The sequence below is a fragment of the Notolepis coatsorum genome, assembly GCF_963971535.1.
Source record: "Notolepis coatsorum genome assembly, chromosome: 5".
NCBI lineage: Eukaryota > Metazoa > Chordata > Actinopteri > Aulopiformes > Paralepididae > Notolepis > Notolepis coatsorum.
This window is the reverse complement of record NC_140169.1, coordinates 98,684,939-98,754,297: the sequence shown is the minus strand read 5'-3', so window position 1 is coordinate 98,754,297 and position 69,359 is coordinate 98,684,939. Positions and strand designations below refer to the sequence as shown.

Sequence of the window (69,359 nt, the reverse complement as noted above, 5' to 3'; positions counted from 1 at the left end):
GAATTTGAGTCACATTAAACTTTTACTGAAGGAAATCCACCCCAAGAAAATAATTGAAATGATAAATACTATTAGATATTCTAACAGGACACCCAGGAGAGCCTTCTTTACTGTGGTGGTGTGGTGGTGGTGATGATGGTGATGACGTGGAGGGTTACAAGGTGCAGCCCAGGCTCATCTGAATATCGGAAACACCTGTAATAAGTCATAATTGATAAAGAACGCCCTGATGGTATTGTGGTTTTTACACAAAGGTTGCCAAAAACACACAGGCCTACTGCTTTAATAGTTGTCTTAGGTGTAGAAAGACCTAGTGTAGCAAGAAAGATGTTAGCTAGCTCCCTTGGTGTCCACCAGTCTTATGTAGTTTTTCAATTAGAAAGAAAACACCATGTACCAGGTGCTCTCCACCACTGTTGCCCAATGGAAAACCAAAAAAGTCGAGTCGAGTTGAGTCGGTACTGTGTAATGGAAAAGTATTAGCCAATATAATTTTCAAGGAAGCACGGCTAGCAATGCTTTATGGAATTTATTTATCCTATACGACCAATCACATTGTTTGGCTGAAAATATAATATGTAGGCTATTTTCCAATTATCTTGAATGGCTCAATTCATATTAGAAATTGTGGACAGTCTTTCCCACAACTCAATAATATTAGAAAGGATTTTACATACTGTGCATAATGTGACCCAGGTCATTGTGTGTGTGCGTGGACTTTGTACTGTGCCTGATACATTGTGGTGGTGAACTGAACAGCACCAAACCCAAACCCACCTTAAAGGAAAACTCCAACATTTTGGGAAATTTGCTTATTTAACATCTTCCCTGGAGTTAGACAAGAAGATACATATCTTTTTTGTCTCTCCGCATGCATTAGGCTTAGGGAACGCCTGCACCGTTAGCGTAGCTTAGCTTCATCACTGGAAGTGGGTCAGACCTTTACCCTGATGTTCCCTACAGTCACGAAATACACTCCAAATACAACTCCAAAACGTTCCTGTAAACATGTTGTGACCTGTGTATTTACCACGTGGAGAAATAAAAAATAATTGAATTCGACATTTACGTTTTCTAAGCAAATATACTCTGACATTTTTTTTGCTGAACCACTCCTCTCTGGGCTCAGTGATTTCACGTCACCAGTGCTACTTTCTAACGTGAGGCCAGTGTTTGTTTACATTTTCATTTCATTCAAAGGATCCGAGTCCCTCATTGGAATTGGAAAAAAAGACACCATCTTGCCATCACAGTTCAAATGTTTTTCTTTTGTAGTTACAGACATGCTTTCAATAAAATTGCATAAATGTACATTATTTAATACATTTGTAAAATAAAGGAATTAAATGAAGGATGTCTGCAAAAGATACTAATTTCTCTATACTTACCTAATCACTAACCTTCTTCCTGAGTTTAGTGGTAACCTAGTACGTCTGGACCATCTTCCTCTCCACACACCTGGCCTCCACCACCAGCTGGTCCCTGATGCCCTCCATGGTCTCCTTCCTACCCCACATCTCCTCCAGCCTCCTCTCCTGCTCGCCAATATTCAGCTCCAGCTCCTCGCTCTCCTCCAGCAGTCTGGTGGTGGTCGGTCCTCGTGATGTTGTGGGTCTCTTCACAGCTTTTGGTGGATCCTGCAGACCGGTGGAACTGCTCAGGGGACAAAAGCAAAGGGAGTGGAATCATATTCATCCCCATACTCAGCGGAATCGCCACCGGGTCTGAAGACCACAGGGTCAAAGCTTCCAACGGCCTGGGATGTATACAGTACCTTTAGGAAACAAAGACAGTGGTGACAAAGATGGAGGCGATATCATTTTGATTCCTGAAGAGAGTTGATGAAAGGTTGTTTCAAGGTTTGTAAGAATTGATGAGAAGTTGTTCCAAAGCTTGTGAAGTTCAGTAAATCGCTAGGGAGACAGATTGCTTGCCCAGTGAGGACTGAGGAGAACCACCCCCCTCCATGCTAGTTTCCACTTCTCCATGATATCCACACACTAAACCTCCCTATGTTATCCGAGGTCAACAATAGAACAATTCCTAATACCAATATCACACATGGAACTGAAACAACAGACAAGAAAAGGAATACTCTTACCCTTTGTTTACTTTTACTTTGTTTTACTTTTGTTAAATAGTGTATTTGTAAGCCCGGAGCCTTATTTTCTAAAAAAGAACGCCTAAAATACATGCATACATAGTAAATGGAATATTGCTCCACTTTGATAGTTTTAATTCATTGATCTGTTGTCAATATCTTCTTCAGGCTGTACACTGACGTCAGATGTCTCTGTGTAGACACAGGCCGCCCCATGAAACGGTCTCTGTGTAAACATAGGGCCCCCTTTGAAACAGTCTGGACACAGGTGCATGATGATATCAGAAGCATGCAAAAGCCCACACACACACCGACACACACACACTCACACACACACACACCAACACACATGCACACACACAAATTATATGCCGTCATCTCAGACATCAATGCACACACATAGAGAGACATACACACCCCCCCCCTTTTTTGTTCGAGAGTATCTCACTTTAGCACACACACACACCGACACACACACACTCTAACACACCAACACACACACACACACACACACACTCTAGCACACTAACACACATGAACACACAGAAAAGCATCTGATAAGGAGAGCGGAGGAATCAGCCCCTCCTTTCCCCCATCTAAGCAAACACCAGCACACACACACACACACACACACACACCACACAGACACCAATGCATACACACCGAGAGAAATACACACACCATCTGATAAGGAGAGCGGAGGAAAACAGCCCCTCCTTTTCCCCATCTAAGCAAACAACAGCACACACACACACACACACACACACCACACAGACATTCATGGATACACACCGAGAGATATACACACACCATTCTGACGAGAAATGTATAAATGATGTGACGATGTATTGACGAAACCACCACTTGGCACTGGCTCGCTCGGTGTGCGGAGGTGCGTGGTCCGGATTGTGGTCTACTTGTGCTGTGACGGTTCAGTAAAACTCTGCAGACTGCCATCTGACTCTGTCTCGTCGCTCTGTTCACCTCGCCGACATTCAATAAAAGAACTATGAGGGAATTCCTTTCAAATGGGGGCTCGACCGGGATTGGTGATCGGAAAGAGGTGAGCAGAGACCGAGTAGATTATCTGCAGAGTTGGCACAGGATGAGTAGATCATAATCTGTATTTTATTTTTTTTGTTGTTGTTTGTCTTCTTGTCCGTTTCGTGCATTTCTCCTGGGACGGACTGATGAGTTGAATGGCTGTGTGCGGCAGATCGGATGACGGACCCCGGGGCTGTTTCTTCAATGACGAAAGGTGAGCAGAATACCAAGTTTCTGCAATTGGAAATTCCAAATTTAGAATAGGGATGTCATTTGAATGAAATATGCCTGCGTCTGCGAGATCTATGGCCACACACTGTACATAGGACTTCATGCAGCTTTTTATTTTATTTTATTTTTTATTTTATCGAGTCAAGTCCTGAGAGGTTAGAGTCCTAAAAGGGGGGTTAGAGTCCCCGGGTTAAAGTTCCCTGGTTAAAGTCCTCCGTGGTTAAGGGGGGTTAGAGTCCCCGGGTTAAAGTTCTGTGGTTAAAGGCCTCCGTGGTTAAAGGCCTCCGTGGTTAAATAAATAGGGTTTACAGTGTGGGTTTGAGTCCCTGTGGTAGAGGTATCACTAAAAGTTACAGTGTGGGTTTGAGTCCCTGTAATCTAGTATCACTAAAGTTTGCCGTGGTTAAAGGCATATTGGGTTGCCGTGGTTAAAGGCCTATATAGCACCTTTCCAACGTGGCCCCCGTCGTCACGGTCACTATTAGTTAGAAGGAAAGTGGTGCGAAAAAGTTCTGATATGTGTGTTGAATTAATAATGTGTAACACATGTATGAAGTTCCATATGATGAGTGGAGCCATGTCTCCAGTCGAGTCAAGTGGATATATGAATATTCATCACGGAACACAGACCCAGTGCGTTATGTTGTTGATAAGGAGGCCACTATCATTATATTAAAATGAATAAGTGGTAGGGAGGCCAAAATATTATTATTAAAATAAATATCGTCCATATTGCATTAGTGTGCTGCTCTGTGGTAGAGGGATGCGGCCGCCGCGCGTGGGAACAGGTCTCTCTCCACATTGCAGTTTCAAACTATGCATTGACAACCTAGTTGATTAAATATAGGTGGGTATATATGCTCCGGGTCTGAGGAGGAGCGGGTGTTATATTATATTATTATATTATATGTATTATGTTCTGCTATATGGTTAGTTTATTTGCATGAACCGCTCTGAACACCGCCGTGCACTCCCCCCACGGGCGCGCGGCTTGAGGGGTGGAAGCGCTTCAGAGGCGTGCATGTTCACAGAAATACGGAACAGTACTGTTAAGGGGATGCGGACCAGTGATGGAGCTTTCGTCATCAGGGTCCCCGTTTTCATTTCCACATAATCATCACCATTATCATTATTATTTCGTTGGTGCCGCTTGCTGTAAACGGTGCGGGACCACACGTAATATCACATGGGTCTGCACTCTGCATTGCTAAAGACACTCCACATTGATACAACACTGTCTTGGAGCGACGCGCGCTCGGCCGAATTCTACTCCCTCCTCGAGAACTACAACAACACGGCTGAACACTCTCTCTCTCTCTCTCTCTCTCTCTGTCTCTCTCTCTCTCTCACTCTCTCGTTCTCTACCCATTCAGAGTGTTCTCCCCCACTCGCACGCTCTCTCCCTCCCTCTCCCTCTCTCTCTCTCGCTCCCTTTCTCTCTCTCTCTCTCGTTCTCTCTCTCTCTCTCCTTCTCTTTCTCACCCTCTCTCTCGTTCCTTCTCTCTCTCTTTCTCTCTCTCTCTCTTTCGCGTTCCCTCTCTCTCTCTCTCTGATAGGTTTTTATGACGAATATCCTCTATATATCTAAAGGCCTTAATGAAGAATATGCCTCCCCTACATCATGTAGCAGAACATGCAAAATCCTAGTTCACTCTCTCTCTCTGGCAGTTATACATGCAAAATCCTTCCTTTCAGCACACACGCACACACACACACACACACACACACACACACACACACACACACACACACACACACACACACACACACACACACACACACACACCCCTCCCCTTTCTAAGAGTGTATAAAGTGACATGTAATATGGACATTCTGTTCTTTTTTGTCGCCTGCTCTCTTTTGTCTACTGGTCGTTTTTTTTTTTTTTTTTTTTTTTTTTTTTTTTCTCTCTCTCTCTCTCTCTTTCAAGGTAAAAGTGGCTATGGAGAGTCCGATGGCTCCTGATAGCAGTGCCGAGGGGACTACTCGACGCGTACACCCGATGGGCGTACACCCGATAGCCCCACTGGGGGCTATGGGCCTTACGTCTAGGTCAGGCATTATAGCTCAGCTACAATCAATGGGCGCAGAGAGATTTGTGTCGATGTCAATCCGTGACGTAGCATTTTTTAAAGAAGGTATGTTGCGAAATGGGGCAGGAGAAGGAAGGGTGATTACGTTTCCCCCCCTCAATCCCCATTAATCTATCTTGTGTTCCCTCTCTCTTAGGCCTAAGGGGGAGTGGGTGTAGACTGGATGTAGACTGGAATTAGCTGAGATTAGGGGTAGAAAGGGAGGAAGCCCTGCGTATTAGGCACTGTTTGTTTGCCTAATACGATACTAAATTCCAACTAAAACATGTGTGTGTGTTGGTACCGGTGTGAAAGGTTGTTGTATTTGAGTGATAGGTTTTGTTTGTCATGGTTCCTGGAGTATGGGTGTGAACACCGCAGCCAGGCACCGCTGGCACCGCAGATCAATCACCGCTGATCGTCGTCTACGACACGCAGTTCATCCACGACTAGAACGGGGGAAGCGGCCGCAGGGGAGACACTGAGCTGAGTTTGAGTGGTGGTGGGCCGGCCGGCGAGGGGTGGAGAGGACAGTCTGAGACACTGGGAAGGCAGCGGACCGGAGGAGGCACGTTTGTCTAGGGGACCGCACCCTGGAACGGGGACCAACCTCAGGAGGTCAGCCCTTGCCCTCCAGAAGACGGGGCCGACCCAGGTGGGCGGTGCACTGTGACAGAGGGAAGGAAGCGCCCTGATGGACGTTGTGTGTGCCTACGGGAACCAGCTCAGGAGGAGACCCACGTCCCCTAGAAGACGGGACCAGGGGTGCACTGTAATAGAGGGGGGGTTCCTCTGGGTTAGGTGATGAGTAAGGGGGGTCCGGTGGGGTTACGTGCTATCTTCTGTTAAGTTGCCAGAATTGTGTTTCTCTCTTTCTTCTCTCTCTCTCTCCCGCTTTCTCCCCTCCCTCTATCTCTCTCTCTCTGCTCTCCTGATGTTGATTATCCTGTCTGGTGTTGGATGTGATGCATGTAATGAGGTGACAATCGACGGACATAGATCAATGAACTGTGTGTTGACGTTTTATTTAACGTCAAAAGGGGGAATTATGACGAATATCCTCTATATATCTATAAATAATACTGTCACGGTGTCCAATGAGCAGACTAGTATGAATGGAATCCAAGTGTGTTTCAAGTTGTTCGCATATTATTGTCTAATTACACTGTAAATACAGAAATGGAGGGGATGCTGGGTACCAGATGATGGTGAATGGAGGGGATGCTGGGTGTGTAGGTGATGGAGAGGGGGGATGTATGGTATGGGCAAGTTGGGGGCCCTGTTGGGGGATGGAGAGGATGCCCACGAGGCAACTGCAGGATCCGTGCTCAAGGCACCGGCCTATGAGGAGCCCTTGGAGGATGCACCGGCCGGCTCTCCTCCCCGTCTCTTTCCTGTCCAGCTGGGGTCCCCCGTGTCTGAGCCACCGGACTCTGCTGACATGATGGCATCCGGGGATGAGGATGTGGGGGAACCAACTGCAAGTTTCTATGAGGTCGTGGTAGGGTTGTGAGAATGGGGACAAGATATTGTTGCGTGTTTTGTTTTTTATTTTCCTTTTTATAATATACTCATTAGAATATTGTCTACTCATGGGATATTGTATACTCTTATGTGGGACAATGTGTGTTTTGTTTTGATTTGTTTTATGTGAATTTTAGTCTGATTTTCTAATGATCCTTCGGCATAGAGATTGCAACCATTGAAAATCATTGCATTATTTTTTCTTCTTTTTCATTTGTGAGTTTGGGTGATGGTGACGGAGTATGACGCTGATATGCCCCAACTGTGAATCTGAAAGTTGAGTGGTTCTTTACGCATTTTTTATGTATTTCAATCAATGGGTTTTCTCATAAATGAGTCTGGATGCATTGTACTGGTTGTTAAGTAAGCTATGTGGTGTTCTGTGTTCTGTGTTTCTTCCACGGGCTGTCAGGGTGGGGAGAGGCTGAGCGACCATGGACGCGATGGGGAACGGTCAGCTGTCATCCGCTTCATTGGGGACGCTGTGGTCGTGCTGGGAACCGTACCGAGGCCCTTCTCCGCCGGTGGTGGGGTGGAAATACAACCCCGACGATGTCACGAGCTGTTGCTCGCTGCTCGCCTGAAAATATAGGGCTGGTGCCGGATTGAGGGGGAGGGGCCGGCAACAGGACTTCGGCCTGAATTCAGTATGATGCAGTGTCCTCTGGGGGTGATGGCTGACTTACGGTGTCGTTCGCCACTCTCTGCCTGATGGCCTGCGGTATTTGGACTCTGTGTGGACTCCACACAGCAACTGAATAAATTGAACTGAATTGGACTCCACACAACAACTGAATAAATTGAACTGAATTGGACACAACAACTGAATAAATTAATAATAGATGAGAAAGTATAAATTGATTGAAATTATGCGAAATGTGACTGAACTGAAACTGAACTGTCTTGAGATATGGTTGATATTGTGCAAAAGAAAACTGACCTGGCTGAACTGTCTTACATAGTATTTCAGGCATGTACATTGTGCGAAAGCGGTCAAGCATAATTTCCATATTTTACAGGTCCTGGTTAAGGTTAAATCAACGTCAGTTTATTGTTATTTTTTTTTGTGTTTTCATTCCTTTATGAATATACAGTGAATCTTGATGACTGTATCCTCGTGTTAGTTGTGGGTTATATTGGGTAATTGTAATTAGTATTTTCACGTGTTTGATCTATGGCCTGCCCATCTACGGCCCTGACGACACTAGACGCTACTGGATGACCACTGGACCATCTAATTGTCACATGTCTCTGCTATTCCATGCGCTTCGTGCTATGTTTGCCTCTGGGCCCCCGTATAGTTAAGCTTCACGCTTCTATGATATACACGCCCTCTTGGATTAAGTGCAGGTCTGATGTATTGATGGCAGTATTGGTGGTCATCCGCTATGTAGGTATATGTCCGGAGATGTACTCTATTTGTTCCTGACCTTGGCTTTTTGACAGGTCCATGCTTGGTGTATGTCTTGATGATTAGGGAGGGGATTAGGCACCCCGAACCTCTAGTCATCAACAGGCGGCAGTGGGCTCGCAAGAGTCTGGGCGCACGTTAAAAACAAGATATAGTGCGGGGGGAGAAACTGAAGGCCCCCGTGTGTAACGAGGTATGAATTAACATACCACTGTGGTACCGTCTAGTCGGCCCAGGAAACGTCGCACGTAAGTTGGTGTGGGCACTGGGTGGTACGTGGGCGACAGTCCACACCTAGGAGCAGGGCGGTGCACCGGAGGGGGCACAGCGCCTGCCGTGAACAGGCAAGGCTGGCGAAAACGGTCAATATTTCCATGCCCAGAGCAAGCGGGGTGGGGACAAGACCGTCGGTTTCTAAACTGAGTGGCTGATAGGTACTACGGACAGTCAGCTGCTTGGGGTCCTGACTTGATGACGGACTATGAGGTCGCTATCGACTGGGTCGCCAGCCGGTTGGGGGAGCGTTATGGCAGAGACCATAAATGCACCTGGCTCAATGTACAGTCAGGCCACAGTAACCTTACTAGCCGATACGGGGTTAGTAGTGTGGTATAATTATATCCTCATGTAAATATATCCCCCTCCCTGTGTTCCCTTTACCTGTGCCCCCCCCCCTCTCTGTGGAATAATCACCCCCCTCCCCTGTGTCCCCAAACCTGTACCCCCTCCCCCCCATCTGACCTATCAAATGGGACCACACACCCCCTTTGTTGAACTATAAAGGGCTCTTCCCGACCACAATCATGGTCTTACCTGGGTAATTTCAGCTGATCACCTGGGGCGAGAGCCTCAGCCATTCTCTCTATGTATTCTATCTGTTTGGTTAATAAACCTTGTTATTATCCAAGCCTCGGTTGACTGAGACATTCTTCATCAGGATATCCACAAATATCCCACAATTGGCGTCTACGAACTTGTGACGGACTTTTTGCGTCCTCCCGGCGTGCTGTATCATTCAACTATACAGAGAAAAGTGAGTATAATAGGATGGTCGACTAAATGTATGGAAGGAATTAAAATCTTCCCGCTTTTCTCTGTGCCAGGTGAATATTACAGAATGTTGTCCAATATTGAGATCATGGCTGAGTAAGAATAATGTGCATTAATATATCTGATCTGTATTGAGAATCGTACCGGGGAAACGCGTGTACCTGGGTCCTTATCTGGACAGATGTTCTGAGAGGATGGGTTGTTGTGCTATTCCCGGATTTGGCTGTTGCCAAACCGAAAGTTAGGGCACAAAATAAGGGTGTTGGTTTGCTACCCCTAGTCTAGCTGATGCAGACTAAAAATATAGGCAACAAAGGAAGATACGTGAGCTTATTATGATGTGATATCCTTGGAAAACGCTACTCTATTGGAACCTATTAATTACCAGAGTAGCGTCATAATATTCATTGTTTCAAGCCCACAATCTCTTCCATTTCCTGAAAACGATGTATTTGGATTGAATTCCAATTGATTATACAGATAGCGGGAAGATGACCAGCGCGCTCGGGAGTACGTGAATGTACATTTAACGAGTCGCAGGTCGAAGGGACCGTGAGTGTGATTAAAAGGTATATATAATCTAATATATCGCTATTAAATTTCGAAGTTCAGGATTCGGTCGTTATGACTTTAATAACGATGTATAGATATATCAAGGGATAAATGCCTTGTCGCAGCAGATGCTGGCCGACTAAACGAACAAGCGATCCAATACAGTCAGACATATACACACGTTAACTTATATGTATTAATGTTTGTTTTGTCTGTTTAAAGTCTCGTTTGTATTTGCGTGCGCCGAACATTGAGAGACTATTACCGTTATATAGAGAATAACATTGGAGTTCAGGTAATAACATTGAAGTGCAGTTCACGCGACATATTAGGATAGTAATTTCCGGAACCGACCCACGGGAGCAACCATTTGGAGAAGTATAGTTTTATCGTTTCAGTTTGTTTACGTTTCACATATGCACAGGCGCGTTCATTCGGTAACAAAACGCTGGTATAGGAATTCCAGGCTATTGAGAACTCGTGGAAAAATACTGTATGAATTACAAAGCGTTATTTCCGAGGCGAATGGGAACGCACGAACGTCGCATGGAGCGATAACGTCACGCTATGCGCGCCGTGAAGTGATTATTTTATATTAAACTATCCATAAGCGAACGTAAAGTGTAATGTACCCAAGGCCAAGGGTGCGTGAAATCCACGTGTAGTATATGTTTTATTTGTATATGTATGTGCGCGCTGCTATTGGAAAATGTTGAGTTGAGGTGGCGAGATGCGGGTTGCTGACGACACGTAACGGATCCAACCCAACACAACAGCTGTCCCCGGTGAGTATGACAATCATAAATATAGATGCATTGATTGATTGAAAACTTTATTAACAGATTGCAGAATGGGTACAATACAGCACAGCTCAATACACAATTGTTAAGGGGATGCAGACCAGAGAGAGACTTTAGTCTTGTTTACATCAGGGTCCCCCATTTTCGATTTATCAGATTTGTTTACATCAGGGTCCCCCATTTTCAATTTATCAGAACATATTATGACATACATGACAGACAGATAGTCAGTACTGCTACATCTGTACATTTATGACATACCAGATTTGCAAATTCAGTACTTTTTGTGATACAAAAGGAGCCAAGAAAAGGGAGTCATTTGACGTAGAAACTGTACATATACACAACTATCAGTTAAAGCAAATTACAACTATCTCAGATCACTTGAGTGTTTATGTGCTTTAATTTACACATTATAAGTCACATAAAGCTAATTACAATGTCTGTTTCAGAATTATAATACATCTGTGGGCGCACCGGTCATACTGACCATGGGAGCTAAACAAACACTTCCGGTTCCCAATATATGGCAGTACAGGAATTGTAGTCCACATAAACAGCGTTAGATTAGACTTTATAAGCTTTCAATGTTGAAAACTTGGAACACAAACAACATAGATCATGTTAAAAGTAAGATGTTTAGGTTATATTCACTTGAGTTAATGTGTTTAGCTAAAGAACCAATGAAAGATAACTAGCCCTTTCCATTGTAAGACATTTTTAAACATGAGTCAAGGTGTGTGAGTCCACATTCATATGATGCTTGTGTACATGTGCGATATGATTGACAAATGATAAACACTATCATTGCATCCTAGGACAGGATGGATGAGAAATATCTGATGTTTTGTTAGGCTCACAGACAGTCAAAGAGAACAGATGGTCTTAGAAAAGAGTGGAAAATTAACATGTGTTTGTATTTACAGATCTGGCTCTGAGGCGAGATGCAAAACAGTGAATGACTACACCCAAATTGTATCACAAAAGACAGAAAATCCAACAATTTGCATGTCAACCGAGAGACAGTGCAGAGCTGAGAGACAATCGATTGACCATTTGGAACAAATCTGCATCCAAATACCCACATGTAAATTTCTTCAGAGTGGGCACTTGGGAGACAAAACAATGCAAATGCCTAGAGAGGACTCTGACCACACCTAGAGACGACGATAGCAGACACCATTGGATGGGCACTTGAAACCCACAGGGTATGCCTACACTCTGACCACAGACTTGGTGGACCAACAGAGAACCACTTAAGTAACATGAATTAGACACCGGTGATGAATTTGCAGTTATGAAAATCTACCTAACTCCCATACTAACAATAACTAACCAGTCGTTTTCATCATCTCTTTTCAAAAGACACATGAATCAGAGAAGTGCCCGAGATGAAAGAGTAATGATGAAAACAACTACTTACAATCCCCTCCTTCTATTCTCTGTTCATAACCAATAACATGCATGACTTTCCTTAGACTATTCTTTTAACAACTAATACTCTCCATGATTGCAAAATTATCAACCACCAAAATTGCAGCACAATTATCTAAATGTACAAGATATCAACAACATTGATCATTTAGCTGACACTTTTATCCAAAGCGACTCACAGGTTCTGTACGACAGGACATCAGGCAAGGCACACCTCTATCAGCTGAGTAACAATGGTCATCAAAGTGTTGAGTGCTACAGTGTAGATTAGTTTATTAGGACAAATGCATGACAGTAAGGTTAGGTAAAACGTAGATGACAAAACAAATGATTGTTTTTCATGCAAAAATTAACTGGCTACCTAGATTTTATGTTTTTTCCCCATGCTATGCTATGATGAGCCATACTGAGATGTGAAAAACGCCAGAGAAGTCGTGGCGAGGTAAGTATCCTGAGGCACACTCAACGCATCCTGAGGTAAGATCAACTTCAATTTAACATCACAGACTATTTTATCTAATTCAAGACTTTGGCCATTCATTTACAGTTTTGTTTAAGGCCTAATGCTGTAAGATCTAGGTAGATCTAGTTAGATACAAGAGCTGATAAAATTGTAGTGAATGTGACCTTCTTGACGTAAGGAATCACTGCTAATGCAATTGGCTTGCATTTCCTATTTGTCAATTAAGTGATTTTATTTACAATGAATTGAATTAATCCCAAAATGATTTTCCACTTAAGCAGAAAGGCGTTGAATCATTTATGTGAGGAGTTTTCTAAGGCAGTGTTTATCACCCTCAGATCACGAATTGGTGAGAGGACAGGACGAGTGAGACGATGCGCGACCTGAACCACGAAGCTGCGGACACAACCAATGACGATTCGGACAATAAGAAGAGATCTAAAGACGATAAAGGGCGAGAATGTCTCCTTCACTATCGCAGCAAGCGGGCAGCCAGAGAGACGGTATAGGATTACTAATGCTTTCACCAGCCAAGAAATAGGCCTGTCGCAGTACACCTACCCCATCGCCAAGCTGATGGATAAATATGTGCACCTGCGTCAACTACCTATCCCGCTCATAGACGGTGCCACCCCGACCCTGCTGATAGGCTCCGACCATGCAGACCTCATAGTCCCGATAGACCGGGTCCACACAGGGCCCAGAGGCTGTCCTGCAGCAGTCGAGACCCGCCTAGGATGGACATTACAAGGCCCCCTCGCTAAGTCTCTTAACCGAACAGCAGCCACTAGCTGCCTCCACTCCAGAGTGACAGAAGAAGACACCACCCTCCTACAGCATGTCGAGAGGCTATGGACACTAGAGACAATGCCCTTTAAGAACGAAAAGAAAGACATTCGTTCCAAGGAAGACATTTACGCCATAGCACTCCTCGAGCAAGGGACAAAGAGAGTCAAAGTCAACGGAGTGATGAGATACGCAACTCCACTCTTGAGGCGAGAGGGTATGCCCACCTTCCACTCCCCAAAAGAAGCGACGGAGCGGTATCTATTGAACACAGAGCGGCACCTAGCCAGAGACCCCGCTCAAGAGACTGTGTACCGCGCTGAGATTAACAAGCTAATCACAGCAGGACACATAAAGAAAATTGACAACCAGAGGCGACGACAACAACCGTGGGAGAACCATCCAACCCAGCCCACAGACATCCCCAAGAAAGTGGAGCAGAGGACCACGAAGGAGACTGACCAAGGAGACACTGACGAAGAGGAGATCAACCTTTGACGGCCTCCACCCCGGCACTGCAGACCAAACCCATCACCTGCAGATGAGAACCAAAGCCCCGACCATCAAGGTGGATTCCCATGACAAGATTGTCATCCGTGTGAGAGAGAGCGTCCTACTGACTAGCCACTACACCGGCGGGCCCTCGCCCTCCATCAAGTGGTACCGCAATGACGAGGAGAGGACAGCGAAACCAGCACAACACATTCAAAAAACGCCCCGACCACCATGTCTCTGGGCCTGATGGGAGCCAAGCGTGAACACAGTGGCGGATGTGTGGTGGTGATGGAGAACAACATAGGCTGCAGGAAAAGACCACTATAGTTGACTGCTACCGGTGACCCTTGACAAGGTACACAGGGAGCGGACGGCGACCTCCTGTAGGCCCCCTCTGAATGAACGACGACCAGTGAATGTTCCCGACTGCATCGTCAAGAAGAGACATCATCAGAGACCTGTAGAACAAGATACTTCTGAACACACATTGTCCACATTGTTATGTATGTATTGGCCCTGCCACACGACAGACCGAGAACAGATGATCAACACTTCACAGCAACTGTCAGATTCACAAACAAGAACTGTTTCACAGAGTTCATATGTATCTGGAAAATTACTGACTAGGAATATGATGAAATACAATCAGTAAGATTGCATTAACCAATTTTATAATGACAATGAGAAATGATCACAGAGTCACATTACAAAATGGTATTGTTAAACAGGGCAGAACCAGTTGGATTGTTCCAAGACACCAAGTTTGTGTTCAACATTGATAGTATGCACCACAGAACAATGCATAACGATTATCATAATCACCTTTTATATTAACCACTAGGTTAACGGTTTTCAATTTTATTTTGACACATTAGCCACTAAGGTAATGTCTATTGTATGTATTTATTTAATTTTTATGTGTTACTGTTTGGCCCTGCCACACGACCGACAGAGAACACCTTGTCAACAACGACGCAACATCATTCAGATTAATACCTTCACAAGAAGGAAACTTTTCACACAATTGTATGTATCTGCAAAACGATGAACTAGAGATGTGATGAAAAGAAATCAATGAGAAAGCATTAACAATGGTTAGTAATAATGAGCTAAAATGTATTGCTGAAGGAAGAAGTGACCACATGATCACATTACATCACATTTGAATTACTTAGGTTACAAAATTGTATTGTCAGACAAGAAAGAATCAGTTGTTTTATTCTCTCATAGAAGAGGACATGTAACGTTGTTTTGCACCTATATGGTGATGCACTAGAATTACATACAGAAGCGATGCATAAGACGTTTTATCTCCTCATTTATAGAGAAGAAATGGAGAAAATTGCCTGATTCTAAGTAAAGACCAACAAAACTGAGGCAATCACAGATGAACGTGACACTCAAACTCAGGGTAAATACAACTGGATCCTAAGTAATTTCATCAAGAATCATCACAAAATGTGCAAAAATATATATATATATTTGTGAACAGTTTCCCATAAGCAATCATGTTAGTTTTATTAACCACCAGGTTAACGGTTGTTAAAATGTTTTTGTACACATTAGCCTTATGTGTAAATCCGATTCCTAATAATTATGAACACAATTTTGTTTTTTCACCCTGTGCACTCTGACCACACAGACAGTGCATGTATTTAATAGTTTTATTACTATGCCTGTATGCACAAACGATCACATTAGCTCCCCAGAGTCACGACATGAACGACTGAAGGTATGCCAAGATATTTGCACAGCGATAGCTTCTAATGATTATGTTAATTGTTGTTTGATATCAGAGATGAGGACCACTCATTGATATAGGTATTTTGAGCGATTAATAAAAGAAAAGGGTGATATCTATCCCCACATCTCTGATATCAAAATAACACAGACCGCAGTCCAGTCGATCATGTCATGAATCATGTATGTAAATAATTCTATGAATCATGTATGTAAATAATTCTATTAATCATGTATGTAAATAATTCTATTTTAAACTATTATCCCCACTTTTACCTGTTCCAAACAATCCTGGTATATTATACATTAATCTCACCCACATTATAAGAAAGAAAAGTGAGTATTGTGGTATAATTATATCCTCATGTAAATATATCCCCCTCCCTGTGTTCCCTTTACCTGTGCCCCCCCCCCTCTCTGTGGAATAATCACCCCCCTCCCCTGTGTCCCCAAACCTGTACCCCCTCCCCCCCATCTGACCTATCAAATGGGACCACACACCCCCTTTGTTGAACTATAAAGGGCTCTTCCCGACCACAATCATGGTCTTACCTGGGTAATTTCAGCTGATCACCTGGGGCGAGAGCCTCAGCCATTCTCTCTATGTATTCTATCTGTTTGGTTAATAAACCTTGTTATTATCCAAGCCTCGGTTGACTGAGACATTCTTCATCAGGATATCCACAAATATCCCACAGTAGGCGAGCTGTGCTTCTGTGATCAGTGTTTTTGAAAAGAAAATGCTGGGAAGCAGAGGGATGAGGGGTGTCAATTCAGAGGAATCTGAATTGTCTCTCCTAAGATTGGAAAGGGACCCAGCCTTAAACTGCACCTGAAGGTAAAATAAGGGGACTTCTTCTGTTCATGTGAGGAGACCTTGGCCTGGAAGTGGAGGCCTGTATCCTTGGTTGGGTGAGAAGGGGTCCAGTGTAGGCGGTGATGCGGCCCTGTAGGGCCGGTTTCCCCACACGTGGCATCTCCTGATCCTGGCGGGGAGAGGTGCATCTAAGTAGGGCAAGCAGTGCGTCCGAACGGGAGGAGGGTACTCTTAACTGGAAGGAGGTTAAAAGGGTCAAAGTGTGATGGTTGTGTCATATTGTTGGGTGCACAATGAATTGTTGTGTTGACATATAGATTTATATGTCAAAAGGGGGATTGATAGTTTTAATTCATTGATCTGTTGTCAATATCTTCTTCAGGCTGTACACTGACGTCAGATGTCTCTGTGTAGACACAGGCCGCCCCATGAAACGGTCTCTGTGTAAACATAGGGCCCCCTTTGAAACAGTCTGGACACAGGTGCATGATGATATCAGAAGCATGCAAAAGCCCACACACACACCGACACACACACACTCACACACACACACACCAACACACATGCACACACACAAATTATATGCCGTCATCTCAGACATCAATGCACACACATAGAGAGACATACACACCCCCCCCCTTTTTTGTTCGAGAGTATCTCACTTTAGCACACACACACACCGACACACACACACTCTAACACACCAACACACACACACACACACACACTCTAGCACACTAACACACATGAACACACAGAAAAGCATCTGATAAGGAGAGCGGAGGAATCAGCCCCTCCTTTCCCCCATCTAAGCAAACACCAGCACACACACACACACACACACACACACCACACAGACACCAATGCATACACACCGAGAGAAATACACACACCATCTGATAAGGAGAGCGGAGGAAAACAGCCCCTCCTTTTCCCCATCTAAGCAAACACCAGCACACACACACACACACACACACACCACACAGACATTCATGGATACACACCGAGAGATATACACACACCATTCTGACGAGAAATGTATAAATGATGTGACGATGTATTGACGAAACCACCACTTGGCACTGGCTCGCTCGGTGTGCGGAGGTGCGTGGTCCGGATTGTGGTCTACTTGTGCTGTGACGGTTCAGTAAAACTCTGCAGACTGCCATCTGACTCTGTCTCGTCTCTCTGTTCACCTCGCCGACATTCAATAAAAGAACTATGAGGGAATTCCTTTCAACTTCTACAACGTCCATTTGTCCAATCAAGTTCCGACTAGTGTATTTATAATGAGTTAATACAGTTCTGAATAGTGTATTTTCCATCTACAAGATCAAACTCTTGATGAATGGATATGAATATATCCCACATAGATCAAATAAATCACGGATTGAGGCTTTGGAATCCTATCATGTGAAATATTAAACAGATCTAGGCTGTTGAGGGTTTCACAACTCTGTCTCTGGGAAACTACAGTACAGTACCAATATCCTGTTAGCAGCTGTTAGCGATGCTAGTGCAAGTGTATGTGTTTGAGAAAGAGAGTGTGTGTATGTGTGTGTGTGTGTCTGTGTGTGTGTGTTAGTGTGAGAGTGTGTGTGTGTGTGTTAGTGAGAGTGTGTGTGTGTGTGTGCGTGTGCGTGTGCGTGTGTGTGTGTGTGTGTGTGTGTGTGTGTGTGTGTGTGTGAGGGAGGTGGGTGGGACTGACAGGAAGAGGCCCCCCCTCTTGTAAGCAGAGGAATAGAAACTTAAAGTGTGCAGCTCCCAGAAAGAAGAGGAGAGAGAGAGAGAAACACTGTGAGGAAGACAGAGACAGACAGAGAGGCAGAGAGGCAGACAGACAGACAGACAGAGTATTATGCAGTGTCATGTTCTTGTGGTTTTGTTTGTGGCATCGGTCACGGTCGTCATGGCAAAACGGCGAAAAACTCCCTGGACTGCTGCCCGGCTTCAGACCACAGGTACACTCACTCACACTCTCACTCTCACTCTCTCTCTCTCTCTCTCTCTCTCTCTCTCTCTCTCTCTCTCTCTCTCTCTCTCTCTCTCTCTCTCTCACACACACACTCACTCACTCACTCACACACTCACACACACACACACACACACACACACGCACACACATGCTAGTTTCAATTACAGTAAACCATGATATTCACACACTAAACCTCCCTATGTTATCTTATGTCAACAATAGAACAATTCCTAATACCAATATAACACATGAAACAGAAACAACAGACAAGAAAATGAGCCTTTGTTTACTTTGGCCCCCAGCTTATTTCTCCTCAACCAAATCTACTGACTGCTTTTTTTTGGTCCACTTTTTCTCCTTTTTCTTTCTTTTTTTTCAATTTTTTCTCTCATCCCAATTTTCGTAATTCCAATTCTCCCCTCCCCTGTCTTGAACGTTGCTAGACTATGCCTCCCACTGGTCGGCTGTACTGAGGACAGAAGCCTTGCATCACGTGTCCCCTCCGGTACACGAGGAGGCAGCCTGTCGCATCTTTTCACCGCAGCAGCTCGAACTCTCAGTGGCGAGGAGTAACGCATGGGAGGCTAAGTCAAGTCAAGTCAAGAGTTTTATTTGTCACGGCATACGGATATACAATGAAATGCGGGTGGTCTTGCCCGCAACGATGTGCAATTGGTACAACATATAACATATAATAGAATCCAATACAAAAAATGTGTGCAATAAAATTGTGCAATAACAGGTAGCAGGTAACAATAAATTTGTGCAATGACGGGTAACAGTTGACAGTTAACAGTAATAGTAATAGTAGTGCAATACACTGTTACTGTTGCTAATACTAATTTAAAGTGGCCTTCCTTTTGGCAATAAGTGAGGGTGCGTGCGGCCTGAGTGTGTGCCCGCTCATGCTAAAGTGTTACAGTGGTACTCAATGTTCATTGTTCAGGACTCTGATGGCCTGGGGGAAGAAGCTGAGCCTAAGCCGCTCTGTCCTAGTAGCTGGGGTTCGCAGGCGTCTGCCTGACCTCAGCAGCTGGAACAGGCTGTTATTGGGGTGGTGAGGGTCTTTCATTATCCTGCAGGCTCTGGATTTGCACCTCTTGTTGTATAGAACCTGCAGGGGAGGCTCACGCTGCCCCCGATACTTCCTGTTTCCGCCGCACCGGCGTCACCCAACCGACTTGTAGGAGTCGCTGTCCACAACGTCCAATCCCCACCCACCGGCTTTCCCACCCTCTAACACTGCCAATTGTGTTAGTATAACGGCCGGCCAAGCCGGTAGCAACGCAGAGAGCTGGGCTCGATACCTACTGACTGCTTTTTAATGCTTCTTCCGACATCCCATTTACCACTTTTTGCAAACTCCGCCCACGAATCCCCAATCTATCTATCTAATCGAATCTATCTATCTATTTCTCCAGCTAACCCAGGTTTAGACCTTCAGGGAAAGATGTTTACTCTCTCCAAGAGGGGAGGGATCACTCTGTACCCTCCCTTCTCTCCTCCAAGCCCCTCCTACTCCTGGACAACCACGTCTCCTTACTCAAGCCCCTCCTACCCCTGGACAACCACACCTCCTTACTCAAGCCCCTCCTACCCCTGGACAACCATGCCTCCTTACTCAAGCCCCTCCTACCCCTGGACAACCACACCTCCTTACTCAAGCCCCTCCTACCCCTGGACAACCACACCTCCTTACTCAAGCCCCTCCTACCCCTGGACAACCACACCTCCTTACTCAAGCCCCTCCTACCCCTGGACCAGCCAGTCTCCTAGTAGAGGTGAGTACTGGATATTAACCCTAACCCTCTTTCCTACTCATGAATGATACAGTAGAGGCCAGTAGAGCAGTTTCTCAGCGAAGTCCATGCTGTTCTTCATACTGGATACATGCAGCTCTGGCTAGTTAGACACAAAACGAATGTAAAGTAATGGGGTCACTGTAAACAGGGCCTAAACATACTGGAAAATGCACCCAAAGCAAACTGCTGATGCACAATGAGTGGCCCCATTGACTTTGCGTTCGTTTTGAGGGTAACTAGCTAGAGCTGCATGTATCCATTAGGGGTGGGGGGGAAATCTTGCAATATTTTCTGTGCCGATATTATATTGATACAGTGATGCCAAATTGGGAACATAATTTGCAGTTGAAGGAAGGTAATACATTGCAATATATCACAATATTGTGACTCTAGTATCGTGATAATATGGTATCATGGGGGCTCTGGTGATTCCCACCCCTTGTGTCCGGTATGAAGAACAGCATGGCTTATGCTGAGAAATTATTCCACTGATTGACAACATCATTGATACTGTAAGTAATTGATTGGAAATGAATATGCCTGTAAATCTCTACGGCACTGTAAATGAGGGAAACCTCAACGGCCTTGTTGGAGGATAAATAAAGGTTTGAATATGGTCACCGGTAATATCGGTGATGTCATGAGTTTATTAGTCATGGGAAAAAATTTCACATAACCGCGACAACCCTAATGTATAATTCATAGCACAACTCAAACAGGATAAAAAAGGTGATTTGTCTCTCGCCATTGATTACCGTATATATTATTTCCAAAATAGGGTCCCTCCCATCGTGGTCCAGTATGTGAAGCTGTTTGAAACTCCTTGTTCCCTGTCTCTAGGTGTGTCAGTGTGTCTGCGCTATGTGGCTGAAGACTTCAACAGCCAATCAATCTTCACCCTCAGCCCCAACAGTCCCTCCCGCCTTGCACTGCAAAGCAACTCAATTGGCCTGTATGACCTGTCATTCAGTGACAGGTCTTATTACACCCTCTCCTTTCGTTCCTATCGGCTGCTCTGGTCGGGGGTCCCTTCCACCCCCTGGACCAGCCTCTGTGTTGTCGTGGATACACTCAGAGGCGTAGCACAGCTGTTCAGAGGCGGAAGCATGAGCGTCCGGAAAACACTGCCTTTGAAAGAGGTGAGAAGAGGAGAGGAAGAGAAGACAAGAGAGGAGTAGAAAGGAAAAGAGAGAAAGGAGGACTGCAAAGGAGAGATAGGAGAGAAGATGGGAAGAGAGGACATTTACATCTGGCTTGAGTGTTACACTAGTGTATAGTAGTATAGACATATTAGCATAGTAGGTAGTAGTATAGACATTTATTAGCTTAGTAGGTAGTAGTATAGACATACAGTAGTAGCATAGTAGATAGTAGTATAGACATATTAGCATAGTAGGTAGTATAAACATACAGTAGTAGCATAGTAGATAGTAGTATAGACATAGTACATATTAGTATAGACATTGTAGTTAAGTACATAATAGTAAAAGACAGTAAGAAGGTTATTTTTCTTTATTTTAATTTTTATATTTTTATAAATCTTATCAGATGAAACAAAGTCTTATCAGATGGGTCTATGAACTAACTCATTATTGAGAGAGCAGAAATATTTACAGTAAATATACATGAATCATTACAGTAAATCTCTGTTAGGTGACACCGAGACCTTAACTCCTCATGAAGTAGTATGTTTAGCACTCAAATTCTTTATTCTAGAAATACCTTGGTACAGTAGAATAGTACTCTGGCAAAAGCATTCAAAAGCACTTTACAGTATTAGTAAAGTACATGATTCTCTCTCTCTCTCTCTCTCTCTCTCTCTCTCTCTCTCTCTCTCTCTCTCTCTCTCTCTCTCTCTCTCTCTCTCTCTCTCTCTCTCTGTAGTACAAGTGGTCAGGTCCTCCTGTGTTGGAGGTCTCAGGGTTTGAAGGTCAGGTGACAGATGTCGCGGTGTGGGACTATCCTTTGTACTACAACCAAGTCCGGAGCTACATGTACTCATACAGAACGTAGTAGGTCCTAGTGTGTGTGTATGTATTTGTGTGTGTGTGTGTGTGTGTGTGTGTGTGTGTGTGTGTGTGTGTGTGTGTGTGTGTGTGTGTGTGTGTGTGTGTGTGTGTGTGTGTGTGTGTGTGTGTGTGTGTGTGTGTGTGTGTGTTACTGTCCACTGTATATGCACATTCACACATGTTTTGTGTGTGTGTGTGTGTGTGTGTGTGTGTGTGTGTGTATGTGTGTGTGCTTTCACATGCACGGTAACACTATTTGAAGGAGTGTTCATAACACTGGCATAAACACGACATAACATCTGACATAGATGTTCATGAATGTTAATGACTGTTGTTGTAATTGTCATTCGGTTGATTATGACACTTTCAATGGAAAGTTGACATTGTTCTGGATGTCTTTGTCATAACAACTTGACATTAATATAAGGTGTTGACGTTTACATAAGGTGTCCTAAATACATGTCATAGCAGGTCTCATTATCACATATAAAGAAACAACTGCCGAAAACGCCGGAACTCGTCATTCCCCGCCATGCTCAAGTTGCTGAGGACGCCGTAACTCGTCTTTGATATCAATATTTCAAAAATCGACAATCGAAATCATATTTCCCCTCCGCAGCCTTGACACACAGTGCTGATCTCCTCTCAACCCTCTAGCGGTTCAAGAGCGCCATCTGGTGGCCGATCGGCAGATCGAAACCGGATGTCAACCTTTAAACCGGCAGGACTCACTCCATATGGGGTCCGGGCACTCGCTAATGTTAGAGAGACTCTGTCTTCACACAGTGAACATCGATCGGTGGAAATAACTCGAAAAAACAACATGATTTGGACGTATATACTATTATACAACCTGGAAATAGATCGGGCATTTCAACATCCCATAATTGAAAACTGTCTACTCCACGCTGATCGCCCAACGGCCCGAGGAGACTGGGGTGAGTTTTAGCGTGTAGTATTACCGTGTTCGATATAAACTGCTATGATGAACATATGACCCACATTAGATGAATGGTATAACGTTGCCCACGGAATTATAAACGCCCCCTCGCCCATCCGGTCAGATGACGTGTAGTAAATTCTAGAAGTACGTCCAGTTGACATTTTTGATCTCGCACAGATTCCTACCAAACTGTATTTGATCATCAATATAATGCATTTGGGGCTATAAATCACGTTCTGGAGAAAGCTGCAGAAAGAGATGAAAACATACTTATACTTTAGACCATATTTTAGTATGAATATGTGAATGAAAAAGTTTAACGTTGCTACACCATGAACAATACATATAGGACATTGAATGGGCCCTAATAATGGCAATCTAGCAATAGAATTTAAAAAGTTATAGCCCTGCAAAGAAGGGGAACTTCTCCATGTTAAATAGAGCTGGCAAGGGATGGTATATCATGAAATTAACCATGGCAATCAAAGTGTTAATGACTGTTGTTGTAATTGTCATTCGGTTGATTATGACACTTTCAATGCAAAGTTGACATTGTTCTGGATGTCTTTGTCATAACAACTTGACATTAATATAAGGTGTTGACGTTTACATAAGGTGTCCTAAATACATGTCATAGCAGGTCTCATCACATATAAAGAAACAATTGTATGGTATTTGTTTACATTACATTCAATTGTCAAGTGGTAGACTTGGAATTTTTTTTTCATTAGACAATTACTGTACTACAGTGTCATGAATATTTTCCTTGACCTCAGGTGCCACCTCAGTGGTAGAATCTGAGGTCTTCAGTAATATGTCATTAAAGGAACCCGCCAACACGTCAGCCTAGCTTAGCACAAATTAATGGAAGTGAATACGGATCAGCTAGCCTGGATTTGAGCCAAAAACACCTCTCCAGAGATTTAAGCTAGGCTACTGGCCAGTGGTCCATATCCACTTCCATTAATTTGCGCTAAGCTAGGCTAGCGTGCAGCCGGATAGCTTTCTACTGAACACAGAGAAAATTGGTATCTATCTTCTTGTCTGACTCTGGAGAAGACTAATTAGTGAACATGATCCTGGCTATGACATCACTGATTAGTGGACATGATCCTGGCTATGACATCACTGATTAGTGGACATGATCCTGGCTATGAACAACATTCATATTGTAACTGAGGGGTACAATTCCCTGACTGTATTGATAAGTATGGTATCATTAAACCACTACCGCTTTATGTACTTTAATTACTGGCCATACAGTACACGATATCTAAGTATGATGAACACTTTCCCACATATGAAATCAGGTCCACACAAAGGTAATAGTCAAATATTTAATATATAGCAAAGGGTACATATAATAGTTACTTATTACATTTATGATTTGAATGCACTTGTAAGGCAAATGAGTATTCGTAGGCAAATCAACACTGAATGTCCAATCTCTGGTTACACAGGAAGCAAGTATACAACCTGGCTCTTAGGGAATTATAACGATGGTCACTTAATGATTATAGCTGGATAATATACTGAAGGGGTCCCGCCGGTTGTAAGCCAGTAGGGGGGGTAGGAGAGCCGTCGGCTGTATCCCGTCTGGTCAACGATTTCTAGGGAGAATTCAGGTACAGAACACAGTGCCCGTAGAATCTTGATCCGCAGATTAATACACTTGGGCTCTCTTGTAGACGATAGCTGTAGCTGTAGCTGTCGGTCCACAACGAAGAAGAAGCGAGGCGACCTCAGTCTGGTCTGAGCGCCGTCTCACCTTGGCTCCTCTCGGGGTAAATCCAACACTCACCGGTGTTGGCGATTATCCGCTCCACAAATCAAAGCACCAAAGCAAATAGATATTCCATGCCGTATAGGGCTCAGCAGTCGTCGGGGTAGGTAATCCAATGTACAGGTCCACTCGGTCCTCGTCCAGAACTCCTCGGATGAAAGCACCACGTGTGGTCTGCCCAACCTGGTTAAGACTCTAGATAACGCGAGGAAGCGATGGGGGTGCTGCTCACTTTAGAACTCTAACCGAACGATGCACCATACATAATAGACTATTATTACTTAATAGAAATACGGTGCCAAACTCTGGCAATTCAGCTATTAATTCGCACGAGGTCTCAATGCTATTCTAAGGCCAAACAGGCCGTACTACACCGCACGCGGTATCGTGGGGTGAGGCTTCACGTCTTGTTACTTAGTTGGGTAGAAGGGTAAAGGACTAAGAGGAATTCTACATTTCTTGCGCCATATTTATATGCACAGTGGACAAGTAGTGCCGCTCTGCTTTCGGTAGCCGTATTCCTGCGCGGAGCTGAGGCTAGTAAGGGCATGTCTCGTCGGTACCTTTGAACTTGAACGCCAGGGGCTTGTCCCTGGCGCCTGGTCCTTTTGTCCAATAAGAGAATGAACTATTATGGGCTGTAGTAGAATAAAGGGATATTCCGTGTATATGTACAAGGAATATACAAGGGATATCAAACGATATACAAATACTATTAAATATATATCCATAAATAAATATATATATTCGGTTTAATCTGATCCTTCACAACACATATTATACATATTAACCTGTATGTATGTGTGTGTGTGTGTGTGTGTGTGTGTGTGTGTGTGTGCGCGCGTGTTTCTAGCCCAGGATCTGTTCTCACCTGGACCAGAATCGGCTATTCTCTCAGCGGTGACGTCCTATTGGAGGATGACTTCAACAGACAGGCTGACCAACCAGTCAAAAAACTGTACAAAGAACCTGGACCAATGGGGGAGAAGAGGAAGAAAAAAATCATCAAGGATGGACGGAAGAGAGGAAGAGAGAACACATTAAAAGAGAGAGCGAGAGGGAAAGACAGAGAAAGAGAAATATATTGAACATTTATTGAATACATTTTGGTTAATATAATACATTTTTACATATTGAGGCATTTGGATTTTCTGGCTGATGCATCATAAAGAACTAGTGCTGTTAGCCTGTATGTTTGATATGATACACTATGAGACTATTTAGTAACCTACTATACACATTTTATACTTAATACAAACAACACAACAAATGTTATTGTTAAAATACACAATAAAGTTTCACAGCATCAATTCATAGTTTTCTGTTTGTTGGTGGTTATCTATCTTTCTATCTATCTATCTTCTTTTATTTATTTTTTTTACAAATATTACAAATCTAAACATCAAAGTAGAGCTCCTATGCAGAGCTGTCTGTATGCCTGTACATCACAGCCTCTGAAACAGCTCTGCTACCAAAATCGGAACATCCGCAACCAAATTAGGTTGAAAGAAAATGTGGCTATAACGTTGAAATGGGTGTAAACAGTAATCACTAATAACCAAAAATTAAGCTTGTCTGAACATTTGTGAGTTATGCAGTGATCAGAAAAGTAAACAGACAAGGCTGCACAGATGCCGTACAATTTTATTATTTAAGTATTTTCAACAAATGTCTGGCTCTTATTTATAAAAGAGACAAAAAATATGGGGGGAACAATAATATAATATTATTATAAATTCAATATGCTAAAGGTGCTATAACATTCTTATGTAGAGTAATAATTTAAATAATATATATATAGTAATATATCCACATATCTTTTAGAAAGGTGCGTAATACAAGTATTGCTTCCCCCCCAAATGTTTTTATTGATAAATGAATAAATGTATAATTTAAAAAATCCAAAATGAATGTTGATGTTTACATGTTACAGGCATGTAATCCCCTCCCTACTTCCCATTCCCCCAGATGGAATGCACCTGATTCCATAAATAACATGTTGTTGCTCTAGTCTAGTGCAGCATCTAGTGGCTGAATGTTAGCACCTTTAAGGCAAAATAATATGAGTAAAGGTAGCACTGGTTAGTTTACTTCCTGTTTGGGCAGAGATGTTTGACAGTCGTCCAAATCTCTGCATAGGAGTGTCGACTCTGATGAAGCTTTAAAACTTAGTTTTAATTGGGGCGGCTGATTGGCGCAGTGGGCAAGGCGCTCGCCTCTAACTCAGGAGATGCTGGGTTCGAGCCCAGCTCTCTGCGTTGCTACCGGCTGGCCGGTCGTTCATACTAACACAATTGGCAAGTGTTAGAGGGTGGGAAAGCCGGTGGGTGGGGATTTGACGTTGTGGACAGCGACTCCTACAGGTCGGTTTGGTGAGACGCCGGTGCGACGGAAGCAGGAAGTGACGGGGGCAGCGTGAGCCTCCCACGCGTTACTCCTCGCCACTGAGAGTTCGAGCTGTCTGGTGAAAAGATGTGACAGGCTGCCTCCTCATGTACCGGAGGGGACACGTGATGCAAGGCTTCTGTCCTCACTACAACCGACCTGTGGGAGGCATAGTCTAGCAACGTTCAAGACAGGGGAGGGAAGAATTGGAAATACGAAATTGGGATGGGAGAAAATAGAAAATGGGGAGAAAAAGTGGACAAAAAAAAAGAAAAAATAATTAGTTTTAATTGGAACACACAGTATGTAACGGAGGTACCGCAAGTATATCCAGTCACGATGGACTTCAAGTGTTGTGAAGTGACTGTGAACGTTAGCGGTACTGCAAGTTAAACTCACTCCCCCTTAATTAAAAGGCATACAGACACGTTACCAAGTAGTGAATTCACCTCTTGGTATAGTGGTCTGCGATGTCGCCCGTGCCGTGGGAGACCGGGGTTCGAGACTCGCTCAGGGCAAGCCGATTCGAACCGGCTACACATACACAGTAGAGTTCCCAGAGTGGAATGAAGAATAGTTCTTGTTGGATTGTTGGATGTTCATGAGGACACAGCTGTGACCCCCCCCCCCCCCCCCCCCCCCCCCCCGAATAAATAAATACAATTAAGATTATTGAAGTGAATAGCGTCCTATAGCTGAATGCCTGTCGGAACTGCATCAACAATTATTATTACTTTGGTATCTTGTATCTTCTGTTTCTGAAGAAATGTTGAAGATGACAGTAGCACCAGTTTTTTGTTTACCGATTGACTTTTTCCTTAAAGGGATATTTCACTTTAGTAGAATTTGTCAAGTTTCAGCAGTCTTCTGTGAGATGTAAAGTAATCTACTAATAAACTAGTTTTGATTGATTGATTGATTGAAAATGTTATTAACAGATTGCAGAATGGGTACAATACAGTACAGCTCAATACACACAATTGTTAAGGGGATGCAGACCAGAGAAAGACTTTCGTCTTGTTTACATCAGGGTCCCCCATTTTCAATTCATCATAACATATATGACATACATGACATACAGATGGACAGTACTGCTACATCTATACATTTATGACATACCATATTTACAAATAGTGACCATAAATAGCATACTTCTGAAGTATAAACAAATAAAACAGACTTATAAGTCAAAGGTACATGTTTGTTTTGGCAGTTGATGTGTTTACAGATTTATGACCTTTGAAAAATAAAAACAGATCTGGACTCTGGTCAATTATTTGTTGTAGGTTGTAGTGTGTTGTGTATCTTTGCCCTGCATGGAATGATTAGGAAATGGTTACCAGTTACCTGCTGCCTTGCTGAAGGAAATATTATAAACATTCTGTGAGAAGTTGACAGTTGGTCAAACTACACCTCAAGTGAGAAATAGTTATTTTACTGACAATGTGAAAATGGCAACTTAGCAAATATATATATATATTTTTTTTTACAGTAGCCTATCTTATTTAAAAACTCCTCCCAATCCCAGGACCCCCACCTCCCCCACATCCCTGAGACACAAAGAAAAAAGAAAACAACATTGAGCACGAAAGAAAGCACAGGCCTAAAGGGTCTCAAAGGGTCTCCAAGATGGTGAAGTACCTCCATCTCGAAAGTCATGGAAAAAATAGTATACGAACAGGTCGAAAAGTACCTTACGGATACAAATCTAATCTACGAATTCCAATCTGGCTTCAGAACATCCCACTCCACTGACACATGCCTTCTCTATTTGAACGACCACATCAAGCAAGAGGTGGACGCGGGCAAATACTGCGGCATGGTCATGCTAGACCTACAAAAGGCCTTCGACACTGTCAATCACACCATTCTGATTGACAAGCTAAAAGCAATTGGTTTTGATAGTTTATCAGTGAGCTGGATACAATCCTACCTGGAGGGGAGAGAACAGATGGTGGAGGTAAACAGTACCCTATCCCCCCCCCCCCTCACAGTGAACTGTGGTGTTCCACAAGGAAGCATACTAGGACCACTACTGTTCCTAATTTATGCAAATGACATGTCGTCAGCTTGTGACTGCAACTTGTTCCTGTTTGCGGACGACTCAGCCCTGCTGGTCTCTGACAAGAACAAGTTACAGGTTGAAAAAGCCCTCAGCTCGGAACTAGGCAAAATCTGCATATGGCTCGCCGACAACAAACTATCATTACACATGGGCAAAACAGAGTCCATTCTCTTCGGTTCAAATAACAAACTCAGCAAAACAGACGGCTTCTCAGTTACAGTGGGTGACAATATTGTCACAAGGAAAGATGAAATTACCTACCTGGGTTCCATCCTAGAGGTTAATCTTTCCTGTGACAAAATGGCATCCAATGTAATAAAAAAAGTCAATCAACGAACTCGATTCTTGTACCGGATCTCCTCCCTGGTAAACAAGAATACCCTGAAGACTCTGGCAGGAGCACTCATTCAAGGGTACTACGACTATGCTTGCACCTCATGGTACCAAAGCACCTCAAAGGCACTAAAAACCAAATTACAAACATCTCAAAACAAGCTAGTCAGACTACTGCTTGACCTGACTCCTAGAACCCACCTCACCCCTGCACACTTTGCCAACCTAGTGTAGCAGGGTGGATTATCCCTGCTTCGTGGGAACTGTGGGGTGCGGTCAATAGGTAGCGAGACACAGTAGCACTCTGGCCAGCTGCACCTCTGTCTTTGGGGTCCGGAGCGTCAACTGGAGGCTGGTAGTGGGGGTGAATGAGGCCCAGGGTTTACAAACCTGGTCCGGTACTCTGGTCTTCCTCCCTCTCTCTGGAGTAGTCCGCAGTACTCCCCAACACACCCTCACCCTCCACAGTTGCCCCTTTTTCCCTCCCACACCTACTGACCGGATGGTAGAGAAATAACTGGGTTCCCCCCGCAAGCAGTGCCCTCCCTTAGTGAGACGACCAGAACCCTTACAATGGAAAAGGTAGAATAGCAAGGGGTTACGATTACATATATTACCCGTAGCAAAGGGTTAGGGTTAGGGTTAGAAATAATGAAAGACACACACAGTGTTCCCGCTCTGGATGACTGTATTGTAACTCAGCCTGGTTACAACAAAGCTACGGCTGGTGATTACTGCACCATGGGTATCCATACAATAATTACTGGCATGAATTATTAGCATAAGTCAATTACAGTATCACACACAGGCACCAAGTGCTCTCAGGTACCCAGACTAAACGCTGCCCACGTCTGGGCGGACCACAGTATTCACCTTCTTTAAGGAATTACACTCTTACTGTCCCCGGTTGAGAATATGGGGAAGGAAGGGGGAAGCATAGGGAAGAGAATAAAGGGATTCACAGAACGGGAATTATTTAGGAAATACACGCCTTATCACGCTCAAAGAAAAGGAATAAAATAAAAGAGTGAGCCCACAAAATACCTTGCAAAAGTCCTATGCTAATACCGGTATATATTGTCTGGGGTACCCCTATTGAACTGTGGTTAACAACGTTAACTTCGCCCGCGGGCAGCACCACACTGTATACTGTATATGGAGTCGGGAGCATCAATGCTCGTTTGTACTCATCCGAAATGGCCGCCTCGTCACTCCACTGTTGTCCGGGAGGCAAGATGGCGTCGAACACTCGCGCCGCAGGGGCTAGCAGGCGGAGCTATAGCAGAGAGGCAGTGCTGGCTGAGCTGGTGCTGGGCGAACTCTGCTGGTGGTAAAGAACTCCCCGTGTCCTGCAGGCAGCCTGGAGCAGGGGTGCTGCTGCTCTCCGGTGCAGACAGCTGTTGACGCCCGGGCAGACTGCTTGGATGTCCCGTACGTCTCTGGCACGCAGACTATACCGTCACTGTAACTAGGTATAACACGAGCAATGCTACTGTGAACCTTAGCCGCACGCTACTTATACCGCTCACTGTAACTAGGTATAACTCGACTCCCAGTGCCCGACTCTGCACTTAATGTTCATAATATCATAACACTGGTACTGCTAGGATATCGTCTCCACTAGCCAGTACTTCCTATCACCCGTCCCTGTTCCACGGGGCACTCCGGCATAAACGTCAGCAACGGGGCTGTCTAGAGCTCCCCCGTTAGACGTGACTTCTCGTGGTCAAGTTCACTGCCGAGAAGAGAACGACTTCCGCTGCACTCCTCTCTTTATCATCTCTCAGCTCTCTCCGCCACTCTCTGCCTGCTACTGCCCCCTGCTGGTCCCGCCTGCCAGTCACACGGGGAGACGCACTGTAAAATATGAATCAATACTGTCATTTATGATCCGTATTCACATGCTCTTGGGACAGGGACGTTTGTGTCATTGTTCGTGTGAATCAATGACACTAGTTAGAATGTCTTTGTGTACAAAAAGGGATATAAACACAGTCAGCAGTTCTGAATAATATACCATATTTTCCAGACTGCTACATTTCCCCCCACTTTGAACTTGCTAAGTCCTCTGCAAGTTAACAACAAAACAACAAAACAAACGCATGCATGAAAACGGTCCTGAGACCAACAGTTTCACACATCGGTTGACAATTACACATTATGCCAACAGTTTTACACATCGGTTGACAATTACACATTATGCCAACAGTTTTACACACTCCCTCAGGAGTTGGACACACTGTTCCGCGAACACGCTCTTGAGCACGTAGTCCTGGCGATACCGAGCGGGTAGCCGACCTCTGGTGCTCCTCTGGGGCCGAGCGGCCTCCACTCTGGGGGGTTCCACCTCCCCCGCCTCCGACTCCGTGTCGGATTCCTCAGTGTCCGTCGGCGGGTCACGGACCACGGCCTCACCCTCCGGGGCCATCGGTGGACCGCCCGCGGCCTCCTCTTCGACTCCGTCTCCGCCGCCTTCCCCCTCCTCTCCTGAAGGGGTCGACTCCACCTCTGACTCGGCGCTTACGGCCTCCTCAGGGGCGTCCCGCAGGGGACCGGGGTGGTTACACGCCCTAGGATGCGGTTCCCGCCGGTGCCCGAAAGCACCTCCGATGTCTGATTCGGACGAGCTCCGCGGTGCCACCGGGATCTGTCGAGGGGCCCTCCCCCGCACTTCCGGGTCAGAAGCCGGAAAGGGACAGGTCTTGAGCTGGTCTCGATGCACGGTCCTTTCTGGACCCCCTGCTTCGGGCCTGACCGTGAACACGGGCGTCCCTTCGTGGCTCTGCTTAACCACCACATATGACGTAGGCTCCCACTTGTCTTGTATCTTATTACGGCCCCGGATTCGGTGGTCGCGTATCAGGACCCGGTCTCCGGCCCGCAGGAGTGCACCTCTGCTCTTCCTGTCGTAAATTCTCTTGCGTCGATGGGATGCCTGCTTCGCCGTGGCCTCAGCGGCCTCCGCGGCGGCCTTTAGTCGCTCGTGGTGACTCTGCACCCACTCATCTAGGTCCGCCGCCCCCTCCTCAATGACGTCTCTGCCCCCTAGGACATCTCGGGGCATCCTAGCGTCCCTCCCGAAGAGCAGGTAGAAGGGAGAGTATCCAGTGGAGGAGTGCTCGTGGCAATTGTATGTAAGTACCAACTCGGGTAGGTGCTCCTTCCAGTCCCGCTTCTTCTCTGCGGGCAGACTACGCAGCATGTCGTGCATTGTCCGATTGAATCTCTCGCACTGCCCATTCCCCTGGGGATGGTAGGGCGTGGTGCGGCTCTTTGAAATCCCATACAGTCGGCAGAGCTCCTTGATGACGCTCGACTCGAAATTTCGCCCTTGATCAGCATGGAGTCGGGCAGGGCAACCGTAGTACACGAACCAATACTTGATGATGGCAGCGGCGGTGGTCTTCGCAGTCTGGTCTTTGGTCGGTACGGCAATAGTGAATCTGGTGAACATATCGGTCAGCACCAGTACGTTCTCATAGCCACCCACCGACCTCTCCAACACGGTGAAGTCCATGGCCAGGACCTCCATGGGTGCCGTCACGTTAGTGCAGGTCATCTGTGCCTGGGCTTTAGGGAACACGTCGCGGGCTAATGCACATCGCTTGCATTGCTTCACCCATTGCTTCACCTCTTCTGCCATTCCGATCCAGTAGTAACCTCGCCTCATCAGGACCACCGTCCCTTGTCCCCCGTAGTGTCCCGCGTCTTCGTGCTGGGTCTCGTAGATCCTCCTTCGCAGGGCTGTGGGCACCACCAGCTGGAGAACCTCCTCTCCATCCCGGGGATCGCTTACGCGCCGAAACAGCACTTGCTGATGCAGACGGAATCGTTCCCACTGCCCGTATAACTTGCGGAGTTTCGGGTCTCCTTCCTTCAGCTGTACTTTAGTGGGGGGGACCCCCTGTGCCACCGCCCGCCACACCGGACCCAACTCGGGATCGTCCGCCTGGAGCTGTCGCATTTCCGCCCAGTCATATCCGCTGTTCCCCTTCTGTGCCGCTATCCGTCGTGCGCCGACACTCGAGACCTCCCGCGTCTCTGTCGGTCTCCCAGGGCACAGCAGGGCCCGCACTTCCTCCGCTGGGACCATGACGTAGCCCTCGCGGGCGACTGGGGCGGGGACGGACAATGGAACGGCCCGTTCTTGGAGACCCTGACGGGTGTGGGTGCCAGCCGCGGCTATCATTAGGAAGTCTTTCTCAGTGTCTTCCACTTCAGGTTCTGATCGCATCGGCATGCGAGACAGAGCGTCTGCGTTCTGGTTGAGTCGACCAGGTTTGTAGTGCACCACGAAGTCATACTCCGCGAGCTGAGCGTTCCACCGCTGCTCCACTGCTCCCAGGTTGGCCGTGCCGAGGTGTCTCAACGGGTTGTGGTCGGTGATCACGGTGAACTGGGCGTACATCAGGAGGTCTCTGAACTTCTCGGTGACCGCCCACTTCAGGGCGAGGAGTTCCAGCTTGAACGCACTATAATTTTGGTCATTCCTTTCGGACCCACGCAGGCCTCGGCTCGCAAAGGCGATGACTCGCTCCACGCCCTCCTGTTCCTGACTGAGTACCGCTCCCAGTCCCAAGTAACTCCCGTCGGTGGTCACTATGAAGGGGAGCTGGAGGTCGGGGTAGGCCAGCACCGGGGGTGTCAAGAGGCACTGCCGCAGATGATCGAAGGCCGTCTGACACTGCGGCGTCCACTTGAAGGCCTCGGGCCGGCCCTTGGCGAACCCCTTTTTTTCTTTCCCCATCAGGGCGTGCAGTGGCTGGGCCACCTGGGCGAAGTGGGGCACGAACCGCCGATAATAGGACAGGAACCCGATCACCTGCCTCACTTCCTTCGCTGAGCGTGGCGCCGGCCAGTCCTCCAACGCCTTCACTTTGTCGGTGTCGACCTGTATGCCGGCCGCGGAGACGACGTGTCCCAGGAACTTGACTTCGGTCTTCAGAAGGAAGCACTTCCGGGGCTTGAGTTTGAGTCCATGCTCCCGAAGCCGTCCAAACACCAGGTCCAGCTTCTGACAGTGGCTCTCGAAGTCGCTGGCGAACACCAAGACGTCGTCTAGGTAGACGAGTAGGACGTCGAAGGCCAGGTCCCCCAGCACGGCGGTCATCAACCGCTGGAACGTCGCTGGTGCGTTACACAGTCCGAAGGGCATACGAGTCCACTGGTAGAGGCCGAAGGGCGTCGTGACAGCCGTCTTCTCTTGGTCTTCCTCTTTCACCGCCACCTGGAAGTAGCCGGCGGTGAGATCGAGCGAGGAGAAGATCTTGGCCTGCCCCAAGGCGTCTAGGGACTCCTCGATACGAGGTAGGGGGTAGGCATCCCGGTGTGTCACGTTATTTAGGCGGCGGTAATCGCAGCAGAACCGCACGGAGCCGTCTTTCTTTATGACGATCACGGCTGGTGACGCCCACGGACTGCAGCTCTCTACCAGGACACCCAGGTCCACCAGATCTTGCACGTGTCTCTTTACTTCTTGGAACACGTGGGGCGGTATTCGGCGGTGCCGTTGCTTGACCGGGTGTGCGTCACCAGTGGGAACGTAGTGTGTGACCGTGGTTGTGTAACCATAGTCCCCGTCGTCAACGGAGAACACCGCCTTGTGTTTCTCCAATACTTGATTCAGCCGACTCACTTGGGCCGGTGTGAGATCCTGCAGGTTCGCCTGTACGTCCACGGCGAGCCCGCGGGTCTTCCCGTCCGGCTCCGCCTCTGGCGGGCGGTCCCGAGTCTGAATCGCCGTCACTCGGACGCCTCCTTCCACTTCCTCCACGGTCACTCTCTCCTTAGGCCGTACCTGACGGGGGCAGTGGATCTCTGCCAACCTGGCCCGGGGTCGGAGCACCATCTCGACGTTGGTCGGGTTCAACACCCGCACAGGCACTCTCCCCTGTCGGGCGTATGCCACCACGTTCGCCACCAATAGTCCGGGAGGCAGGTTGGCCCTCGGCGTGTGCTCTATCATCACGGGACGCCGCATCCCCGCTGTCGTCTCACAACGGCCTGGGACGACCACTTCGCTGTGCGGGGGAATGACCACTGGTTCCCTGCCGGCCACTTTGACGTACCCCATCCTTCCCGGGGCGATACACTCTCGGGCTTCCTGGGCCATGGCGGCGACCACACGGCGGATGGCGACGCTCCCCGCGTCGACACGTCTTCGGCTCGCCGGCCGCATCCCCTTGATCCCCTTGAACAGGCCATCTACCCCGCCGAGCACGTTCATGCCCAGAAGTCCCGGGATAGCGTCTCCTGTGGCCACTCGGCCTGGATCGTCTTTTAGTATGAATATGCATTTCCCCGGAAATGTCATATCCAGGCACTTCACTTCGGCGTAGAGACACCCCACCACTGGGATCTCCAACCCGTTGGCGGCGAAGAGAGTGATCCAGTTGGAGGGGGTCAACCGCGACCGCGGGAAGTGTCTGCGGAAGTGGCTTTCGGTCATGGTGGTGACTTCGGCGCCGGTGTCGAAGAGGCAGCAGGTCTCGACCCCGTCAATCTGGACGTCTAAGGTGAGACATTCCCCCATGTCTTGCGTCTTAGTGCCCCCTGCGGCCGAGTCGGCGACTCCGGTTACGACGCCGTTGACTGCCCTTCGGGATCCGGGTCGGTCCCCTGACGAGCCCGGAACTTCGGGGGTGGGGGCAGGGGCTGGGTGGGGCTCGCTGGCGTGGCGGGGGCACTCCCTGCTGATGTGGCCCGGCTGATTGCAGGCATAGCAAATCAACCTGCCCTCTTCGTCCCGGCGGGGCAGTTCCCGCTTAGCGGCGGGCGCGTCGTCTCTGCGTCGCCGTCCGGGGCCGCCTCTCTGGGTCGCGTCCCGCGTCTGTTGGACGGCCTGGAAGAGTTGCTCCTGACGTGCGTCCAGCCGCTCTTGCCCTGCGAAGAGCCGCTTAAAAGCTCCCTGTATTGCGTCTCCGCTCATCGGGGCCTCTCGTCCTTCTGCGGCTGCGGCGTGGACCAGGGCCTGGGCGCCACCCCTATTGGGGGGCAGGACCATCTCCTCCTCCGACCAGTCTATCGCCGCCATCATCAATTCGAGAAACGTCTGCTCTCCGTTCTCTTTTATGGACTTCTTCATCTCCCGTCGCAGCATCCCATCCTTCAGGCCTACCACAAACTGCTCCTGCAGCCGGGCGGCAGGATCCGCGACTCGTTGGGGTTCCCGGCCCTGTATGCGACGCATCTGTTCCTGTAGATCATACGCAAACTCCCTCACGGTCTCGCCATCTCCTTGTCGGCGGTCGAGGAACTCTCTCAGGCGTTCACTGACCGAGGTCTTGTCTCCGTACGTCTCCTGCAGCACCCGGAACACGGCGTCCGGCTCCGGGGCGGTCCCTTCTAGCACGAAGCGCACTGTCCGTTTAGCCGCGCCCTTTAGATGCTGCTGTACGAACTCCGCCTGTTCGTCACCGGGCACTCTGCTGCTCCGAAAATGCACCTTCATGTCTCGGATCCAGTCGTCCACCAGCGGCTCTCCTCTCTCTTTCCCCCCTCCAAATTCGCTGCACTTCCGCTCTCGTTGGACGTACACCACTGGGAGGGGCGCTGGAGGAAGCTGTTGGATCATGGCTTGGGCCAAGGCACGCGACTCTCTGTGCCTGGCCTGCTCCAGTTGTTCGTGTTGGTGGTCTAGGGCTTCCGCCTGGTCTTGGAGTTGACCCTTTAGGAACTCCACTTCGGCGGTCAAGGTCTGCACCGTCTCGGCTCCCCCCTCTTCCTCTTTGAGCGGGGGCGGCGAGTCACCTCCTTGCGTCACCCGGGACGGCCCGGCTTTGGCATCGGGCTTCGGGGTGTCGTGGTCCGACATCTCAGGTCTCTGGGTCGTCACTTACAAGGGAGTGGAGTAGGATGTTGATCCTGTTCGTGACGCCAAATGTAGCAGGGTGGATTATCCCTGCTTCGTGGGAACTGTGGGGTGCGGTCAATAGGTAGCGAGACACAGTAGCACTCTGGCCAGCTGCACCTCTGTCTTTGGGGTCCGGAGCGTCAACTGGAGGCTGGTAGTGGGGGTGAATGAGGCCCAGGGTTTACAAACCTGGTCCGGTACTCTGGTCTTCCTCCCTCTCTCTGGAGTAGTCCGCAGTACTCCCCAACACACCCTCACCCTCCACAGTTGCCCCTTTTTCCCTCCCACACCTACTGACCGGATGGTAGAGAAATAACTGGGTTCCCCCCGCAAGCAGTGCCCTCCCTTAGTGAGACGACCAGAACCCTTACAATGGAAAAGGTAGAATAGCAAGGGGTTACGATTACATATATTACCCGTAGCAAAGGGTTAGGGTTAGGGTTAGAAATAATGAAAGACACACACAGTGTTCCCGCTCTGGATGACTGTATTGTAACTCAGCCTGGTTACAACAAAGCTACGGCTGGTGATTACTGCACCATGGGTATCCATACAATAATTACTGGCATGAATTATTAGCATAAGTCAATTACAGTATCACACACAGGCACCAAGTGCTCTCAGGTACCCAGACTAAACGCTGCCCACGTCTGGGCGGACCACAGTATTCACCTTCTTTAAGGAATTACACTCTTACTGTCCCCGGTTGAGAATATGGGGAAGGAAGGGGGAAGCATAGGGAAGAGAATAAAGGGATTCACAGAACGGGAATTATTTAGGAAATACACGCCTTATCACGCTCAAAGAAAAGGAATAAAATAAAAGAGTGAGCCCACAAAATACCTTGCAAAAGTCCTATGCTAATACCGGTATATATTGTCTGGGGTACCCCTATTGAACTGTGGTTAACAACGTTAACTTCGCCCGCGGGCAGCACCACACTGTATACTGTATATGGAGTCGGGAGCATCAATGCTCGTTTGTACTCATCCGAAATGGCCGCCTCGTCACTCCACTGTTGTCCGGGAGGCAAGATGGCGTCGAACACTCGCGCCGCAGGGGCTAGCAGGCGGAGCTATAGCAGAGAGGCAGTGCTGGCTGAGCTGGTGCTGGGCGAACTCTGCTGGTGGTAAAGAACTCCCCGTGTCCTGCAGGCAGCCTGGAGCAGGGGTGCTGCTGCTCTCCGGTGCAGACAGCTGTTGACGCCCGGGCAGACTGCTTGGATGTCCCGTACGTCTCTGGCACGCAGACTATACCGTCACTGTAACTAGGTATAACACGAGCAATGCTACTGTGAACCTTAGCCGCACGCTACTTATACCGCTCACTGTAACTAGGTATAACTCGACTCCCAGTGCCCGACTCTGCACTTAATGTTCATAATATCATAACACTGGTACTGCTAGGATATCGTCTCCACTAGCCAGTACTTCCTATCACCCGTCCCTGTTCCACGGGGCACTCCGGCATAAACGTCAGCAACGGGGCTGTCTAGAGCTCCCCCGTTAGACGTGACTTCTCGTGGTCAAGTTCACTGCCGAGAAGAGAACGACTTCCGCTGCACTCCTCTCTTTATCATCTCTCAGCTCTCTCCGCCACTCTCTGCCTGCTACTGCCCCCTGCTGGTCCCGCCTGCCAGTCACACGGGGAGACGCACTGTAAAATATGAATCAATACTGTCATTTATGATCCGTATTCACATGCTCTTGGGACAGGGACGTTTGTGTCATTGTTCGTGTGAATCAATGACACTAGTTAGAATGTCTTTGTGTACAAAAAGGGATATAAACACAGTCAGCAGTTCTGAATAATATACCATATTTTCCAGACTGCTACACTAGGATGGCTTAGAGTAGACAACAGAGTACAGCAACTTGCAATGGGCCTGGTCTACAAGATACACTACGCGACCAAGGTACCCATGTACATGTCAAAATACTTCCCAAAGGTCAGTGAATACCACGATCACAACACCAGAGGGAGCTCCACAAATCATGTAAAACCCAGATTCGGCTCAAACAAGGGACTAAACACGTTTCGCAATTATGCCACATCAATGTGGAACGCCCTGCCTAAAGCTGTAAAGGAATGTGAATCACTACCCACCTTCAAAAACACTCTCAAAAAACACCTACGTGAGACTGCAATTCGAAACTGGCCCCTACAAATGTCCTAACCTAGTTGTACAGTAAATGACCAAGTAAGGCTTTGTCAATATTCCAATGTACAGTGTAAAATGTGTGTGTGTCCCCTACCCAACCCCCCCCCCCCCCCCCCACCTCCAATGTACAGCCCTCACCCAACCCCACCCCACCAACCTCCTCCAATGTACAGTTTCTACGCCAAATGTATATACACTCCTTTTCTGGACACTTTTGTATCACAAACAGTACTGTATTTGCAAATCTAATATGTCATAAATGTATAGATGTAGCAGTACTGTCTATCTGTATGTCATGTATGTCATATATGTTATGATGAATTGAAAATGGGGGACCCTGGTGGAAACAAGACGAAAGTCTTTCTCTGGTCTGCATCCCCTTAACAATTGTATGTATTGAGATGTACTGTACTGTACCCATTCTGCAATCTGTTAATAAACTTTTCAATCAATCAATCAATCATAAATGTATAGATGTAGCAGTACTGTCTATCTGTATGTCATGTGTGTCATATGATGAATTGAAAATGGGGGACCCTGATGGAAACAAGACGAAAGTCTTTCTCAGGTCTGCATCCTCTTAACAATTGTATGTATTGAGCTGTACTGTACTGTACCCATTCTGCAATCTGTTAATAAACGTTTCAATCAATCAATCAATCAATCAATCCCCCGAGAGAGAAGCGCTGTTGTCTAGAAATCTAGTAATCTACGAGTTTATCAGAGGCGCCTGAACGTACGGGGCTCTGATTGGCTGGACGTGTGAGCGTCCGCCCCACGTGGTCCAACTGTCACCCACAGCCCTACAGAGACAGAGTCTGGCCAGTGAGGTCTCCGTGGAGTTCAATGGTTTTAATGTTAGAATAACAGCTGTAAGAGGATGGATGTCAGGATACTTATTATGATACATTATTAATTACATACAGTCAGCACAATTACGCTGTCTGTGAGCCATTATGGGTCATGTTTTTACATGCTTAGTTTGTAATCCCTTAGTAGAACTGTTTATAGACCTTTTAGAATCAATGGGCTCAGGTTTGTTCATTGAGCCTTTGTCTTTAGAGCACAAATGTTTTTTGTTTGATTAAGTTTAAATGTATACCGGTATATAAATATTCAGTAGCTATTTACAGAACCGTGTTACCAATATTGCTGAACTGTCTTCATGCAGGCCTCTGGGTTGGTGGTTGTTTACAAACAGCAGCTTTCTTCCGGTATTTTCTCTCCGGTGTCCAGACCGTTCAGATACTGCATGGTAGGAGGGGTAGTTTGGCGCATTGTTGTTGTTTTAGGATAATGTATTTCCACGACAGTTTACTGTGCAACAACATTAACCCAGTAACGTTAGCACGTTAATACATCAGACTGCAACCGTCTCTCTCTCTCTCTCTCTCTCTCTCTCTCTCTCTCTCTCTCTCTCTCTCTCTCTCTCTCTCTCTCTCTCTCTCTCTCTCTCTCTCTGATTGATTGGTTGATTGAAAAGTGTATTAACAGATTGCAGAATGTGTACAATACAGTACAGCTCTCCCCCCCCCCCCCCCCTGTCTGGTGTCTATCTTTCAGTCTCAAGTGATGTATTCTTTTGTAACTATAGAGGCAGTATGAACGTTTGCAATAATAATAATGAGAATTATTAGGCCTATTATTATTATGCTCCCTGTTGGTGATGTCTAGTGTGCAAAACTATTCTCTTTCTTTCTTTCTCTCTCTCTCTCTCTCTCTCTCTCTCTCTCTCTCTCTCTCTGCTAGCTGGTGTGACATGCAGCTTGCCACCCCCTGCGTTGTGGGGACAGCACCCCACCATGATGATGATGAAGATGGTGGTTGTGAAGATGGTATGTAAGGAGGCACTGATCATCGAATCAAAGTTAATTTGTCCCATACAAGTACAATGGGCAGTGAAATGCTTGTTGCCGACTCCTTAAAAGGAACATGCCAACATTGTGGGAAATATGAGTCAGACAAGAAGATAGATTAGATACCAATTTCCTCTCTGTGTGTTCAGTAGAAAGCTATCCAGCTGCAAGCTAGCCTAGCTTAGCACAAATGAATGGAAGCGAATACGGACCAGTAGCCTAGCAAAAACACCTGAGTTTGAAGCTAGGCTAGTGGTCCTCATCTGCTTCTATTAATTTGTGCTAAGCTCCAGGGACAGCTGTATTATTTGTTCATGAGTCTGACTGCCTGGGGTAAAAAACTATTCCGGTGTCTGTTTGTTTGTGGATGATGTCACATTGAAGTAGAAACAATGATGACAAAGGATTAATAAAAGTGACCATAGTAAGATGTGCCACTCCAGGGCTTTCCCCAGGATTTCCCCAATGTCCTGCCACTTCAAAACATAATTTCAATAAAATGGCAAACAAAAGTTACAAATAAGTTTACAAGTTTAAAAATAAGTCTGACATCTCCGCCTGGACGACAACCAACCACCTCAAACTGAACCAAAGAAAAACAGAATTGCTTCACCTGCCGGCCAAATCCTCCCCCCTGACCGACCTTTCCATCACAGTGGAGAATGTAGCTGTGACCGGGTCCCCGACCGCCAAGAACCTTGGTGTTGTCCTTGACGACCGGCTGAACTTCTCCGCTCACATTGGCCCAACAACCAGAACCTGCAGATTTCTCCTGAGGAACGTCAGAAGAATCCGCCCCTTCCTGACAAAAGAAGCCACCCAACTCCTCATCCAATCAACAGTCCTCTCCCGCCTCGACTACTGCAACGCACTGCTTGCTGGCCTCCCGACCACCGCCACCAAGCCTCTTCAACTCATTCAGAATGCATCCGCCCGCCTGATCTCAACCCTACGAAGTCAGCCCATGTCACCCCACTTCTTAGAGACCTGCACTGGCTCCCCATTGCCCGAATCCGCTTCAAGGCCCTCAACCTGGCATATCGTGCGGCAAAGGGAACGGCTCCCACCTACCTCCGGTCAATGGTCTCTAACTACACACCCTCAAGACCCCTACGCTCTGCATCTTCTGGCCGCCTCAGACCCACTCCTATCTGAGCCCCGGGTAGGTCATCAAAGAGAAGCCGCCTATTCTCGGTCCTTGCTCCACAATGGTGGAACGAACTTCCCACCACAGTTAGGACAGCCGAAACCCGACCAATCTTTCGCCGTCAACTAAAGACACACTTCTTCAATGAATATCTGAAATGAAAGAAAAAAACAAACAAAAAACACACTAACCTTCTTATTGTCATGCACTCTTCCTAATATACTAACTACACTCAACACTGTAGAACTCAAGTCTGAACACTTTGATGAACATAGTTACTCACTGATAGAGTTGTACCCTTCCTACTGACTTGTCGTATAAAACTTGTAAGTCGCTTTGGATAAAATGTAAACGTAAATGTATTTGTTTAAGTGTATAAGGTATAAGCTGGCCACAAGCTTAAATATATTATTATTAGTATTGTTATTTTTTATATATATTGTTTAGGGAAAGCCCTGTACTGTAGGGATTCGTTCCCTCTGCCAAACAAACATCTCATTCTGGAGACTGATGCTGATCTGAGTAGCTGTTTGACCTTAACTCATTGGCTGCCACGCTGTTTCCGGGATATGGCTATGCGCTGCCACGCATTAAACCAATGTAGTCAGTCACCTTGTTGGCAGGGCTATAACTATATTCTATATTATAGCTATGGATGCAATACTATGGCTCATTTGACATTGAGTATCTATCGTTCAAGATGTGAAAAAGAAATACATTTTCCATCCATACATTCCCGTTTTATACCGTGGTGAATATAAGTATGGTTTTAGAGCGGTTTAGGGTAATTCCTGGGAGGCTAGTAATAGTATTAGTAGTATTATACTAAATGCATTGGCATTTCGTCCCTACACACACTACAATTAAAAATTCAAATGCATATGATCGGTATTATGTTCCATCGTGAATGCATGAAAGGGGGGGGGTCGTTTCTGATGAATTGATTGTGAATAATGGCATTCGTTAGTACAACAACATACGCTGATCAGGGCGATGGCTATAAAAACAAGGCACAATCAAGCTGAAATTGACGTTAAATTGCTCTTACCTGTGGCCGGTGGGATTCCAAAAAGAATATTCCAATTATTTGATTGCCATCTGGTAGATCGTATGTCCATTTGGCCCATGACAACCCACCACAGCATAATGAATCGGGGGTCCTGAAAACGATTCAATTCGATCGGGTGAAGCCCTAGGTTCAGGTTACTAGAAAAGTCAGCCCGGACCAATATAATCGACACACAGCCCAATACACAGAGTTTCAAAGGATGTGCAATACCGGCCGCATCCTACCAGGCGGCGGTATTGGACTTTTGCGATCTCAGACTCATTCCCTATGATAACACCAGGCTCCCTGGATGGATAATGAATGGAAATATCGAATAAAAGAAATAACGATCAAATAACGAGTATACTCGTTGTTGGCATTCAACCATTGGCGGCCAATAATGAGTTTAATCATTGTTGGCAGTGAATGAGTTAAAGTCATTCATGAATTCATCCAGCTAATGAGCAGCTAATCCCACTCACCAAACACACTAGGGCTGTACCGAATAGTCGAAGCTTCGAAGCTTCGTTCATAATGTTGACATTTGAATTCTAAATCAAATCAATCGATCAATCATCGAATTTTTTATTAAAAAATATATATATATGTTTTCCCTTTTTTTAAATATATATATTTTTATTGGTGCTGTCAGGCGATTACATTTTTTTATCTAATTAATTACAGGATTTGTAATTAATTAATCAAATTAATCGCATTTTAATCGCATAACCATTTTATGCCTGATATTCTATATTCTATAATCATATTTCAAATTTCATGTGTCCGGATGGCAGAATTCAGTACTGTATCTACAAAACCTTCTGTTTAATCATCTTCTATCATGTCAAAGATAACGTTTTTTCTTATTGATATTCTCATTTGGTTCATTACAATTTACTCAAGCCTAGTAACAGACACAGTATTTCTGACACTGGGAATACATTCCCTGAGATCCATAGATGTCCCTAGAATCAGATACCAAGAACATGCAAATGGACCATATAAAAAAAAAAGTCTGTACATGTGTATTCTACGTTCTTATGGAATGAATGAGATAAAAAAATATATATATAATAAACAATTTTTATATAGAGATATCTACTGCACGAATTTTAGGTGTTAATGAAGCCAGCATAGCAATCTGGTTAGCTGTGGTGGAGAAGATAAAGGGAAGCATATGAACCTGTAATTTCTGATGTTAAATGGAATAGTGGATGTATAGTCCAAGAGGGGGTCCTGAGGGGGAGGGGGGGGGGGGAGGGAAGAGCGAGGAAGAGCGAGCAAGAGCACATGTATTGTATTGTATTTATTCTTTTTATGCCTTTTATCTACATTTATATTTGATTTAATTACTGGACTGTCATTATTGTTATTATTATTTCTGTCATTGTCCTGTGATTTATCATTGTTTTTTACTGTTACTGTATTGTTTGTCTAGCTTTATGTTAAAAAAGGGAAAATAAAAAACATTTGTTAAAAAAAAAAAAAAAATGTAATTAATTTTGAGTTAATTTTCATAACGCGATAATTTGCTGTGTAATTAATTAATCTAATTAACGCGATAAACTGACAGCCCTAATTTTTATGTGTCTATTCATTCTGTTTAAACCAATGGAGTTTTTCTTCACAGTTGCAGATAAAGATTAGGCTACACTAATATTATAGTATTATACTATTATAGTATATGACTCATCATAAAAACTTAAATAAAACATTTATCATAAATGATGTAGCCTATCTGCATCCGCTTGGCACTCGGCGCTCCATGAAGACGTCACCATCACTTTCGTACCAACCGTTCCCTTATTGGATTATTTATGTTGACAAAACTGATGAGTTATATTCATTAAAGAAAGTTTATTTAATAAAAAAAAAATACTAATTTAATCAGATTAATCACTTTATTCAAATTGAGGATTTAGTTTGAGGATATTTATAAAAAAATATATATTATTATTATATATATATATTTGGATTATGTCATAAAATATGACTACAGACATTCGAAGCTTCGTTCGAATACTTCAATAGAAGCTTCGAATGTTCAAAAATTACATTCGGTACAGCCCTAAAACACACCCAGATTAACTTGAAGTTCCTTTTCAACTGAATAATTAATTTGCTTTAACAGGGACGGCTGCTTTGTTGTCATAGTTTCTACTTCCCCACAAACAAAAGGGAAGGCTTAAAACAATGTGTATTTGTCAATATCAGTAAAGTCGACAGAAATGTTACTTCCTAGTAAGGTTAGCTCGCTGCATTTCAACAGCACCTCCACCGTCACCACTACCACCACTGGATCACACGTCAATGATCACCAGTTAATTCAGACACCAGACAATCCGAAACTAGGGTGACCAAATGTCCTGTTTGTGCAGCACAGTCCTGCAATTTAGCCCTTTGTCCAGCGTCCCGCAACAGAAGAGAATGTCCCGCATTTCAATAAACTCATATATGAAATGTTAAATAGTTTTGTCTAGTTATTAATCACCAGCCATGCACCGATGTCTCACAAGTAGCCTAGTCTATACACCAGCGTCTCCCTACTTTCCAGTGCCTTGTCTCTCTGGGACAGAGAGATGCACCGCTGGCTGCTGAGAGTTGTGTTGTTGCATGCAGTCTTGAGTAGTGTGAGAGAATCCTCCCGGATCAATGAATGTAGACAATCAGGTGGACTCAGTTGGTATGTATTAGGGGTGTAAAGGTACGTGTATTCGTCCCGCGAATTTACGGTACAGCCGCCACGGTGCGGTACGCGCAGCCATATGGAGAATACGCCCCACAGCGCAAACACACACACATGCAGGCACTTGCGAGGTCCGTGCGAGAACAGCGCGTGGCACACAGAGTCCCCGACTTCAGTTCAGAGGGGCGAAAGTGCACAGAGAAAGGCACATTTACATTGGAACAGCTGCATTTTCTTGTTCGCCCAATAACGTTAACCAAATGAAACCAATGGAAAGAAACACACACGCGTTGCCGACACACACGCGCACCAACAAACACATCAACATCTCCCCCGCCGGACTCACAGGCACAGCTCATCAAATAAAAAAAAGAAACATGCTTTTCCGGACAGATCATCTGAGATCCACTGTGTTTAAATCCAAATAATCCTCTGCCATTGTTGTAATATGTCATCTGTTCTCTAGTATTCAGTCTTGTCGTGAAGTTAAATTCTCTCTAGAAGTGAAAGTGAAACTTAGCAAGGAGAAGTTGTTAAAGGGGCAGTAGGCAAGTCGATGCCTGAACACAGAATGACACCAGTATCACTGACTACCACGGCAAGCCTATAGAAAATTATTCTATTTAATAATAATAATTATAATAATTATCATAAATATAATATTAAAAAAAAAATAATAATAATATTAATAATAATTATTATAAATATTTTTTTTCTGTTGTACCGAACTCGTACCGAACCGTGACCCCAATACCGAGGTACGTACCGAACCGTGGCTTCTGTGTACTGTTACACCCCTAGTATGTATATAATAGGCTATGGGGAGTGTGTGGGGGAGATCACACGTGGGAGGGGGGGTTGAAGGTGAAAGGTGAATGGATGGGGGAGGGTAATGGGGTGGGGGGTGGTTATTATTCCACCACAGTAGACTACAGCACTGTGTTACAGCCTATTTGACCAAACTTCATAGTTAATTAAATCACATGAGACATATCTGCCAAAACCTAAAGATCAAACCCCACACATAGAATAATGAAATCGGCTATAGCCTTATGTAGTAGTTTTTTTTCATCACAATTGGGCAAAACGATAAATAGAAGAATGGTTGAATGGGCTTGTCCAGTGAGAACGCTACTGAGTCCCATCAGTCGGCAGTATTTCTATTGCAGTCTGCAGTCGCCTTTAGCCTACTATGCTGTAATAGCTCATCTAAATGGTTATATTTAGATCAAATGCTTTATACATTATGTAAACATTATTTGTACATAAGTATTCAGTATTCCTTGTCCAGAAATTATCTGCAAAATCGGCATGCTTTCCTGTGTTTGGATCATATAGATTTGGTCACTCTATCCAGGGCCGGCTCTGACCAATTGGCTGCCCTAGGCAGAATTCTATGTGCTGTGCATTGTGAGCTGGGTTGTGCAGAGGATGGGCCAGGGGGAGTGCTCGATGGTGCTGTGGCTGTCCGTTGTGAGCTGGGTTGTGCAGAGGTGGATGGGCCAGGGGGAGTGCTCGATGGTGCTGTGCGTTGTGAGCTGTGCTCTTCAGAGGTGGAGGGGGCAGGGTGAGTGCTCTGTGCTTCTGAGGTGGTGGTGTCTGCAGGTGGCCCAACATTTGCAGGGGTGGGATTCAAATATTTCAGAAGTGCATCTGAAGAGAGAAGAAGAGTGTGTATGACCATTGGGTGTTGCAGTCTATTAGTTTTCTTTTTTTCTTTTTACAAGAATGAAGATGGAAAAACTTAAAAAGATGCATGTCTGCTATGCTGTACATAAGATGGGCATGCATACTAATGGTAATTTAATTAAACATTATTGTCATTACAATGAAATGTAGATTTACATTTACAGAGTCCAAAAAAAGCTGTAAACTGCAGTGTAATACTAATATAGCATAATGGGAATGTTTATTTGGCATTAGTGATATGCACTTTAAAACACTGATGTAACTAACTATAAACTCACTTTAGAGATTATGAACTGTAACTAGAGGTGTGCATAGATTAATTCTTTTAATCTAGATTAATCTATCTGCAATCCTGGATTTAATCTAGATTAATCTAGATTAAAATGGCTCAAAAAAAAAAAAAAACCTGCCGAAGGCATTCAAAATATGTGTTCTACCCAAATAATGACCAGAAGTAAGTCCTTACTTTTTCTTTCCTCCTTATGTTTCTCAGGCCAGGTGGCCCATTACACCATGAGCCCATCTCCCGTTTCCAAAATGCATTACAGACTGTTTGAAAAAACTGTTTTGCTATGATAATTGGTAATGAAATATCAAAATAATGTTCAATAAGATGTACTTGTGTTTAATAAGTTGTTTTATTCAGAAGTTAACACAAATAAATAATATTACCAGTACAGTACAGTATCTAGCACACTCTCAGGAGCAAAACAGAAAGAATCATTTCAAACTTGAACTATGTGACATGGCTTGAATCAACTGCTCCAGTGGATTTGCTCAGTGGCCAATGGTGTCAACTGTGGTTGTACTGGGCAGCTCCCAGGTGTGAATGGAACTGTGTGAATGTGAAGCAGAGCATTCCTGAAAAAGAGCATCTGTGCTCAGCGAACCTACCCTGGGTAAATAAAGGTAAAAAAAAAAAAACGTAAAAAAAAAAAAAAAAAAATTTTAGATTAATGCGTTAATTATATTATCGCGCGATACTAGTATAGCGTTAACGCAGCACGTTAACGCCGTTAACGGCCCAGCTCTAACTGTAACACAACAAACCAAAGTCGTACTACAACAATTAATTATAAAGGAGATGAAAAGGAATACAATTTTTGATTATAGGGTAAACGGATGTCAATACAAATTTAGCCTACAGTATGACACAGGACTATGACCCTGCTGAATAGACCTAATTTCCCTGATGATGACTGATACTACAGTTTTCTTATTTTTAATAGTTATGTAACCTACTTTTATTTTATGTAGGCTACTGTTATGCACGCAGTAGCATAGTTTGTATTTTTAGCTAACGTCATCCAAAAGTAAGCTAGCAAGTTAACATTACACTCTGTTACACTGTTGCACTAGACAATTCATCGCATCACATTAACGCTACTGTACCTCTGCCCTTTTCTTTTTTTTAAACTTAAATTTAAATTTTCAGTTTTGAAACAACATAGACAATACACTTCAACATACAAAACTATAAAGACATAATATCAAAAAGAAATAAAAATTTAAAACAAATAGACAAATGAGAAAAGAAAAAAGGGTGACATGGGTCCTTCACAGTCGGCCTCCCACTTTTCCTATTTTGACAAAAATGTCTCCTCTTGCAGCCTCAGCATATGCGTGATTCTCTCCATTTCCTGTATCCCCTCTATTATCTCTGTCCATTGTTCCTTCGTCGGTGCTTCTACCCTGTACCACAGTTTAGTCAATGCTTTCTTGGCTGCTACTAATAGTATCTTAATCAAATATTTGTCTTCTCCCTGAATGTCTTTCTGTGACAAGTTCCCTAGGTATAGTACTAGACCTGTCTGGGGTATTTCATATCCTACTATTTCATTTATTATCTCTCCTATCTCTTCCCAATAGTTTCTTATTTTCTGACATTCCCAGAATATGTGTGTGTGGTTCGCTACTTCTTGCCCACATTTTCTCCAACATGGCTTTTGTGTTGGCGCGTAATTACCCTGTATTTCTGGTGTTATAAAGAATCTAATTATGTTTTTCCACCCAAATTCCCTCCATATCCTTGATCCTGTGGTTGATTGTTGTATCTTACATGTGTTATACCATTCCTCTGTTATCTCTATTTCTAATTCTTTCTCTCACTTTTCTTTTATATACAAGGTTGTAATTTCCTTACTGTCCATTATTGCCTGATATAGTGCTGATATAACCCTCCCCTTCCTTCCTTCATATGATTTTCCATTATCTTAATTACCCCATTCTGTTCTTTGTCTCTGTCTTGTTTTATTTCTTTGTTATAGTAATCTCTAATCTGTAAATATCTAAAGTGGTCTCTATTCTCTAGTCCGAATCTCTCTTTCAATTTTCGTAGAGTCTGCATATCCCCTCCTTCTATCATTGTACATATTGCTGTTATCCCCCCCCCGTTCCCATCTTTTGAACCCATGGTCGTCTATCCCTGGTTTGAATTTGTTGTCATGTGTTATCCATCTCAGACCTCTGCCATTTTCACGTTGTTCCTCCTCTTCTTTCCTTTTCCTTCCCTGAGCACCGGACTGCTTTGGTCTTTTCGACATGATGATAGCATATAATGCGAGGGTCACGTCAGATAGCCACTGTAGAAGCAGAAACCGACTTGGTGGATTTGTACTGTTAGAATATTAGAATTCATATTAGACTAGGTGTTGCATTTATGTTTGAACTCTAGGGGGCACACCTCCTCTATAAGTAACCTAGCTGATTACTGTAATTCAGGGCTATTCAACTGGTGGCCCGCGGGATGATTCTGACCGGCCCGCAAAAGATTACATGATGATAATAAAAAAAAAAAAAAAAACGTTTTTTTTTTTTTTTTTACTTTTTTCTTTTTATGTCAACGTTCACACGCACAATTGAGCCAAAAGTCACTCAATTAATGACAGATTTCATTGATAAATTGAGGGAAAACTTTGCAAGTTGATTTGATGAATTTGACATGCCCAGAGAATTGATGCATTCTGTGAGCAACCCATTTGCCAATGTAGCTGCTATGTCCACAAAAGGACAAGAGTTCCTTGCATCACTTCACATTGATGAAGGTCTCCTGCAACTTGAAATAATTGACATGCAAGCATCATCTGCTCTGAAGCAGGCACTTGAGAATGAATCCACCACAACATTTTGGATAAAGTGTAGTCATGTCAACACATTCCCCAAAATAAAAACACTGGCAATATCTGTGCTAACAATGTTTGGCTCAACATACACCTGTGAATCCAGTTTCTCTCACATGAATGCCATTAAAACAAGCAACCGTGCCTCCTTGACAAATGAGCATTTGCATCACTGTTTGCGGGTAGCCCTCACTTCCTATGAACCCTCTTTCTCTGCCATTGCCCAGTCAAAGAAGTGCAATCTCTCTCATTAGATGTGTGTATGTAGGCTAGGCCTGTCTGCCCCCCACACCCCCTGATGTTTGAGAGTTAAGAGTGGACAATAAGTGCTAATAAGATGCTGTGATTTGCTGTTGTTGCACAGACATGAAGCACTTTTTCATAAGCTCAGCTGCACTATAAATGTGTTTTTTTGTTCAAGTGTTGATGTTAGAATGTTCAGATGCACATCATGCACTCGTTTGTTTTTTATTTTATTTTTATATTGAAATGTTGAAGAGATGTTGCAGTTGTTGCACAGTCATAAATGAAGCACTTTTTGCAGGAGATGTTGCAGATGTGGCACATAAATGAAGTATACTACTTTTGCAATGTAGTTAAATAAAAGTTGTGAAAATGTGGTTGCGTGTTGTGTCAAGTGTACATATATTCATAGCACGGGGAGGCGCCGTGGCAGTCCGGCCCCTGGCCCCTTGGGTTTCTGACAATGTGGCCCCCTGAACAATTTAGTTGAATAGCCCTGCTGTAATTCATGCACCTGTTTTGGAGATATGTTTTCCTACCTGTTTCACTGTTTGGAACTGACAGACAGAGCAATTGACAACTGTTCTGATTTAACCATTAATTAGCTATCATTCATTTTTGGACAATAAAACCCTGCAAACTGTACCAGCCGCAACTTGGACTTTCTTCTATATTTACATCACAAACTTTGTTACTGAGTAGAGAACTAATTATGGGTGCATCGTGACGCCTGTCAACACATTCGGGGAGTGACAGTCGGCCACTACAGCCACACTTTACCATTGCCCAGAGAGGGGGAGTGCAGATAAAGTCTATTTGCCTGGCTGGAGGGGGGTGAGGTGACATGAACTAAGAAATTATTATTATTTAATAGGCTATGCTATAGAGTTACGCTTGTTGTTGTGGGGTTATTTAATATTTCGAAATAACAGTGTTAACTAGTAGTATTAGTAAAGAACTATTACAATTATAAAAAAAATTTAATGGTAACTTTTTTTTCCTAACTATTTGGCGTTCTGTCTTCCAAATAATCCAGCCATGTACTGTCTGTAACTATCCATTCATGAAATGAAAGCGCACACTTTAGGATCCTCCTTACCCCGGGAATAACCATCAGGAACATTAAGGGTTTGTAAGAGTGGCATTTAACAATGTCACGTTTAACGGACTGCAACAGAAGCTAATCCTGGCCGGTCATAAGACGGAACATAATCAGAATGCTTTATTATATCCCGTACCCCCATAGTCCTGTGTTTTTTCATAATCGGAATGCTTTATTATATCTTACCCCCATAGTCCTGTGTCTAGAAGTTTACCTGAATATGTTAACAGAAATGGCTATGGGGCGACAATAATATGTACAAGAGGCATGGTTTCCATCTTTGGCCTTGCTCTGCTGGCAGCGGTTTATTCATTCACATTGACTCATATCACAACAGCTCATGTGTTCTCCTCTCCGGGAGAGGCATGTGTGGGAAAGAAGAAAAAGTAGGAGGGAACCAAGACTTATATACTCCCAACCTGGCGTAGACAGTAGAAGCTCCGCCTATAGCGCCCTCCAGTGGACACAGACATACATGCAGTCATGGGAGTAGTAGAGGACAGTTACAGTTAGTCACAACCATACATACACCCTCTAGATTCAACAGAATACATCACTATTATTATTAGGGCTTTAGATAGAAGTTTACCTGAATACATCACTATTATTATTAGGACTTTAGATATAAGTTTACCTTAATACATCAATATTATTATTAGGGCTTTAGATAGAAGTTTACCTGAATACATCACTATTTTTATTAGGGCTTTAGATAGAAGTTTACCTGAATACATCACTATTATTATTAGGGCTTTAGATATAAGTTTACCTGAATACATCACTATTATTATTAGGGCTTTAGCTATAAGTTTACCTGAATACATCACTATTATTAGGGCTTTAGCTATAAATTTACCTGAATACATCACTATTATTATTAGGGCTATAGATAGAAGTTTACCTGAATACATCACTATTATTATTAGGGCTTTAGCTATAAGTTTACCTGAATACATCACTATTATTATTAGGGCTTTAGATATAAGTTTACCTTAATACATCAATATTATTATTAGGGCTTTAGATAGAAGTTTACCTGAATACATCACTATTTTTATTAGGGCTTTAGATAGAAGTTTACCTGAATACATCACTATTATTATTAGGGCTTTAGATATAAGTTTACCTGAATACATCACTATTATTATTAGGGCTTTAGCTATAAGTTTACCTGAATACATCACTATTATTAGGGCTTTAGCTATAAATTTACCTGAATACATCACTATTATTATTAGGGCTATAGATAGAAGTTTACCTGAATACATCACTATTATTATTAGGGCTTTAGCTATAAGTTTACCTGAATACATCACTATTATTATTAGGGCTTTAGATATAAGTTTACCTTAATACATCAATATTATTATTAGGGCTTTAGATGGAAGTTTACCTGAATACATCACTATTTTTATTAGGGCTTTAGATAGAAGTTTACCTGAATACATCACTATTATTATTAGGGCTTTAGATATAAGTTTACCTGAATACATCACTATTATTATTAGGGCTTTAGCTATAAGTTTACCTGAATACATCACTATTATTAGGGCTTTAGCTATAAATTTACCTGAATACATCACTATTATTATTAGGGCTATAGATAGAAGTTTACCTGAATACATCACTATTATTATTAGGGCTTTAGCTATAAGTTTACCTGAATACATCACTATTATTATTAGGGCTTTAGATAGAAGTTTACCTGAATACATCACTATTATTATCAAAAAATCAAAATACCGGTAGGACCTGCTCAGAGGTCATTAATCGGCATGCATGCGATGCATGTATACGATTAGTCTCTGCGATTAACCCATCCCGTCGTCCTTCCCCCCCAAGGGCAGCCGGGAGCAGACAGGCGCAACGTGAGCCGCGCCAGGGGACCAATCCAAGTGCTCCTGTCCGTCTTCGTCAAGGACGCCACAGCGTTAGCGATCTTGTTGTTGTGCATGTTTTTCCATTGGGTTTATCTTATCGGGGGGGAAACCCTTGCGAGCACGGGGAGAACATGCAAACTCCACACAGAAAGGCCTGGGAGAGATACCCCACCTGGGTAACTGGCATCATGGAAACCTGGTCCCCAAGCGGGAATCGAACCCTGGACCTTCTTGCTGTGTTTAACCACTACACCACCGTGCCGCCGTATTAGGGCTTTATATAGAAGTTGACCTGAATACATCACTATTATTATTAGGGCTTTAGATAGAAGCTTACCTGAATACATCACTATTATTATTAGGGCTTTAGATAGAAGCTTACCTGAATACATCACTATTATTATTAGGGCTTTAGATAGAAGTTTACCTGAATACATCACTATTATTATTAGGGCTTTAGATAGAAGCTTACCTGAATACATCACTATTATTATTAGTGCTTTAGATAGAAGTTGACCTGAATACATCACTATTATTATTAGGGCTTTAGATAGAAGTTTACCTGAATACATCACTATTATTATTAGGGATTTAGATAGAAGTTTACCTGAATACATCACTATTATTATTAGGGATTTAGATAGAAGTTTACCTGAATACATTTGTGTTCCACTGAGCTCAGCTTTCTAGTTGTTTTATATTGTGGTTTCCAGCCTGCCTGCTTTATGATCTCAGACAACCATGGGTTAATATGTTGAACTGATAATCTAAAAATCTGTTTCATATATCTAGTCTATAAACCATCTATTGTATTAATTGTAGTAAATTGATTAGTAGTCTCAGTTTATTTGTGTGTTTGTTCCTCCAGACAGAACAATTAAGAGGAGGATGAGGAGGAAGCGGAGTCGCCAGAGGAGGAAGATGAAGAACAGGTTGTCATCAGCTGATGATCCTGATGACCTGATGTCCGAACTACCCTTTGCTTTTTCTGCTCCAGCCACCTGGAACTCTCTGGGCTGTACGTATTAAAACTGACTATAACTAACTAACTAACTGTACGTATTAACACTGACTATAACTGTACGTATTAACACTGACTATAACTAACTAACTAACTGACTGTATGTATTAACACTGACTATAACTGTATGTATTAACACTGACTATAACTAACTAACTGACTGTACGTATTAACACTGACTATAACTAACTAACTAACTGTACGTATTAACACTGACTATAACTAACTAACTGACTGTACGTATTAACACTGACTATAACTGTACGTATTAACACTGACTAACTAAGTAACTAACTAACTGACTGTATGTATTAACACTGACTATAACTGTATGTATTAACACTGACTATAACTAACTAACTGACTGTACGTATTAACACTGACTAACTAACTGACTGTATGTATTAACACTGACTATAACTAACTAACTAACTGGCGGCTAGGTGGTGTAGTGGGCAAGGCACTCGCCACCAACGCAGGAGACGCTGGGTTCGAGCCCAGCTCTCGGCGTTGCTACCAGCTTGGCTGGTCGCTCATACTAACACAATTGCCAGTGTTAGGGGTGGGAAAGCTGGTGGGTGGGTTCTGGTCCTGGTCGTTGTAAACAGCGACTCCTACAGTTCGGTCGGGGCGCCTGCACAGCGAGGGAAGGATCTGGAGGGAGGTAGTGTGACCCAGTGAGAGTCTGCGCTGCCAGGCTGGCTGTTGGCTGACTGCACATGTGTCGGAGGAAAGCATATGATAGTCTCCGGCCTCCCGGACCAACAGTGGGGGGGGGGGGGGGGGGGGGGGGGGGGTGCGCGCGCAACAACCAGGAAGGGGGTTGGGAATTGGCATAACGACAACAGTGTGATGGGAAAAAAAATCGGGAAAAAGATGATAAAAAAAATAAATAATAAATCAATAAAAACTAACTAACTAACTGACTGTACGTATTAACACTGACTATAACTAACTGACTGTACGTATTAACACTTACTATAACTAACTGACTGTACGTATTAACACTGACTATAATTAACTAACTAACTGACTGTACATATTAACACTGACTATAACTAACTAACTGACTGTATTAACACTTACTATAACTAACTAACTAACTAACTAACTGACTGTATTAACACTTACTATAACTAACTAACTGACTATAACTAACTAACTGACTGTACGTTTGAACACTTACTATAACTAACGATAGGTTATGTATATAACCTAGTTATATTAGTATTGGCTGAGCGTCCCGCTCTTAGCCTTATGAGATACCCCTTATCTCCTGGTACCTATTGTACCCCAATACGAACAACTTAATGCACCCACACCTGATGGGGCCCCGCCCCTATGGAGGCGTAGCCTATATAACCATGGCTATGGTCACCAAACGCTCTTCCTCGCCAAATCCCGTTCCAGCAAAAGATCCCTCAAAAGGGAACTCAGGGCCGCGTAGAGCGGGACGCTCAGCCCGTTATATATCGTATATGGCTATCGCGTCCCGCTCTTAGCCTTATGAGATATGGGTTAGAGCGGACGCGAGGCCCGACAGATGTACCCCCTGAGGACCCGTAAGCCCACATCAAGGGGCGCGGGGAGCCCTGTCACCCCATCCTTCCTAATGAAGGGGGGGCGCAGTCAACTCCACCTGAATGCGAACAAGAAGGAACCAGAACCCCTTGAACACACCGCACAGGCGGAACCACGTGTGACTCAACACACTGTGGCCCATACCCACACACTCCTGCTACCCTACCAAAGGACGGGAATCAGGAAAGGCCACAGACCCCAGAACCGCCTGGGAGACAGAACCCCCGGTCATGTCCATGAGGTAAAACCTTACAAAGGGGCCCGGGGAGGACCATGAAGCTGCAGCACAGATGTCCTCCACCGAGGCCCCACCCAGGAGAGCGGCAGAGGCAGCCACCCCACTAGTGGAGTGCGCCCTGATGCCCCCAGGGGGATCCTGCCCAGCCAATGTGTAGCAGAGGGTAATGCCCTCGCACAACCAATGGAACAGGCGCTGCTTCGACAGTGCCTTACCAGCACGAGACCCACCGTAACAGACAAAAAGCTGGTCGGTAACCCTGAGGTCCTGAGTACGGCTGAGGTAAATCCCCAAGCACGGACTGGACATGACAGGTGAAGGGCCGCATCCAACTCACTGTCGTGAGGAGGAGGACGAAACGCCTGAACCACAATATCCCGGGAGCGGAAGGAACTCCGGATATTTTTAGGCACAAAAGCAGGATTAGGTCGCAGAGTGGCACCGCAATCGGCCCGAAAAGACAGGCACTCTGGACGTACCGAGAGAGCACAGAGCTCACCTACGCGTTTAGCGGAAGTGACAGCCAGTAGGAACGCGGTCTTGAAAGACAGCTGTCCCAACGGCGCCTGCTCGAGCGGCTCAAACGGGGCCAAGGACAACCGACCGAGGACCAATTGAAGATCCCAAGTCGGAGCCAAGGAGGTTGCACCGGCTTAACGCGTCGAGCGCCAAGCAGGAAACGCTTCACAAGAGGGTGGCTGAACAAAACAGTCCCCTCAATACCCTCATGATAGGAGGATATAGCTGCCGCATATACCCTCACCGTCGAAGCCGACAGTCTATCAAGAAGAGACTGGAGATAACTCAGGACAGCATCCAGGGGGCAGGAGACTGGGTCCCAGCCCTCACCCTTACACCACTCTTGGAACGCACGCCATCTGCCCGCGTAAACCGCGACAGTGGAGGGAGCATGCGCACACCGGATGGTACCAACCACCGAGGGGTCCATCCTCTCCAGACTCACCCCCCCACCAGCCACACCACCAGGCGTTGGCCCAACACCGGAGACCGGAACAGCAATCCGTTGCGCTGTGAGAGGGCCGTCGCCGACCACGGAATGACCCAAGGAGGAGCGACCAGAAGCTGGATCAAGACCGGGAACCACACTGACGTGCCCCGGTCCGGCGCGACCAGGATCACCGTCCTGCGCTCCCTCCGTATCCGCTCCAACAGCTGACTCAACAGCTGTACAGGAGGAAAGGCGTACAGAAGACCGGGCGGCCATGGAAAGGTCGAGAAGGCATCCACCCCCAAGGGGGGATGATCTGCCCGACTGAGCGAGAACCACAAGGGGCACTTGTGAGAGCGTCGGCACGCAAACAGATCTACCGAGGCCTCCCCGAACCGATCCCAGATCTGTCTGACTATGTCGGGGCGGAGTTCCCACTCGTCGTGACGAGGACCGCCCCGAGACATCATATCCGCCGCCACATTCTCTTTACCAGGAATGTGGAGCGCCCTCAGACTGCGCAGCCTGCGGGATGCCCATAGCAACAGTTCGACCGCCGCCCGGAGCAGGCGGATGGAACGAGTCCCACCCTGCCTGTTGATATACGCCGCCGCCGTCATACTGTCCGTCCTGACCAAAACGTGTTCGCCTACCACCAGGTGGTCGAACCGTTTGAGGACCAGGAGGACCGCCTTCAACTCCAACACATTGATATGCAGGGTAGCTGGACCAGCATGACCTGTCCAGCTGCCCCCCACTGCATGGGTCCGACACGTCCCTCCCCAACCCGTGAGAGAGGCGTCGGTGAAGACCGTGACGTGTGAGCCCCTGCTGCCTATGGGGACCCCAATGGTGAGGATACCCAGCCTCCTCCAGTGGGCGAGATCTCCCCATATCGACAAAGGAACCGTCAACCGTTTCTCTTTGTCCCTCACCGGATCTATTCTCAAAGAGAGAAACCACCTCTGTATCCTCCTCATGAAGAGGAGGCCAAGAGGAACCACCGTGTGAGCAGATGACATAATGCCCAGCAGACGCATCACTTGCAGCGCCGTAACCGTCCTTCCCAGACGGAAACCCCCGAGCGCGTGACGGAGAGCCCCCCGACGCTGCTCCGAGAGGGTTGCAATCATGGGCCTCGACCTCAACGTCAAGCCCAAGTACTCCACCTGTTGACTGGGAAGAGGGGTACTCTTCTTCCAATTCACAGCAAAACCCAGGCTGGTGAGGAATTCCACCACCAGCCGAGTATGAGACCTGGCAACCTCCTTGAACGACTGAGTATAATGTCGTCGAGATAGAATAGAACTCGTATCCCCCGACGACGTAAGGGCCCCAGAGCAGCCGCCACGCACTTGGTGAATGTGCGGGGAGCCAGAGAATAACCGAACGGCATCCTCTGGTACTCGTACGCTACGCCCTGAAACAGGAACCGTAGGAATTTCCTGTGAGGAGGGTAAATGGGGATGTGAAAATACGCATCATTCAGGTCTATGGAGGTGAACCAGTCTCCCCTCCTGACAGCAAGCAGGAGTTTGACGGTCAACATTCTGAATGGTCTCGTTACAATCAACTGATTGAACGCGGACAGATCCAGTATAGGTCTGACCCCCCCTGTTTTCTTGGGTACCAGAAAATAACGGGAGTAGACGCCTGACATTGCGTCCTCTCTCGGGACCACAACAACGGCCTGCTTCGCCAACAGAGATTCGATCTCGTCGGCCAGGGCTGTCACTGCGTCTGACCCTAACAATAGGGTCGGCACCAAACCTGAGAACGGAGGATGGGATTGTGCGAACTGCAAAACAAGCCCCTCCTCTAACGTTCTCTCCATCCACCGATTCAGACGGCATTCCTGTCGCCATATGTGAACATAATCCCACAGTGCCCCCGCCGTCAACTGACGCTGGGCCGCAAGGAACAGTAGATAGTTGGCCCGGTCCCTCCCGCTGTGCGACGCACCCAAGGGGGGACCCCGACAGAAAGGGCCGGTTTGATACGGGAGGAGCTGTCATCAAACTTGTTGACACACACCCCCCCCTGAACACCCCTCTAGCGCATGCTGAGGAGTTGTTCCGCAGCTAGACACGCAAGGCATGAGGACCCCATGGGCCCCTACACGCCGAAGCCCTGCAGTGATATTGCTACCACTCAAATCACGCTCGCCTCTCCTTTGCAGACCACTGCCGGTTTGACGGGAGTGGGAGGCAACAGCGCGATACCCCGCCTGGCGAAGGCGAAGCCGGGGTAACCCCTGCTGAGCATTCAACAGAAGAGGCAACGAGTCCCCCTGCTGACCACTGTAGCTAGTGGCAGCTGTAACACCAGGTTCCTCCCACCCACAACCTGTGGCGTAGGAACCACGCGACGGAACATTCTCACAGACAGACCCAGGCTCAGCCATCAACTGGGTGTCAGCCCCTGTCTCCATGAGAAGTGAAGAATGGGACCGCATACGCTTCAATGAAGGTTCGCGGCCCGCAGCCAAAGGAGAACGATCAGAGCCCCGCTTCCGTGGGTAACAGAGAGAGGATTGAACGGGGAGCGGGCTGCTCGTGGCAAAATGACGACGGCTTGTTTTACCAAACTCGAATTCACCCAAAATGGCCGATCCCTCTGCCGCCAAGGCTGTCGGCCTCGCAGTACCCTGTTGACTCTCCAACCAGGGCACCCCTGACGGGGGAAACATGGCCGCCTGTCGAGGATCTCGCCACAGTCGTTGACGAGACCGTGCTCCCACCTCTGGCTGCACAGCGTGAGGCGGTGTAGGACCCAGATCAACAACCGCCTGCGCCTCCACAGAACGCCCAAAATCTGTGGAAAAAGGAGTCGTGAGGAGAGAAAACCTATCCTCTTCCCCAAGAGGAGATTGCTCCAACCAAACATGCCTAACAATCAAAGTTGATAGCATCCTAATCCTCCCCGCAGTTATAGCTTGCGACTGAGTCAAGATCTCCATAACACCACAAACATGAACCATGTTTACAATGCCGGCTGGACCCAAAGTCCTACTACCCGACGCCATTGCGGATAGAAAAGTAGCCAGCTGAGCCATACACTGGCCGCCGCTAAATGCCATCCTGTAGCAGTATACCACACATATCAGTCCATACTGCCACCCTCCGAGCCGATTTGCTATCAAGCATCGGCCGGACGGAACGTCGTTCATCCCCGCCTGGGCACAGGAAATAAACTACCTGGCTGCTTAGCCACGGTACCCCCGGCCTGCACCCTGTTGTTAGCCCCTTTACCTGTAAAAAAGGTAAATAGAACTCAGCAAACCCCCCCCCCCATCCACCACCGACTGACCTTCATCAATGAAGCTGGTAAGAGGAGGGAAAAGCGGTATCCCATGGCGGAGATTATTAGACATTCCAGCGTCAACATCAGCATTAGCAGAAGTAGCAGCATTAGCGTTAACAGCATGCTCCAGGATTGCTAGGAAATCGTCCACTGCAGCGGAACGATCGCCAAGCCGTCCCGGCCCTGGCGCCGAAACATACTCCACAGCATTACCAACACCGACATTGATGCCTACTGACACAGACCTCACCTTTGTACAAGCCGACTTGCTAGTCAAACCTTGCACGCTGCCCCACGGTCTGCCGTCGTCAGCCGAGGAACCATCAGCACAGGTCTCATGTGTCGCTGAAACAAGCTCCGAAGAAGCCAGGGAAAAGCAATCTTCCGGTAAGCTTTCAACATTATGAATCTTCTCTGATCTTTTCATCCTGCTAGTTACATACGGTGCACGCAGCCGATACGATGGAACGAAAATAGAGGAAGAGCGTTTGGTGACCATAGCCATGGTTATATAGGCTACGCCTCCATAGGGTCGGGGCCCCATCAGGTGTGGGTGCATTAAGTTGTTCGTATTGGGGTACAATAGGTACCAGGAGATAAGGGGTATCTCATAAGGCTAAGAGCGGGACGCGATAGCCATATACGATATATAACTAACTGACTGTACGTATTAACACTGACTATAACTAACGTTAGGTTATGACTATAACCAAGTTCTGTTAATTAGGGGTGACGCTTGGCATCACTCATGCACTCCCTCGCGTACGTGCACGCGCACTGAATAAATTCCACAAATGTACCTTTAATACCAGTATTAGTCTGACCACACCCCTCATCAGCTTACCTTCATAAGCAGGTGTGTGGTCACCTGCTCTCCTCCTTCCCAAGCTTTCACCACAAGGTGAGGTCAAGGGCTGTAGCGGCCGTCGGATGCCAAGCGTCACCCCTAATTAACAGAACTTGGTTATAGTCATAACCTAACGTTCTGTATCATTAGGGGAGCCACTGGCCGACAAATACACCCCGCTGAAGGCCCCCCACAACCAACAGAACAGGGAGGGCCGAGCCCCCCCGACCCCCCCTAATGGAGGGCACCCCCCCTATTAGAGGTTTACTGGGAGGGCGACGGACCCGACCGTGCGAAGAGGCACTCAAGCAACTCAACGCACAGGGTGAGCAGACCGTGGCTTGACCCCATGACTACACACACGCACAACCCGCATGCCACCCGGGAATGAACGGAGGGAAACAACCTTGTTACTGCCCCCAGAATCACGGGGTCAAGGGCAAACCCAACCCTGTGGCAAGGCCGTAGCAGCGGAGCGCGAAGGAAGACCCAGACCCACCAAAAGGACTGGACTCCCTGGAACGGGGGCCCGGAGAAGTCCATGATGCCAGCATCAAGACCCCACCAGGTGGGCACTTAGTGACCCCGCCCCCCACATCGCCAGCGTATTCGGACAAAGGCCCCTCAGCCGAGCGGGCCCTGTCCTCCCCAACAGTACACCGTCTGGCACACTGGCCCTGTAACAGGCAGACAGCATGGCCGTAAACACACAAAGAGTTAACCAATGGAAGCAGGCAGTGCACCGGGGAAAAAGACCAGGCAACAGGCTGTTAACCCTAACCTGGAGACTGCGGACGAGACAGGCGCCAGAAAGGACAGCTGAACACAGCCGCCCCGGCGGAAGGGGCGTATGCTGGCGTTGTTGCATGACCAAGCCTCCACAGAGAAGGCTGACACGATTGGCAGACGTCATGATCGTGCAGGGGCACCCTCAACCGGTGAACCCGGGAGTTGACACTGCAGCAACACACCAGAGAACCAACCACCCAGGTGTTACCCTATGCGGTGGTTGGTCCCATAACCCCTCAGGAAAAAAAAACCAAAACACACCTGCGGCACTGCCGCAGCCCGCGTTCCAGTTTCCAACAGGGTTATCCCGGGCCTACGGGTCAACGAAACATTACCCCGGACCGGGCCCGGTGATACGGGGAGCACAGGGTCCCCCGAGGAGGCCAAAACCACCCCAAGGCCCCTCTTCGCTACGCGTAAGAGAAGAGCGTAAAAAATGGAAAACCAGCCCCAGCACCCCGCACTTGGTATTCCCAGGAGGTCACCCAACCAAGTACCAACCAAGACCAACCTGCACGGCGGCCGAGATCCGACGAGATCGGGCGCGTACAGGTTGGCACGGCCGTAAGCCATTACGACAGTGTAGAATACAATGTACCCAACAAGGGTTCCATAGCGCTCAACCCTGTGACACCCGGACCGACCTAGCATTTTTCCCCCTGAAAAAAACCCAAGTCCCTCAGGGTACCAGAACAGCAGATCTGCATCCCCGGCGGACAACGGGTTTAACTGATCCGGACCAGCGCGACCAGAACCAGTCCCGTGCCCTAACCACGCCGACATGCCAACTCCAGGAGAAGGGGCAGATATGCGTGTTGATCTTAAAACATAAAAAGAAGGCACCACCCAGACGTTTCGGTGCGAACCGCGACCGGCGGCCCACCCCCAGGGCGTGAGACCCTTCCCCCTATGTTCAGATCCATTCCGTCATCATCCCCTGATATGAACGGGAACCCATCGACAACCACACAGGGTGTCGGAAGAGGAAAAAAACCCCATCCTAATTGCTTCATAAAAAACGCTGTTTTAACCCCAAGCAATCAAGGCGTGCCAGTCAGCCAATGTCCAACAGAACATCCTGAGCTAGCACTATGTGTGCGTTTTGACATACCCACATCAACAATAGGCTATTTAGACCATCTTATTGAATCCCCAAGACGCCCAGGGGAACGACAAGAGGGGCGAGATGCAATCAACTCCATGAATGAATGAATGAAAACTTTACCCAACAGATTGCAGAAAGGGTACAACCCAGTACGGCGCAATACACACAATTGGTTAAGGGGAGGCAGACCTGAGAAAGACGTCAGTCTTGTTTTCATCAGGAACCCCCATTTCTAATTCATATAGACACATCCAACTCTTTATAATAATAAAGAAAAAGCATCACCCATATGAACCAACTGCACAGCTGGGAGTAAGTGTAAGACCAGACCCTCCCAGAAACACCTTCCCACATGAGTTTATAGTCATGAAAAAGATATGCCAACTGTGAGTCACGTGACCAACCGACTCAAGTTTACACATAAATCGGGCGTAGCAGAACCGTGAGCCCTACGCCCTAACTCGACACCTTTAAGACACCGTAACTCATGGAAGGCGTCGTCATAGCAACACCGCTACAACGGGCGGGGAATCCTGCCGGCTCCTGTCTTGTAATAGGAGTTGGCAGGATAACCCTCCCCCCCCCCCCCCCCCCCTGCCAAGGTGTCCTACCGGCTCGGCCCTGACTGGCTCAGCAGAAGAGATAAAAAATCCCCTAAACCAATCAAGTGGGAAAGGAGGGGTTTATTCGACACCCCCTCACGAAAACACACTACGTTCCCTACACACAGAAAAACAACCGTAGCCATTTTGAAAACCTCCGGTAGAATGCAATGCATAGCATAAGCTAATACAATGCCCGCTACCCACAAAATGTGAACAGGATTTACAACAAAAAACAAGTCGCATGTGTGTGAATCCTACACCCGTTGACTATGTCGTACATAGCAAAAAACGCTGACCGAGAGTAACGGCTAGAGCGTGTACGAGTATTACTGCAACTAAACAACACAGCATTGTGAGACACATATACTTAGTTCAAGCAATGGAATAACACCAGTTTCTACCTGCATGTGGAGCATCAAGCTAATAGAACATATTACTGAGTGTATGTTGCAGACCTTGCTTAACCTCGTAACACAACACGACTCATCTCACAACGTAAAAGTGCAGATTCATATTTACACAACCCCACCATATGAATTGTTGAAGAAACACACAGTTTGTTCGGCCAAAACATAGTCCCCCTTATGTCGGGGAACTTTTTTATTTATAATGTTTTTTTAAGGCACAAAATCATAGAGGGGCCGGGGAGGGTGTAAAAGAGAGGGGATACAGAGGGGAAAAGTCACTCAGCGGCGTCTGCCACCTCGCGCCGCTCGAGTCTTGCCACCCCGAGGAGCCCCGGAGGGACGGTAGGTTACTGTCTGCTGGTCACGACGTTCCCTACCGTCTCCTCCGGTCGTGGATGGGCCGGCGGTGGCAGAAGCGCCGTCTCTTCTCCTGGCCCTCTTGGAAGGGCCAGCAGCGGCGGCGGAGGCAGTGGTAGCGGCGACGGAGACAGCTCGACGTCGCGGAAGCCTTCTGACTCCACCGGCAAGGACGGGAGGCGGAAAATGGGGTTGGAGGATGGATCTCTCCTCTGCCATCTCTCTGCATGTTGAGGTCATCAACCGCAGGGCCTTCCCGAACAGACCAGCGTCGGAGAGGGCGGCCGTCAGAAGAGGGGCTCTCTTCCGTTCCGGCACACAGGCCTGCTCCAGCCAAAGATGATGCTGGCCCAGGGTAGCCAGGGCGCGCACTTTCCCCATGGCTATGGCCAGCACCTGGGAAAGGTGCAGGACAGCTCCTGCAGCCTGGGTGATCTGATCGCATTTTACCTCGTTCAGATCCGTGCCGCCCGTCATGATCCCCGATACAAATCTAGCCAGGTGGGCGATGTTAGACGCCGCAGCCAGCGATTGTGTACCAGCGATAAATGACTGGTCACCCCAATAAGCCAATCGCCTAGCCGATTTCCCCTGGAGGACCGGCTTGCATAGGGGTTCCCACACCATATCCGGACAGAGGAGAGCGGCCATCGGACTGTCAAGCCGAGGCACGCCCTCCCCCATACCTTTGACTAACCCCGACACCCGCGTAACTGGTACGTAGGTGGGAGTTAGTCCCATGATGTTGGACACCGCCTGACCCCGACGAACATAGGCCCCCATTTAGGGGAAAAATGGGTAGACAACGTCCACCCCTCTCACTGGGCGACGCTGCCAGGGATGACCTATGAGATCATCAGGGACAGGTGCAGGCAATGGCAGCGGCAGCGGCACGCCGTTTGCGGCGGAGGCTACCGCCATGAGCTCGGGAAACAAAGCCCGCAGTTCCCCCTGCGGACCTTCCTCCACCGACCCCGCATCCCTCACATGCAGCAGGCTGCGACTGGTTAAGGAGCCACAGTCTGATGTGGCCGACAGTAGGGCATGGTGGAGACGGTAGGCCAAGGTGGTTCCTCGACATCCTCGAACAGGGAGCCCCATGGAGCCATTTCTCCCCCCTCCGGGGTCTCCTGAGGAGGGATACTCTCCTCCACGGGACCATCATACAAGAATCCGTCCGCCTCTTCCATGAAGTCCTCAGTTTTCATCGGAAATCCAGAGCCGGACGCATCCTCGCTGGTCTCCAGCAGTTCCCCAAACCCAGGCCGTTCGCGTCTGCATGCTACCATCTTGCGACGTGAACGGGCAGACGCGAAAAGTTTGCGTCGCAAATCCTCTGGCTCCAAGACAATCCCCCGTTCACCAACGGACGATTTCCCGGAACCAGAAGAACCAGAGTCGAGATCAGGCCATCGCCGGAGCGACGGCACCGACTCCTCGGCTCTTCGGAGAGGCAAACTATCCATCGGCTGTCTCCTGGGCTGGGTCGGCAACCATGAAAGTGGCAACAGCCCAGCACCAAAACGCACGACGGAGGCGGGAATGGAGAACCGCTGGTGAAGAGTAGGTCTAGCGGGTCTACTCTCCGCGGAATACATTATGACCCAAACTTTTTCTTTACAACAGATATGAGAGAAGAAAAAATTAAGCACAATGTAAACTCGTCACAACTCTTTTCAACTAACAACACGTCAAGTGGGGTACTACCGGGCACTTCCTTGTGGTGAAAGCAAGAAGGAGGAGAGCAGGTGACCACACACCTGCTTATGAAGGTAAGCTGATGAGGGGTGTGGTCAGACTAATACTGGTATTAAAGGTACATTTGTGGAATTTATTCAGTGCGCGTGCACGTACGCGAGGGAGTGCATGAGTGATGCCAAGCGGATCCCCTAATGATACAGAACTAACTGACTGACTGTACGTATTAACACTGACTATAACTAACTAACTAACTGACTGTACGTATTAACACTGACTATAACTAACTAACTAACTAACTGACTGTACGTATTAACACTGACTATAACTAACTAACTAACTGACTGTACGTATTAACACTGACTATAACTAACTAACTGACTGTACGTATTAACACTGACTGACTAACTAACTGACTGTACGTTTGAACACTTACTATAACTAACTAACTGACTGTACGTATTAACACTGACTATAACTAACTAACTGACTGTACGTATTAACACTTATTATAACTAACTGGGGTGACGGTGGCTCAGGCAACAGTGGCTCAGGAGGTAGAGCAGTCGTCTACCGGTTCGATTCCCGCTCCTCCCGGGCAGCGTGTCGAAGTGTCCTTGAGCAAGACACTTAACCCCTAATTACTCCCGATGAGCAGGTTTGCACCTTGCATGGTTGCCTCCGCCTTCGGTGTGTGAATTTGTGAGTGAATGGGTAAAATGTGAGGAACAAATCCAACTGCTTTGGATAAATATATAAATGCACCATTTACCATTTAACCTGTTCCACCCGTGGAATATTTTCGCCTAAAATATATACCTAGGTAAATGGAATATTGCTCCACTTCTACAAAGTCCATTTGCATATTCTTGGTATCTAGGGACATCTATGGACCTCAGGGAATGTATTCACAGTGTCAGACATATTGTGTCTATTACTAGGCTTGCTTAAATTGTGATGAAACAAAGGAGCATATTATGAATTATGATTTTTCTTTGCATATTTGACAGTGAATAACACCATGATAATAATGACCAAACCTAAAAAACTGCCACTGATCTCGTTCAGTACCCTCTTGAGATCGTGTGATAAAAAAATCAAAGGAAATTAATAAAGGGAAGATGATTAAACCGAAGGTTCTGTAGATACAGTACTGAATTCTCCCATCCGGACCAATGCAATTTGAAATATTATTATAGAATATAGAATATGATGCTTATAAATTACCTTATTATAGCGAATTCGCACATTTATATATATATATATACATATATTATCTTTCAAATGCCCGAGTTCAATTTGGATTTAGTATCACCAGGCAGTGCATAAGAACAGATAATGATATCTACTGTAATTTACTGTATTTTTTTATTTTCACCACAGTGCAACCATTTGAAACTAATTTCAGATCTAATTGTTGCTACATGCTAACAATAGGGAGGAGAAACTAACTGCGTTTCAATATTCGTCAAAAACATTACCTTTTGTGGCTTATTATCCCGAATAATAACAGTTATTGATATAATTCATTCAGAACGCTGAACTTTGAACCCCCACAGAATCTGCCAGGAAGTCGGAAAAATTCCAACGCTGATCCACAGCTATGCATGCCCTCGACAAAATGTCGAAAAAAACTGTATTCCCATGGTTCAAAATGTTCAAAATGGTCGCCGTCTTGCAATAGACGCAAATCGAGAAGTTAAAACTATCTAATGGCAATTTTAACCTATTGCTAAACTGACGTATTGATGATAATATACATTCTACATGCTTTTGTGACATACTAGTGATTGAATACGTTTGATTTTAAAATCGCAATTTTTTTTGCAACACTCTGAAAAATATTGATTTATGACCAGAT

At 46.1% G+C, this 69,359-nt stretch overlaps 2 protein-coding genes across 2 annotated transcripts in view; both read left to right on the top strand.

Annotated features, from left to right (window-relative positions):
* The first annotated feature begins 18,333 nt into the window (after window positions 1-18,333).
* On the top strand, window positions 18,334-26,335 carry LOC311228847 (uncharacterized protein). The gene is made up of 5 exons (XM_084314802.1): window positions 18,334-18,481; window positions 19,917-20,276; window positions 21,138-21,436; window positions 22,182-22,309; window positions 25,886-26,335. The coding sequence occupies exons 1-5, from the start codon at window positions 18,379-18,381 to the stop codon at window positions 26,118-26,120; spliced, it is 1,125 nt and encodes a 374-aa protein (XP_084170928.1). The 5' UTR covers window positions 18,334-18,378; the 3' UTR covers window positions 26,121-26,335.
* Window positions 26,336-41,001: 14,666 nt separating this feature from the next.
* Window positions 41,002-69,359, top strand: part of akap7 (A-kinase anchoring protein 7) — a gene marked incomplete at its 3' end in the record, with an annotated part of 108,925 nt that continues 80,567 nt past the window's right edge. The window contains exons 1-3 of the mRNA XM_084314192.1: window positions 41,002-41,083; window positions 41,578-41,663; window positions 55,467-55,616. Of these exons, the coding sequence (XP_084170318.1) occupies window positions 41,588-41,663; window positions 55,467-55,616 (226 nt within the window). The 5' untranslated portion in view covers window positions 41,002-41,083; window positions 41,578-41,587. The remainder of the gene's footprint in view (window positions 41,084-41,577; window positions 41,664-55,466; window positions 55,617-69,359) is intronic.

Excerpts from the sequence above, each read along its gene's own strand:
- LOC311228847 (XM_084314802.1), top strand. The coding sequence starts at position 18,379 with ATGCAGTGTCATGTTCTTGTGGTTTTGTTTGTGGCATCGGTCACGGTC. Across the intron at positions 18,482-19,916 it reads TGCCCGGCTTCAGACCACAG|CTAACCCAGGTTTAGACCTT; the intron begins GTACACTCACTC and ends CTATTTCTCCAG. Across the intron at positions 20,277-21,137 it reads CAGCCAGTCTCCTAGTAGAG|GTGTGTCAGTGTGTCTGCGC; the intron begins GTGAGTACTGGA and ends CCCTGTCTCTAG.